Consider the following 69,949-nt stretch of genomic DNA (forward strand, 5'->3'; position numbering starts at 1 on the left):
GACATGCCAATAGTTTTTGCTTTTTTTCCACCAATAGATACCTCAACTATATTTAAAACAATACAAAATCTTTTAGGAAAGTGATACGGTTAGGATTGGAAATTTGCAAATAAGAATAATTGAAAATTTATGCATATGAGTATAATTTTTGTTTATCTACTTAGTTATATATGATGAAATTAGAGTAGATTAACGTGATTACATTTTTTTTCTTACAATTCTTCAGTTGAATTATTATCGCCTCAGAAACAATTTATTAGTTCACGAATAATTACATAGAAAAGCAAATCGGATGAATATGTAGGTACTAGGTAGTATTTAAAATGCATGAGTGAAAATGAAAATAATGAAGTAGAAATAGAACAAGTTTAAATATTAGTACTACTCCTATATAATGAAAAATAGACAGAGAAAATGAAATTCTTAAACAAGAATAGCTAAAATAGAATCCCTCATCACTTCAGCCCCTAACGGCAAAATCCGCCGCCTTCTCACCTTGAAAAGGTTGTAATAATGGTGATTTTTATCATCTTATCCACTATTTATTTAAACCTTTTGCGTTTATCCGGTTTGATTTTCCGAAATTCGGCTTCTGATACACACATTATTGTCTGATTTAACTGTTATCTGTTGAATTAGGGTGGATGTTTTGAAGCTGGAATATGAGTCTCAGTCTGAATTCAGGGGTTTCCGGTCTACTCGATCAATGCCATTTCAGAACATGTAATTTGAGAATTTCACACAGAAAAATTGTGTCTTTCAATTGTAGAGGCTCTCTTCCAGAAATTAAACCTTTAGGTATGTTCAATTTGATTAAAGTGAGTTTGAAGATTGCATAGTATTTTATTTTTTAAATGGTTTGTTGTTTTGTTGTCACTCTGTTTAAGATGCTTCACAATTCACATTTTACCTTATCTATGTACAGCTGATAGGAGTACTACTCTTTTTGTATGTGTAAACAGAAAGGGGGTGTTTACTTTTATAGATAACATAGGGCAATCCATTGTTTACTTGGATGGATTAAAACAATTCCTATAATTTTGAGCTAATCTGCTTGATTTATATCCTCTTGAAATGTGGAGGATTGAAGAAATCCTTGTGGTAAGGATAACATACTACATTAATCTTGAATAGTAAACGTCCCCAATGCAACAAAATTCTGCAATGGTAGCATAGACTTGACGTGTGATGTGGTTGGGAAAACGCGAGTTTCTCATGTTGGCAACGTGAAACTGTACTCTCACTGACTTAATGTATCAACAAATTACTGTTGGCCTATCTTCTGAAGTTTTCTATTCTTTTGTCAATGTGTCGTGTTTTTGTATAGTGTATTGTGGTAGTAGTATTTGGCTGCGAATGGTTGATTGGCTGCTACCAAGATTGTTATCTGTTAGGAACTTGGAATTTTACTATGTGGGTGTCATCTGATGTTAATACTTTATTTTTGAGTGGCTACTATGGTAGTAAGAACAGAATGTAGAGGCACTTCCTTACTACATTATATGATTGAATTTATTAGTGTTGCTGCTATCATATGATTTTGTGTCTGAGATCTTTTAATAGACTACAATGGTAGCAGGATGGCAATATAGCGACATGTGGAAACTCTAATATTGTTATCAGTTAGAATGTACCGGTCCAGGTTTTATCTGATTCACATACATGTCTACTGCCTGCAAAGCTTATTGGGTTAGAACAAGTAGTTGCAATTAATCTTGTTTTCTGATTTAATATGCCTATGTACATTCAGTGTCGATATATTGTTTATTTGTTTTAATTATCTAATGTATCTGGAAAGTACTTTACATGTGGGCTATTGTAACTGCTTAGCATATTTGATCAGTGTCTTGTGGCAATTGTAGCTCTCTTAGTCCACCAATTTGTATTTTTAGAAAAACTGTTCAGGGAGACTTCAAAATGGTAAGTAAAGTGTGTCAGTCATCTTAAGGTGAGTGCCTTTGTTTTCTTTGTGAAATTAATATCCATAGTATCTTGGCAGGCATCCAGCACTTGCATCTTTCTGCTACATCATCACCACTCTTACATGGAGAAAAAGGGAGTTTGTTTCATACCATTCCCAGTTTTCCTAAAAGGCATCGGCAATCGTTGGCTCCAAAAGCATCCAAAGATGTGCCTTCCAGTTACCGATATCCTGCTATGACAGAGAAGCCGAAATGGTGGTGGAGAACTTTGGCCTGCCTCCCTTATCTGATGCCCCTTCACGAGACATGGATGTATGCTGAAACAGCGTATCATTTACATCCTTTTCTAGAGGACTTTGAGTTTCTAACATATCCTTTCTTGGGAGCATTGGGGAGATTACCGAGCTGGTTTCTGATGGCATACTTCTTTGTTGCTTACCTTGGAGTTGTGAGACGAAAGGAGTGGCCCCATTTCTTTAGATTCCATGTGGTTATGGGCATGTTGCTGGAGATTGCCTTGCAGGTCATTGGAACTGTGAGTCGATGGATGCCGCTTGCTGTCTACTGGGGCAAAGTTGGAATGCATTTCTGGACTGCTATGGCATTTGCGTATTTGTTCACAGTGTTGGAGTGCATAAGGTGTGCCCTTGCCGGGATGTACTCCGACGTTCCATTCGTGTGTGATGCTGCATACATTCAGATTCCGTACGATTAATGACAGTATGTTACTTTACGTTTCGAATTATCATTATAAAATAAGATCAGATACTAGAATGAGACCGGATTTGTAATTTTATGTGTTTACCTTGTTGTGCTACTTCTGTTTTGAAATTTTGTATATGCAGACAGAATTTAGCCTATGCGGACTCCTAGTTATAAATATGTCAAAAAATTCAATTCCGTCTCCTTATTTCTCCTGTTCTGGATCAGCAAATGTTTAGATGTAAATAAGTTTTTTTTGGCAATTGTACTACTAGCATTTACTAGTTTGGTAGTATAAAAATAACTAACAAACACTAACACGAAACCAGATTGTACTTGTAGGAGCCAAATTATGTTAGATAAGTATGCCTCAGCCCATAACAACAATTTAGATAAACCATTCTCATTAATCAAGAATGAATAGAATTGTATAGTTTGTTAACATTGAAATTCAACTTTCTTTGTTTTTCATATCCAATTTTGTCTAAACTACACGGTAATTATTTGAGTTTTAATAGGATCGGGAGATTTGCGCGCGGATCCCATTGAACATGCTCTTCACTTTAGTTATACATATTCAGTAACCATATACAGCATTAACAGCAATTAAAAAATGTGCATATTTTTTTTCTTTTCAGAAATGAGATGTTTCATTGCTATACTATCTCTTTATAGATGAAAAAATGTTTCATTACATATACAATGACACTTAATAAGTACTATACGATAATAGTACTTGTGTAATGATACTTATTTGTAGTAATGCTTCTTTTTGTCTATGTACGTACATGATAATATTATCTGAGTAACTTATTTCAAGATGAAAAATGCAACTCGGACTCGGAGTAAAGTATAAACACAACATTTCATAGGTTGAGCAACAAAGTGAGATGAAAAACAGAATTACAAAATCAACAACCTACTTAGTCTTTTGTAACCTCTTTCCGTCTCCATGAAATTTTGCTTTTCACAATCCTCAAACATCACATTCAAGTTCAACCTTTGCCACCTCACCCTTCGAATTCTCGTTCTTCACATAAATCACCGGCACCGTCATCGCCCCCAAATCCCTACAGTACTCCCTCCGTCCCACCAAAAATTTCACACTTATGGGATAACAGTAACTCCACCTTTGATCATCACCACTTCTTAGTGCTTGTTAGAACATTCACAGTGGGACGCCCTAAGCAACGCCCTATGCACCGCCACGTCAACATTTTATCTTCCTCTCATTCCACCTGCAGTGGGGCGGACTATAGCCCGCCCTAAGCATATTACTTCTATTTTGTATTTATATAATTTATGCAAATTTATCAAGCAAAATAAAAATATAAAAACAACACAATTAAGGCAAATCCTACATTTACTTAATTAAAAAAAAAGTTACAAAATAAGAAATTAAAAAAAAAGTTACAAACTAAGAAATTAAAAAAAACGCCCCATCGGCTCGTCCAGAGTAGTCCCAACCTCCGGCTAAGGCCATCTATCATCCGCTGGATGCCTTCTCTTTGAGCCGGGTTGGTCGCCTGCATCAGAGCGTTGTGCGCGTCCAACAACGTCCTGTAGTCGGAGGAGGCCACCAAATCCGTATAGGCATGTGACGCAGCCGAAGTCTCGCTCGGGGTCGCGCTCGGGGGCTGGTCAGACGGCGCCGCGGCGGATGTGGTTGCCTTGCCCTTGCCCTTGCCCTTGGCAGCCTTGATGCCAGGGGGACGTCGGGAGGACATCGGTGTGTCGGAATTCTCATCGTCGAACATCGGATTGTTGAGGTCCATTGGAGACGCGCCGCTCTCGCTGCTTGTATAATCAGCGAAGGTGCGCTTCGACGCCCTCTTCCTCGCCGCCGTCGATGGAGGAATCACACCACCAACGAACTTCTGCTTATCCCTCAAGAGCGGCCAGGACTGGTAGTGCTTGAAATCGCCGTACAATGACATGTACGACTGCACCGCTTTGTCCCGCACATCCGAGAGACTCTCGCCACTGCTCTGCTCTCTCTCGCACTTCTCGTACTCCCCCGCGAACAAATTTACCTCCTTCTTTATTTGATCCCAGTGCTTGCGGAGCTGCTCCCTGTGGCGCTTGTAGGCGTACGCCGGCTTGGCCGCGTTGTATTTCTCGGCGATGCGCTCCCAATACGCAGTCACCTTCTGGTTGTTGGCGAACACCGGATCCTCCAAAACATCAATCCAACATCTCGTCAAGACGATGGATTCGGGGTCGGAGTAGTTCGTCCTTCCCGGGGCGAACTCTTCACACACCTCCGTTGAAGGCAACTTCTGGGTTCGTGCCTTGGTCCGCTTCTTCTTGGTGGCGGAGCCCGACGCGGCGGCGGCGGCGGTGAAGGCTCCATGTCGGACAGCCCGTACGAGTCGGTGCTGAAGTCGTGATCGTACTCGGTGTTGGTTTCGAATGGCCGGTATTCGTCGGGTTCTGTACCCGGCCATCGTGCACCACCGAACATCGGACTATTCGGATTTGGGTAATCTCCGGAATCCATTTTGCTTGAAATGTAGAAAATGTAGTGTGAATTTGAGAATGAAGAGAATGAAAAATGAAGTGAAAATGAGAGGTATATATAGGTTTTGAAAATTGAATAAAATTAAAAAAAAAACGGAAACGCGTCGCATCGTCCGACCCATCATCCCCGTCGTCCACAGTGGCGGACGATGCGACAGACGATGGGGTATCCTCCGCGCATCGTAGAGCATCTCCAATAGCAGCTAGCCCACTGGCTAGCCGATTTGCAGCGCTAGCCGGTCGGCTAGCCGAACTACTGCGATCGGCGAGCGCCGAATCGGCTAGCCATTAGGCGAGTGCACGCCGATTTGAAGACGCTGGCCGATGCGCTGGCCGCCATTGCAGGCTAGCGATCGGCGAGCGATCGGCCAACTGTTTTTTTTTTTTTTGAAACACTATATATTTGCGATTTTCACGTCATTTTCATTTGCACCACTTGTTTTAAGGAGTTTTTTCTATATCTAAATTTTTGTACAAGAGCAACATCGAGAGATGGACAACAACAACCAGTTTACTCCGGCGACGAGCGGGTCTCAGACTCCCACGGTACCCGTGGGGTCTGGATGGGGGCAGATAGGCGGGCAGATGGGCATGTACCCTTGGCAACAGTTGATGGGATTGATGGCGGGCGGGCAGGCGATGCCGGGCGGGGGGCAGGCCAGCGGCGGGCAGGGAATGCCGGGGTGGGGAGGTACGCCGTAGATGATGCAACAGATGATGGGTATGATGCCGGTATGGCAGGGGGGGTGCAGCCCGGTATGCAGGGGTCACCGGGAGGGGATACGGTCTATCGTCCCACTTTTGACTTTTTGACGGCTTCGTCTCACACATCGACCCCAGTGGAGACGCAGTTCACTGGGGATGACCGTTTCTCATTACAGGAGTTGGGGATTGATGTCGAGGAGGCGGACACTCCCGTTCCAACGGGGGGAGCAGAGCGGGGTCGGGCCGCGCCGAAGAAGAAGAAGAAGAACAAGGGGAAGAGCAAGGTGGTCGGGGAGTCGTCGCAGCCGGCTGTTGACGACACCACCGCACGGAGGAAGTGGACGGACGATGAGAACGTCGCCCTATCCAAGGCGTGGGTGTCGGTTTGCGACGATCCTCTGGTTGCGAACAACCAGAGGATCGTCAATATGTGGGCTAAGATTAGAGCAGCCTACAAGAGGAACTGCCCGCATGGAAAGGACTTCACCGGGGAGGAGTGCCGGAAGGCGTGGGAACGCATCAGGGCCGCGGTTGGCCGATTTTCGGGCTTGTACGCCAACGCCCTCCGCATGCAGACTAGTGGGCAGACTGAGGAGGACTGCCGGAGGATAGCGGAGAGTCTGTTCCCCAAGCCGGGGGTTTATAAGGAGTTCACCTACTGGAACTGCTATCTGGTGCTGAAGGACTCCGAGAAGTTCCGGGCGGGGGTCGACAGCTGGGTGGCCGAAGAAGCAGAAGCTGAACTATTCCGGCGATTACAGCGGCAGCAGCGGCGGTTCCCACGACCTCCCCCCGGATGCTGAGGAGTTTCCGTCCCCTCCATCGTTTGCTCGCCGCACTCGCCCGGTTGGCCAAAAGCGGGCGCAACGGGCAGCGAGGGGATCCTCCCCCCTATCGCCCCAGGAGGTCCAGTCGGCAACCCCCCCACCCGCGCTCACCTTCTTCTCGCGTCAAAAAATGCGGGAGCAGATGTACACGGTCTTCCAAGATTGGAAGGCCGCAACTGACCCCATGGAGAAGAGGTTTCTTCACTCGATGCTCGAGAGCATGCGGGTCGATTTGGATGCCGCGAGGGCACAGTTGGGGGGCTCAGACGCGGGCTCAGTGTGAGGTCCCGGGTGGCGGCGGCGACGACGAGGAGAGGAGTAGAGAGAGGCGGGGCTCGTGTGTGGAAGCCCGATTTTTTTTTGATTATGTAATTTTTTTTATTTAATGTAATTTTTTTAATCAATGTACCTTTTTTTTATTTAAATGAAATTAATGAATTTTCCCGTATATGTCTCGTAAATTTAATTCCGTAATTTGTCATAAATTTAATTCCGTAAATTGAATTATTTTTATTGCGGCTAGCCTATTTGCTTAAAATGATGATGTGGCAGGTGGAATTTTAGTGCTGATGACGTGGCAGCAATAAATAAAAAAAATTGCATTAAAAAAATTAAAAAATAGTGTTGGTCGATCGCTCGCCGATCGGCACGTCACAATGGCGGCCAGCGTATCGGCGAGCACTCGCAAATCGGCGTGCGCTCGCCTATTATCTCGCCGATTTTGCGCTATTGGAGATGCTCTAAGCACAAAAGATGGACTTACAACGTCAGTCAAATCAAAACTCCAACTCAAAAAAGTCAATTCCACGGCTCCATCCAATAGGATCTCGCCACTTGGTTCCTGCAATTTCACCTGTATTCCTTTTCCCCCAAAACAAGATTTTCGATTCTATTCGGACATCTTCTATTGAATCCGTCAGCGTGGGACTCTCTCCTCCTCGATTAAGGTTTCTATCTCTCTCTCCCTCACCCTCTCTGTGATTTGCTTGTGCTTGATCTGCTAAGTTTTACCATTACAAATTTCATCCATATTGGGGGTTTTAGATTTCAAGCCCCAGTAATCGTGTAAAATTATTGAAACTTAGAATCACGAATTTGTGAAATCTGATTTAGAATTTGCGTTTTGGTATGTTTTAGCTTTGATTTGCTCACTGAATTTACCTTTTAATCTTCTCTATTTATCCATGGGATTTACAGTAGTAAATGTAATTTTCAAGCTATGTGATTGTAGGGTTATAATATATGTTGGTATTTTGATTGGCAGTTTGGGTCAAAAAATGGAGGGTGGGTTTGGGGAATCGATGAATAGACAACCCCCAAGCCCTTCGTTTGCAAGCAGTAGCAATAACAACACTGATGCTGGAGATTTTGAGTGTAATATTTGCTTCGATTTGGCTCAAGACCCTATAGTTACTCTCTGTGGTCATCTCTTCTGCTGGCCTTGTCTCTACAAATGGATTCACATCCACTCGCATTCGCACGAGTGCCCTGTTTGTAAGGCTCTCATTGAAGAGGAGAAGCTGGTTCCCCTATACGGCCGTGGAAAGAATTCTACCGACCCTCGCTCTAAGTCAATTCCCGGAATGGAGATTCCACATCGCCCCACTGGTCAAAGGCCCGAAACAGCTCCTCAACCTGATCCACATGCCAATGCTAATGCCAATGCGTTTGCTCACCAAGGATATGGATTTATGGGAGGCTTTGGCCCCTTTGGTGGTTTTTCGCCTGTGAGTGCTAGGTTTGGAGGCTTCACATTATCTGCAGCACTTGGGGGAATATTCCCGTCAATGTTTAACATTCAAGTGAATGGATTCCCGAATCCCAACATGTATGGAGCAGGCCATGGTTTCCCGTACGGGTATCATAATCCATTCCATGGTGCACATGCTCATGGATTCCCTCATCATCAAAACCAGGAACAGCAAGTGGATTCCAACTTGAAGCTCCTATTCTTGGTGATCGGATTCTGTGTGCTTCTAAGTTTAATTTGGGGTTGAGGTAAATCATCAGTTGGTGCTTCAATTGACTAATATCGGTTCGTTCTTGTATTATATGTTAGTCTATATCTTCTATGCAAGTTCTATCTATTGTATTCTTCACTTCTTTTTTTGCGAGACAAATTTAGTTCTTATAACACCTAAAGTGTTATTAATAATTAGTAAGTTTGTTTAAGTGTACTGCCGTTTAGGGATGAGGTGAAGCATCATAGGAGAGTGACAGGTTTGAGGTTTCTTTAGTTAGCAGTTTGACGTAGTGTCGCGATAGGGCATTGCTGTTGTTGATAGGTACTCCAATTTCACTTCTGTTGCATTTGAGATCAGTCAGCATTTGTATAATTGTAATGCTCAATAAGTCAGTATTCTAAATCACTACAATCTGTACTCAATTCTTAGATTTTTTATGGGTTGTCCCTGTGATACAAAGTTACATGTTTCACCACTGTGACTCTTTTAATTCCTAGATTTTGTTGAAACATTGGACTCTTTTTTAATGTAACTTGCTCACAAATTGATTTCAGAATCTGATTCTTTATCCTGGGAAAAGGAAACAAGCAAACAAACAATTGGCATTTTCTGCAGTGACATAAAGTTCTTTGTTTGGCAAATTTTGGATTTTTAGTGGTTATAAACTATACACCTAATTTGTTTATTACAGGTTGCTCATCAACTCTTGAAGTGGAGGAAAAAGTAAATCAAAGAGCTGAATGCTTTGAAGTTTGTTGTATCTGGAAAACAATTTTAGTGAAATCATGTAAACTCTTTGATGTGGTGGAAAAGTAAAATCAAATGAAACAATTCATTATCTGGAGATCATGTTTGATGTACTAACTGGAAAAAGGATTGGATGGGCAAAGTGTCTAGCCATTTAAACAACATAGTTTGTATTTCTGCAAAACAATTTCATTTTATTAAAATAAATATTTTTTCTTTTCTTTTCTCTTCGTGGTGCATCATGGAACAGCTTACCACCGTGAAGGCGATGCCCGAATTAATCTCTTCATGCATCTCTCTAATCCTATCACAACCTCTCTTATCCAGTTATCTCAACTGAGCAGCTGCCAACAAGCCTAAATTAGAGGCAAATTGTTGCCGGTGTATTGCTTCTTTCCAACCGTTTCAGGCACTCGTCCACATATCGTCACGTCATGGCTTTCCCTATCAGCCGTTTAGCAGTTGTCTTGGCGCAGTCATCTTCGCCCATTCCCTTTTTCGAAAATTATTTCTTTTATCTTATTATTTATTTGCGTTGAAATTAAATATGGCTCACATTTAACAATAAAAACTGAAACTAGTTATCTCAGTGACTAATTCTCCTCAAATTTTGCATAATGTGGCTTAATTTAAAATAATTGTTTAATAATACTCCATAAACCAAGCAAAATAGGAAAGTAGCTACTCCAATAATTAAGATATACTTATGTTTAAGAGTAACTTAGATTTTTTTATTTTTTTTAATTGGTAAATGAATAAAAATTTAAAGACCAGAAACAGACCTATGTATGCCGATGGGGTTCATTGGGACCCCAACAATTTGATCACTAACTATGTATATTTGGTATTCTAAATTTATGTATTTTAGCATTAGCACAATTGGTCTAGAATTTAAGTCGCAAAATCATTTGGTTTTAGGTATTGCATTTGATCATTCAAGCTCTTATTTTGTAGTGTCTATTTTACTTCTACTATTATTTTCTTTGGAGTGTTACATGATTTGGACCCCCCAAGTAAAATGTATGGATCCCATGTGCACACGACTAACTCATACCCGAGATCTTTAATTTTGAAATAATTTTCAATCTTGATATTATCATAAACTCTCAATATTATTAATCATATCATAAATTGTCACTGGTATATCTTGAAGCTAGTTTTTGGCCGTATGAGATGTATTTTTGAACAATACATTATCTAACTTAATTATTTGATTAGAAATTGTTTTAGAAAATTTAAGTTAATTATTATTCTTCAATTAAACGAAAAACGGTTTGTACAACGTTTTTGTGAAAAGCGTGATGGCATTTCAGCAACTCTCAAAATATGGAGACGCCTATCGTCTTTAACGCATTTCGCTACTCTTATCACAGTATACATCAATGGCGTTGGCCACAAAACCCCTCTCCTCCCTCTCCTCATTCTCTACTCCCAGCCCCATTCCAAACCGTAACTCATTCCTCCTCCATCCCAAATTTCACTCTCGCGCACTACTCCCTTTAATCATTTGCAAATCAACCCAAACCGACGCCGTCGATTACCCTCTGTCAGTGCCCGAACTCGACGGCTCCGGAGCCGCCGCCCCAACCAGAGGCGACCTCTTCCTCCAAACACACCATTCCTCAACCGCTTCGTCCGCTGTTCTCGCTGAAATTAAGAAGAATAAGAAGAAGGAGAAGAAGAATTTAGATAAGGCAGCGAAATTACCTTCCTCCATTGGCCCTAGCTGTTATGGCTGCGGCGCACCTTTGCAGAAATCCGAACCTGATGCTCCGGGTTACATCGAGCCGGAGACGTATAATTTGGTGAGTTATAGCGTTGTGGGAAAATCTTGGCCTGAATTTATGGTTTGATTGAGCGTTTATGTGTTGTATTGTGCATTTACAGAAAAAGAAACATAGGCAGCTTCGAACAGTGATATGCGGGAGGTGCCGGCTTTTGTCGCACGGGCATATGATCACCGCAGTTGGTGGCAATGGAGGTTATCCCGGTGGGAAACAGTTTGTCACTGCGGAGGAGCTTCGGGAGAAGCTTTCGCATTTGCGACACGAGAAAACGCTCATTGTGAAATTGGTAATTGTTTTGTGTATGTGGTGTCTTGTATAGATTTAGGTTGCGTGTTTGTAAATATCTATCTAATTGGGGAATTTGGGGGTAATTGTACGTAGGTTGATATAGTGGACTTCAACGGCAGCTTCTTGGCTCGTGTGCGTGATCATGTTGGTGCTAATCCTATAATACTTGTCGTGACAAAGGTAGCTTCTGTAGCTAGTTTTTGCTTCCTTGAGTGTGTTTGTATTGCACTTGAATGTTTTAAGAGTAGTTATGAACTTTTGTCCGTGATGGTTAGGTCGATCTTCTTCCAAAGGGAACTGATTTGAATTGTGTTGGTGATTGGGTTGTGGAGGCAACAATGAAGAAGAAATTGAAGTGAGTTGTATTACATTAGCTAGATTGTTATTTAAAGATAAACGAGCTATGGCTTGCCATTTTGCTTATTTTCCTTTCTGCAGTGATAACATATGCTTCTCCTTTGATCTGTTTTAACTGGAAAATATTGTGATGGCCAGCAACAATGGCTTTGTAAAATGATATTGATAATACCTGAATGAGCTGCTTCTCTTGGGCACATCCTGATTGCTAAATTTGATTTAGGGGCTATGTTTAATTTATTCCGGAGGAGTAATTATTCTTGAATGCCCAACATGTCATGATTCCCTTCTTGTAGTTTCCTCATAGACCGGCTGCTAATCGTTATGAAAAAAATGCTATCCTGCAGCGTACTGAGTGTACACTTGACAAGTTCAAAGTCATTGGTGGGCGTTGCTGGAGTGATCTCAGAAATTCAGAAAGAGAAGAAGGTCAGTGGCCAACCAAGGCCTTAGTTATTTATTTATTTTGTTTTACTTGATTGGCTGCCCTGAAAATCATGCTTTGAAATGCTTAGATCACATAGATCCAATTAACTAGCATGCATTTCTGTTAAGCATTTGCATGTTATGAAAAGAACGCCCAATTTACATCTGATAAATGTTAATCTGGATTTGAATAGTTACACTGTTTTTTAATTATTTCAATAAATATTTGAACTGCTCTCAATAAGATTTCATACATCATCAATATGGGTATATTGGTTGGATGAATATGTTGAGCATATCCCCTATAGATATAATATTGAAATATGCATGTGCATTTGTAGGCATAATTCTTCCAGTTGGGATTGACCAGTCACTTAAATGTGCTTTTAGGATAAGGTAAACCCACCTTGTGTTTCGTGGACTGATTGTTCTGTTGTTTCTTAGTTCATAGATGTATGTCTCCTTTTGGATAATCATTAAGAATCTCATACACCTTAATGCTTCTTAATACGATAAACAATTTGACACTGGATTTATAATTACAGGGAAGGGATGTCTACATATTGGTAAGTCTATTCAGTTGTCCAGGTTAAGTGCAGCATGTATCCCTTATGTTCATTTTCTGCTTAGAGATCCACGTGAATGTGCTTATGTAATACTTCATTGATCTAACAGGGTTCAGCTAATGTTGGAAAGTCGGCTTTCATTAATGCATTATTAAGTAAGCTTATGTTGTTTTGATCTCCTTACATATTCTTTTATTACAGAATTCGTGTACGGCAGTATGGGTACTGAGAACCTTTGATTATGCAGTCATGCATGCTTTGTTTCATTATGGAGCTTGTTCAGTCTCTCCTCAGATTGATATGTTTACTAAACTTTGCACAAAAATATATTGTCCCAGAAGATCAATCATACCTCAAGTCTCATAGCAAAAACATTATCATTAGGCGGGCATATTTTCAATGTTAACGAACCTCAACTTTTCTTGGTTAGTCTTAGTGATGCAGTTTCACCTTGTGTGTGGCTAAATTCATCAGCGATTTTCCTTTTCCTACATCCTTCAGTATTTGAAAACTGTTGAGTTGTGTAGAGAAAATAGAAGAATGCTTAGACACATCCTTTCATGTTCTGGGTTGCCATGCAAGTTGCTAACTAATTCTCACTTTCTCAGTCTTTCCTCTTTCACATTATTTTGACCTTTTATAGAAATTATGTTCAGATACCCTCGCTTTGTCATTATAATAATATCAATTATTGATTTGGAGTTTCTCGTGTCATAGAACTGTTATCGTATAATGATCCAGTAGCTGCTTCTGCAAGAAGATATAAACCCATTCAATCTGCTGTTCCTGGAACTACTTTGGGTCCAATCCGAATTGAAGCCTTCCTAAATGGAGGGGTAAGTACTATCCAACCTAAGTCTCCAAACGGGCAGTGATCTTATTCTCACCTTCTATTTTCTATATGCTTGTATCAAAACAAAATCAAGAGAATCAAGAAAGTATGATCATACACCAAAATTTCCGAATGAATTGGATGCGCCAGCTAAAACAGTTTGTTATGATAATGACTATGGCAGATAATTAGTGCGTCTCAAGTTACTCAATCATATCAATCAAGCCAATTTTCTTCAAGACCTCACACAACCTTCCTCTTTATCAATATAATTAAATCCCCATGCTTTGATCGCTTGTAGACTTTCTCAATTCTTATTGTCATTTTGTTTTTGAACACTAGTCACATTTTATGAAATGTGGTACATATCTTACAGCAGAATTTCGGGAACATGAAATAGGGTTTTTTAAAATAAATAAATAATGGTAGCTACTCAAGTCAGTAGTGGTGATGTTGCATCACTGTTTTATTATTGAAGTGCTGCCCCTTTTTGCTGTAGAACTTATATGATACACCTGGAGTTCATCTTCACCATAGGCTAGCTGCTGTGATTCATTCAGAGGATCTTCCTGTTCTTGCACCCCAAAGTCGACTCCTGGGTCAAACGTTTCCTGTATGTTTCTTTCTCAATGTTGTTGACTAGATTACTACTTCTGTTGAACTTACTTCCCCCCTTGGCTTGTGGTGTAAAACAGAACAATTCTCTGATGTTAGATGGCCCGTTAATGGAGCAAATCAGATCAAGTGGATTGGTTGGCTTCTCAATCTTTTGGGGAGGTCTTGTCCGAATTGACATCATTAAGGTGTTTGATCATATAACACATTCTTATGCAAGTAGATCATATTCCTAAATGTGTATCTTTTTGTACTGACTAGTACTATGGCAGGCTCTCCCAGAAACCCTTTTGACGTTTTATGGACCTAAGGCGCTTCAACTTCATGTTGTACCTACTGAAAAAGCTGATGAATTTTACCAGGTCAGATTGCAATAACACTGCATAAGATCACCTTCCCCCTTTTCGTCATTCTATTGCAATTCTATGTCACAGGCATTAGTGCGCATCTCGATCTCTACTTCATTCAGTAGTGATTAGCTTCAGTGGAGGTATACTAAACCTTGTGTGTGAATTGCAGAAAGAAGTTGGGGTCCTCTTGACTCCTCCAACTGAAAAACAGAAGGCAGACAGCTGGATGGGCCTTGAAGTGAAACGTGAGTTACAGTTAAAATACCATGATGTCGAGAGGTAGGCGAATCCTTCTAAAGCCAAACATTAACCTTCTTGATATAACACCTTAGTCCTAAGTTTCTTTGTGATTGCTAAAGATTTTCTTCTCTCTGATCTTCTTTGTCGCCCTTCCTAGGCCTGCCTGTGATGTAGCTATATCCGGGCTCGGGTGGATAACTGTTGAACCATTTGGCCCATCACCCGTGTCAGATGGAGGTGAAAGTGGTGGTGAGATAGTGTTAGCAGCCCATGTTCCAAAGCCCGTGGAAGTTTTTGTGCGGCCTCCTTTACCAGTTGGTGCCGCTGGAGGGAAATGGTACGAGTATAGGGAATTGACGGAATTGGAACAGGAAGTAAGACCAAAATGGTACTTTTGAATCGCTGTAAATTGCATATAAGGTGTCAACTCTACGTATCAAGGCCGCACTTGATTGACAAGCTTGGAAGAGGCTTTGGAAACGATACATTTTATGTGCTCGATGAGTGCAGAAGAAGGAAGAAAGTGCATATCTGCAGATTTCTGGCAAAGCTCTGCCTTACGTTTGGTGGTCGGTCGAATGGTTAATTCACCTGTAGGCCTGTGAATTCGTTTGTTTTGTCAATCTAAGGCTGGGTGTAAAATTTGTCACATCTAAGGATATTTTTGTCCCTTTACTTAATCACATGTATTTCCTAAATGTTTTTATACAAGTGAATATATTTATAATATTTTTTTGATAAGTGGTTTCTTTGAATTGTATCCATTACAACTTATAAATAATTTATTAAAATTTCATATATTAACTCATCTCACGAGATGTAGTTTGATAGTTTTACACAGCGGTCATCTCTTTCAATAAAATGACACATCCTAAGCCAAGAAGGAATAAGCCTTTCTATAAAATTTTTTTTAATGATTGTGACACGATGGACTCAAACTGAGATCTTTGGTTCTTTCTTATTGCATCCGCTAGTGAGTAACCATTAGCATATGAAGCAAATTTCGTCTATATGCATTCCTTTACATTGGGATTTTAGAGACCAAAAATCCTTTTTATTAATATTCAATATTTTTCTAGAGTAATCTCGCAAATTATTTTATTTGTGACATTATTATTGGCCCTACATTGGGATTTTAGAGACCAAAATTCCTTTTTATTAATATACAATATTTTTTTTGAGTAATCTCGCAAATTATTATTGGCCCATTTATCATTAGGCCCAACCCAGAAGCTAAAGCCCATTAAGGAGCACGAAACATTTCCCGCCTCGCGGTAAACGATTTAAATTCATGTTCCCCATTTTCGGATTTCAAATTTTGAGAAGAAATCTAAAACTAAAACCCTTTAGCTCGTTTCTTCCACCTCCGAATTCCCCTAGTCTTCAGAAATTAATCTCAATTTCAATCCGTAATTCCTACAATTCAGAGAGGAAATGCACATTAAGGAAATCTGTCTTGAGGGTTTTAAATCCTACGCAACGAGAACCGTTGTTCCGGGCTTCGACCCGTATTTCAACGCTATAACAGGCCTCAATGGCTCCGGCAAATCGAACATCCTCGATTCAATATGCTTTGTGCTGGGAATCACCAATTTGCAGCAGGTTAGGGCTTCTAATTTGCAGGAGCTGGTGTACAAGCAGGGCCAAGCTGGAATCACCAAGGCCACTGTATCGATTGTTTTTGACAACTCTGACCGTAGTCGAAGTCCTCTTGGATACGAAGATTCTCCTGAAATTACTGTAACTCGTCAGGTATAATCGGGAAATGTGTCGAATCAGGAGTTCTAGCGTTTAATTGTAATAGTGCTTGCTTTTTGTTTATGTAGAGTTGTCTGTGACCTTAGGAGACCTATTAGGAATGGTTGACATCGATGAAGTGGTTTTTTTTTTGCAATTTTGTGAATTTATATTAGATAGTTACAGGTAAACTAGCAGTGCTTAGTAGTTATGAATGTTGAATTTTTAAGCTAGCAATCCGGGTTTCTATTTTAATTTTTTGCTAATTTTTCAATAACTGGTTTGATTTATTTATATTATTATTACGCTTTAAATAGAAGGCTCTTAAACCTTAATGCATAATGCAGATTGTCGTTGGTGGAAGGAACAAGTACTTGATCAATGGGCATCTGGCTCAGCCTAGTCGAGTTCAGAATCTTTTCCACTCAGTTCAGCTGAATGTAAATAATCCACACTTTCTTATAATGCAAGGCCGTATTACTAAAGTCTTGAATATGAAACCTCCTGAAACATTGTCAATGCTCGAAGAAGCTGCTGGGACCAGAATGTATGAAACGAAGAAAGAGGCTGCCCTTAAAACACTTGAAAAGAAGCAGAGCAAGGTTGATGAGATAGACAAGCTTTTGGACCAGGAAATACTCCCAGCTCTGCAGAAGTTGAGAAAAGAGAGGATGCAGTACATGCAATGGGCCAACGGAAATGCTGAGTTGGACAGACTTAAGAGATATTGTATTGCTTATGAATACGTTCAAGCGGAAAAAGATAGGGATAACACTTTTCAAGGCGTTCAAGCCATAAGAAATAAGATGCTGGAGATTGATTCAACTGTTGGAAAAATGCACGAGAAAACACAGGAAATGGAAATGCAGATAACAAAGCTGAGTGCTGAAAAAGAAGCGAGCATGGGCGGGGAGCTAAAGTTATTGTCAGAAAAAGCTGATGTGCTATCAAGTGATCTGGTGAAAGAAACTTCGGCATTCCAAAGCCAAGAAGACAATCTTAATACTGAGAAAGATAACGTAGCCAAGGTGCGAGGCATTAGTTAGTAGTATCTAATTTCTCTTGAGTCTTGACGGGCTCATAAAGTCTATTGATCTTTTTCTTGCTACTTTATATAGTTTGTATCTCATATGCACCTTATTTCTTCTACTATACACAGATTGAGAGGAACCTTCAAGAATCAAAACTAGCAGCTGAAGAGAAGGCTACTGCAATTAAAACTGCTGAAGATGGAGCTGCTGATCTCAGAAAAAAATTTCAGGAGCTTTCAAAGAGTTTGGATGAGCATCAGAAAGAATTCCAAGTAAACTATTGAATCTTTTCTAGATTATTATCTAATTTATGCCATTACACTGATCTCATATTTATGCTTTTGCATTGCTGCAGGGTGTGATGGCAGGTAAGAGTAATGGAAATGATGAGAAGTGCCTTGAAGACCAACTGGTAGATGCCAAGAGAGCTGTAGGACAGTCAGAGACAGAACTGAAGCAGCTGCAAAATCAGATAAACCATGTTGAGAAAGAGCTGAAGGAGAAAAAAACTCAGTTGGCATCGACATCTGCAAAAGCTGCTGCTATAGACAATGAGCTAAATGCCAAGAGAAAAGAAGTCGGAATAGTTGAAAAGGAACTGGAATCTCTTTCCTATGATGAGACCCTTATGGAGTCACTCCAAAAGGTACTTTAACTGAATAGCATCACAAAGTTATTTGATGAAAGGTATATGCATCTTTGTCTCATATGGTTGCTGAAAATGCTCTTAGGATCGCATGTTTGAGTCAGAGACAGTACAGAAACTTGAACGGAGAGCACGCGAGGTTTCTTCAAGATTGGGTAGAGTCGAATTCAATTATCGCGACCCGGAAAAGAATTTTGATAAGTCAAAGGTGAAAGGTGTGGTCGCCAAACTAATAAAAGTAAAGGATAGCTCTGCAGTGGTTGCCTTAGAGGTAGTTCAAATTGTCTTATTTTAAATGTTATTTTCTGATGTGATCTCAAGACTCTTAGTTGATTTGTTGAATGTTCAGGTGGCTGCTGGTGGCAAATTGTTTAATGTTGTTGTAGACACAGAGAATACTGGAAAACAACTTCTTCAAAAGGGTGGTCTGCAAAGGAGAGTCACAATTATTCCTTTAAACAAGATCCAAACTCACCCTGTCTCAAAGAGAATCCAAGATGCTGCTGTTAAATTGGTAAGCCTGCAAACTCTCTCATGTATTCTATCTATCACTTGTTACGTCAACAAACATGTAATTTTCAATTTTGCAGGTTGGCGAAGGCAATGCTGCAGTGGCACTTTCTTTGGTTGGATACGATCAAGAGCTTCAAGTAAGCTTCTAGACAGCAAATTTGATTTTTATTTATTTGTTTAAGCTGCTGGGTTATCTTCATATGCAAACTTAGGTATTTATTCTTGCTACTTGCTAGCATACTATTATGAATATTATCAGCTCTTTTGTTCTCTACGATTGTCAGAAATATGGGGCTCTGTATTCCTATCTCTGCAAACATTACAGAGAAAATACACTCCCATTCGATGAATCTGAATTAAATATTAGGAGTTCGTTTGACTAAGTGTATTAGAATAAATAAGGTATTTTTAGAAAATACTATAAGATGCTAGATTTTATTTTTCAAATTCAAGATTTAGTGTTTGGATGATTTAGCCTGTGAGATGTTAGTAATGGTAAAACTGTAACTTCTGTGTCTAAAAAGCAAGGAGTTTTCTGAAATAAGGTATGTTTTTTCCTTTTAAAATGTGGAGTAGCAATACTTACGAGCTATACCCTTCTGAGACATATCTATTCCATGCAGAGTGCCATGGAATATGTGTTTGGATCAACATTTGTTTGCAAAACAATTGATGCTGCAAGAGAGGTATGTTTATTTGTTATGATGTTTGTAGCTTCTTTGGCAGACCTGGTATCATAGTCCTTACAATTCCATAAATTGCTGCACTTTTTTGTTTGGATATTCCTTGCAGTAAAACCTTATGTCCGATTAGACATCTTCACTGTATCTTGCATAATGTATCATCTTTCAAATTGTTGGGATTGTCAAATTACTTTATAAAGATTAATTTAATTTGTAAAAAATTAATTTGCTGTCATTGTGATGAGGTAATGAGATGAAAGGTGACATAACTTCTTTTGATTATTGCACTGATTGAACTGCTGACATGTATATGCAACGCCACACCTCAAATGTGTTTGCTCCACTTTCCTTTGATATTCTCATCTGTCATCTAAATTGCTTGATTTATAGGTAGCCTTCACCAGAGAAATAGGAACACCAAGTGTTACACTGGAAGGTGATATTTTCCAACCTAGTGGACTTTTGACTGGTGGTAGTCGCAAGTAAGTGATTATACTACTATTTATGGAGTTGAAAACTCTAAAAACTAATCCATTCATGATACAATTAATTTTTATTTTTTTTTATGTTTGTATTTTTCATATATATAACCATCAGAGTAACGTAAATATACATTTTCAAACTCATCATAATTCCAGAGGTGGAGGTGATCTGTTGAGACAGCTTCATGATTTGGCAGAAGTTGAATTGGAACTCTCTAATCATCAGAAGAGATTATCAGAAATTGAAGCTAAGGTATTTTGAACCTTCATCTCCTGATTAACTTGAACTTCTTAAGACCTACGTGTCTGTTCAATAGATGTGGTGCAAATGTGATATCAATCTCAATTAAATGAGTTTCTCTTAATAAACATAAAAAGATAGTTAAAACTTGTAAGTAAGAAAACCACCTTGAGGTTTAGCTGAACTGCTGTGAAAGCCAATGCCTTTCTAAACCTCACATACTCACACTTATGTTTGCCATTCATCAACCTAATCGAAATTACTGATATCATCAGAACAATTTTATGTGAAAACCAAAATTTCTTTTCATCATTGTTCCAAAATGAGCTGGGACAAATATACCCAGGTATAGTTGCAATAGTGTCATTTTTTGCCGTAATTTACTGTATTTTATTAAAAAATCACAATATACTCATTTTATTCAAAAAAACATCCTTTAATATTAATTTTTATTTTGATTAGTGATTAAGGATTTTTATTTTCTCTAACACAATGTTTACCCAAATTTTATTCCCCCCAGTTTTAAAAAGCTGATTTATCTATGTTGTAGTTACCAAATAAAATTTGAGTCATAATACTTTCTCAAACAACCCCATTTGAGGAGTAATCTGTAATCATGCTATTAAATTTCTAAATTTTATAGTTGATCGAGCAAAGAACTGGAGAATCACATAATATCTACTCTTTAGATCCTACAGTCCCCTATTAGTAACTTCTTTGTGTCAAATCCAGTCGAAGGGTTGGGATTGAAATCCTGCAATTCTGACCTTCAAAAATAACCTGTTATTATGAAAATATGTACTACATTCATTAGCAATATTTTTGTATAAATTCTAATATATGTATGTATCGGCATCAGATCAACGCGCTTCTTCCCCTTCAAAGAGTGTTTCAAAACCTTAAGAAAAATTTGGTACTCCAGTCGCATGAGCTCAGACTCTTAGAGGACAGGGCTAAACAAACTGAGCACCATCAGGTTGGCCTTTAATCTTTACCATGTATTTACAGCAAACAACGGGATTCTTCTTGTTTTTTCCATTCCATATTTTCATGTCTGATCCCTACATGCTACATTATTATCATCCATAACATTTCATGAACCCTGTCTTGTTATATAGCTCAGCGAGTGGGTACAGAGTACTGAGGAGAAGCTAGCCGAATCAAAATCAGCAATTATGGACAAGAAAGTTCTGTATGATGAATGTGTGACCAGAGTGTCATCCCTTCAGAAGTCAATCCATGACCACACTGGAAATAGGGAGAGTAGGCTTAAGGATTTAGAGAAAAAGATCAAGGCTATTAAAACCCAGATGCAGGCAGCTTCAGAGAACCTCAGGGTATGTTCAACGCATAACTTGCATGAAAGCTACCCTTCTGCTTGAGATACTTTGTAGTTTGTACCATTAAACCCATGCATTGCATTACAAATCCTCAAAAATATAGGAAATAATTTGGTCCTTGAAGTTTATTAGCTCGACAGGCCTTGGATGTCAATCTAATTCTGGCAGTATGAATAATCTCTTATGTTCTACCAAAGTACCAATCATAAAATTCTTGTGGTTTAGTAACACAATTAAATGCAATGCACATTTGTAGAGCCTAAATAATTTCATTTTTAGTTTACATGCATGTAAATATTGAAAAATACAAATGCTACTCAACATTTTGTCTAATATATGAGAGAGAATAATATAGAAGAGAGTCGTATCTATATTATTCTCTTACTTACTTTATTTTCTCTCCACTCTAACTATTTATTATCATTTTCACAAAACAATGGCCGAATAGAATGCCTCACTTATAGTGGGATGGAGGGAGTATATTGTTATGGTATCTATCATAACATTTTTAACTTAGATAATTAAAATAAGTATTCTGTAGTCAACTATATGAGTTTGTTGCACAATCATGGTAGATATCACTGTTATATGTAATACTATATCCCTTTGCTCATTTATGGGCCCCATATGCTCATTTTGATTGTTTCTGGTTATTTATTTGACTTGATGCATTGAATGTTCTCGAGCATATCACAACTTAATTCTCTTTTCAGTCAACTAGATTACATCCTGATCCTTGTTTCATTGTTGGAAACCACTAGCAACACGAGACTGAAATTGAGCGGCTGGTAATGGAAATGGAAGCAAATAAAAAAGAATGCTTATCACTGGAGAGCCAGTTAGAAGCTTTGAATAAGCACATTGTGGATCTTACTTCTGAACTGGATTCTCAGAGAACCAAGGTAAATACTAAATCAGACATTAAGTGTTCTAGAGAAGTGCTTTTCCTAGAAGAATTAAGGAAACAGAAGTGGTCTTCTGTGTTTTCAGGTTTCTTCTATTAAGAAGTGTTGTGATGAAGTCCAAGCTGAGCACAAGCTTGCCAGCAGGAAGATCAAGGAGTGTGATTCACAAATAAGTGGTATTGCCAAGGAGCAGCAGGATATCCAGCAAAAGATTAGTGAGGCCAATCTAGAGAGGAAAAGAATGGAAAATGAGGTAATTCATATATTTTGGTAATTGGAACAGCTTCTCTAGACAAACTATCCTCAGTTTCTTTCTGGCTGTAGGTCAAGCGCATGGAAATGGATCAGAAAGATTGTGCATTGAAGGTTGATAAAATGATTGAAAAGCATGCATGGATTGCATCTGAGAAGCAACTTTTTGGACGAGCTGGATCAGATTACGATTTTGAGTCCCACGATCCCCTTAAGGCTAGGGAAGACTTTGAGAAACTGCAAGCTGAGCAATCTGGGTGAGAATGGAGCAAGATATTTGGTAAAAATGCTGTTCAAGTGGAAAAAGAAATCCTTTAATAGTTTCCATATCTTCATTTTCTACTTGCAGTTTAGAGAAGAGGGTGAATAAGAAGGTCATGTCCATGTTTGAAAAAGCTGAAGATGAGTACAATGATTTGATATCTAAAAAGAACATAATCGAGGTCAGCACTGTGAAATGTAAAGATTTACGCCCTTGCCCTGCCTTTATTTATGCTAAATTTTCTGTGTAGAATGACAAGTCAAAAATCAAAATGGTTATTGAAGAGCTTGATGAGAAGAAGAAGGAAACACTCAAAGTTACTTGGAATAAAGTTAACAAGTAAGTCCCCCTTACATTTTACAATATGTGTAAGTTTTTGAAAGAAAATATAGTTTCTTTGCGACAACAAAGTGCAACTTTTTTGGCAAGACACTTCTCCATGCAGTTGGTCAAGGGTTCGAGGCACTCAGTGTCCATTAGTGTCAGTGTGTGTGAGTTATAACTCAAATAAATATACTGGAGTAAAAATCTTCCATTGCCACTTTAATTTTCTCTTCCATTTACTAAACTATAATCATACTAGCTTAGTCAATATTGACTTGGTGTTTTTTTATCCAGAGATTTTGGTTCAATATTTTCTACCCTCTTGCCTGGCACAATGGCCAAACTGGAACCTCCTGAAGGAGGCAGCTTCCTTGATGGCTTGGAAGTTCGAGTTGCTTTTGGGAGTGTCTGGAAACAGTCCTTGTCTGAGCTCAGTGGGGGGCAACGATCTCTACTCGCACTTTCTCTAATCTTAGCTCTGCTTCTTTTTAAACCAGCTCCATTATATATACTGGATGAGGTATGAATAACCTGGTATCTTCAACTTGAATCATCTCATTTAATTTGATTTTCTTTCTCCAGTGACTATTCAATCTCCCTATCCACTATTGGGGCATTGTTTAAGACTGTCATAAACCTCTTAACTCTGCATGTTTCAACCCATGCCCAGCATGATAATTCTTGAAGTTTTAGGATTTCGCAGAATTTTTCTATGCAGGGGTAAATAAATAAAGTTCATGATCAAACCTTTCATTTCCAAAATGTCTCAGGTTGATGCAGCTCTTGATTTAAGCCACACACAGAACATTGGAAGAATGATCAAATCTCACTTTCCACACTCCCAAGTTAGAATTCCTGCTTCTATTGCGTATTTCATTTCTCCTTTTGTTTCATTCCAGCCAGAAACATATTTAACCTATCATTGAATACTGTTGATCAACCTATCGTTATGTTATATTCAAATCATGGCTCTTTTGTTTTTTACCTTTATATTGTAATCATGTTTTTCTTCACACTTGGAATCTGATGCCTTCTTTTTTCTTTTCTTTTCTTTTTCTGCGTGTGCAGTTTATTGTAGTCTCCTTGAAAGAAGGCATGTTTAACAATGCCAATGTTCTTTTCCGGACCAAATTTGTAGATGGTGTCTCTACTGTTCAGAGAACTGTGACAAAACAGCAAAACAAGTAACTGTGATTATCTGGTGAGCATTGTTATACCAGCACATGTGATTTTTCAAAGTGAATGTGCATTATCACTTCCATCATGTTCATTTTAATGTACAAGTTTCAGTTGGATCATTACTACTGGCTGACAAAGTTGAGCCATGTTCAACTTCTCTACATTTATAACTCAAGAAGTATAATCTGTCTTATTTCTTGCAGCTTGATAATCTATGGTTTTGTATGCGGGCAGACAAGCTGCTGGCTGGAGGTTTTTCGGGATCGTATTAGTATTTTGTGTTACCAGAATGTAACACTATACCTAATTAGAAGTCACGAATACAGGCCCTTGTAATTAAGCTGCTTCTTCTCATCTTTATATATATTGTTGTTGGGTATAATATGTGATTATTCTAGTAATGTGAACTCATCACTTCCATCCACTTTCCTCTATATTTCTAAAACTCGTGTAAACTCAACCAGGACTTCTAATTGCGGACGAATGGAGTACTATTTATCAACTTCTACACTAACTTTCATATTTCTAATTATTGTTGTTCTATAAAAAAAATCATGGATACAAAAAAGTTTCATATGAATAGTCATATCTTGGTTTATAAAAATTCTAAATCAAACATATAAAACCGAATTCTCGTAGACGTATGAAAATAATTTATAATAACGATGTTTATTCTTCTTTCATATAGATCCATATTTCATAAAGTTAATAAAACAAAAGCTGTCAGATGAAATAGTGTAATAGACCGAAAATTTGATACATATTATCATTTCAGTCCGTCCCTGAAAATTTGATATACTTCACTTTTACCATTTTTGGTAGTGGACCCCATATTCTACTAACTCATTCCTACTCACATTTTATTATAAAACTAATACTTTAAAAGTAGGACGCACATCCCACCAACTTTTTCAACTCACTTTCCATTACATTTTTTAAAACCCGTATCGGGTCAAAGTGTAGCAAATTTTGGGGGACGGAGGTAGTAACTAATAGTAGCAGTACTGCTTTTTAAATAGCAAAATAGTTATTCCTTTCTGTATTTGCAGTCGTAATTGTTTAATTTCAATTTTTTTAATTGGATTATTCAATTTTTAAATCTCACGCATTATGGTCCGTGGGTTGATTTCATAGACTATAATATTTGGACATAATTAATACTGTGATTGCACTAATACAAGGTATTGCATTTCAACCCATAAGTTAAAGTCCGTACTTTAAATCAAGTAAATGAGTAATGGAATTATAATGTAATTACATGGGTAGTCTTAATCTAACTTATAATATGTGATATTTCAAAATTTAAGTTGTAAGTCTAGGTTTTGAGATTGGATCTGCGGCATCTTCAGTGTCAAACACAAACAAACAATAAATTACACTTATATACACAATTTTTTTAAATCTTTTTATCAATATTTTTATGTTCTGTTAAAAAAAAGTTATGGGGCTTATTCTATTGACTGAACGTGTTTGGTGAACCTTTTTTTTCTTGTAAACCATTTTCTTATTAACTTACCTAATACCACAAACTAATTACTATTCCGGTAAAACATTATCTTTTTCATGAAGTTCTATAGTTTCTCGAAAGGGACACGGTAAAGGCTGTTTCAGAATGTTGATTGGATCCTACTAAATACTAATTATTGCAATCAGATCTTAATATCATCACACACTTCTTAAAATTCCGACAACTAATTATAAGAGCTACATATCCTATAAAATTCAAACGGCACTAAATATCTCTATACTATAATCAGTAATGATTGTATTATGTCCCAGCTAACGTTAAGTGTAACATATTATTGTGGATAAAATAATTTCACAGTAAAAAACTTCTTACTCTTTCAAGAATATAAAATTAGCTACGTAATTACATGCGTTGAAAATACCACTTATGACGCAAAAGAACGTGTCTATGAATTGACTACAAATTATCTTAATTTTTTTACTTTTTTAGGACACTTTCATCTCCATCTTCTAATTTTAGTTATGACACCATTGATAAAAACATTTCTTAAATGTAAATGTTATATTTATAAAGATAAATTAGTTTACTTAATTCCATAAAAACGTCTTTGGCAATATTTGTGGAATTGTGGTAGTGTTTATTTAAATATCAATTAATATATATTTAAAATGTTCGTTGAGCTCGATTAAGTTCGTAGCCTTTGATAAATAAAGCACCAATTTCGATTTGTTATTCGACTCAATTGTGTTCAGTTACACCAATGTCGTCTGAATGAACTCTAAAAATATAGTAGTATGTATCTGTAGTACAAGATTATGTAATGTAAGAATTTGCCTCTTAACTGCCTCTCTTTCACCATGAACTCTTCATGAATACTCAAAGCTAATCTAATATTCTCACACCTGAAACTGACATTTGATCACGTACAATAGTTGTTGCTCATCTTTCTATTTTTAAAATGCTTCAAAAATTTTAAATTACCAAATTTTCCATGTCTATAAATTGACACCATTAAGTTGAAAATTTTAGACTAAAATGGTGGGCATATCCCAACTTCTTCTCCAGCTCTTCTCCATAGGTAATCATATTCCATCAAATCAAAATAGTTTAATTTTGATTGTTTTAATTTAATTTCGTTATTGATTGATGATCAGGTCTGTTGAGAATGGCCTCAGCGACGATCTTCACTCTCCAAAACAGCTGCAGTTATACAATCTGGCCCGGCACACTTTCCGGCAACGGCGCCGCCGTCCTCGGCGGCGGCGGCTTCGCACTGGCCCCGGGCGACACCGTCCAGCTCCCGGCCCCGGAGGGCTGGTCGGGCCGCTTCTGGGCCCGGACGGGCTGCGACTTCGACGACGCCGGAAAAGGGCCGTGCGCCACCGGCGACTGCGGCGGCGCCATCCAGTGCTCCGGCGGCGGCGTGCCGCCGGTGTCCCTGGCGGAGTTCACGATCGGCAGCGGGGCGGCCGGGAAGGACTTCTACGACGTGAGCCTGGTGGACGGGTACAATGTGGGGATATCGGTGCAGGCCTCCGGTGGCTCCGGCGACTGCCAGTCGGCCGGGTGCGTGTCAGACGTGAACGCGAACTGCCCGAGGGAGCTGCAGGTGGTGGACGGGGGCGGCGCGGTGGTGGCGTGCCGGAGCGCGTGCGTGGCGTTCGAGACGCCCGAGTTCTGCTGCACGGGGGCCCACGCGACGTCGGCCACGTGCGGGCCGACGTCGTACTCGGACATGTTCAAGAGTGCGTGCCCGGCCGCGTATAGCTATGCGTACGATGATTTGTCGAGCACGTGCACTTGCACTGCCTCTGATTATTTGATCGTGTTTTGTCCTTCAACCTGAATTTTATTCGTATTGTTAATGGATTTTTATTTTAACAGTGCTACTTCTAATATGTCTACTTTATGCATTGGATTAACATACTAAAAGCTAATGGATTACTTAATAGTAGTTGAACTATGTGTTATTTAATCTATACTATAATACCTATATCCATGTTGCAGTTACTCTATATATTTGCACAATATACAGGTAGAAATCTCTAATTCTCTTATAAAGAACATATATAAAGATAATGCGTATGTTCTATGAAGATTTCTTGGTTTTTTCCATAGAACGATTGTGGTGAGGAATTATTCTTGCGTTGGATTGGAAATGCACGTGCATACCGATAGTAGTGGATTCACCTGTTGGATTCAATCAATCGTGGAAAAGAAACTATGTAACTCGTAAGTTCTCTAATCGTTGTGTTATATGCTCAGTATATAATTATGTTATGAATTTAGATCTTTATACTGCCAGTAATTTTCGCTGCATATCATTAGATGATGACATGAATTCCTAATGCAGATGCAAGCATGGATGGTATAAAGCATAACTTTTTCTCATTTGTACTAATAATGTTTCAACTTTTCATTGGTAGAAGGTATATGTTGGATTTGGTGAAGTGGGGATTGTTTACACTTTATACTTTCATAACTTATAAGTTTAAAATGTGATATAAGCTCTTGTAATAAGCTCAACTAAACGCTCATAAATTTGGTGGTAAGCCAAACAAGTAGGTTGGCTGTTATTATGTTACTGTCTTTATATTTAAGCTCGCTTTGTAGTTAGTTACATATATTTGGAGTCATTTGACAACTTCATTTTCCAACCCCTGTTGCATATGTATATGATCGGTTTCAGCATTTTTGGGACAAAGCTATTTTTAGCTACTTTATGTTGTAGCCTTATTTATTCTGGATAACTAAGATTACTTAGAAAAATAGACTTGTTAAAGTATCACATATTTTTAATGAGAATGCAATCAAATTGCAAATGTAGCAGAAGATCTTAGAGCATCCACGATGGATGCTCTAGTGGAAGCCCTAGTGAGAGCCCTAGTGGTTGCCACGTCAGCATGCCCTATCTTTTTGCAATGGTGGAGCCCTAGTGGATGATGCCCTATCTCTTATCCATTTTTCATTTCAATTTTAATGTTATTTTTTTATATTTTCACATATTATAAATAGAAAAATTAAATGCTAAATTAAATGAAAATCATGCATTACTTAATTTTTTTAAAAAAATTATAAATTATATATTTAATTTTAATTAAATAAAAAATAGCAAAATATAAATACAATATTATGCAACACAATAAATTTAAATAAAACACTTACATTAATCGAATAAAATGAGTAAAGTATAATAAAGGTCAAAATAAAAAAAGTACGTTGAGTTTGGGACTTGAACACACAATCTCTATAATTTTCCAAGATATATTTTCCATTTGGCTAAACATAGATTATACATTGAAATCAAACAAACTTTTAGCAACAAAAAACTCTCTTTTAAGTGTAAAACTAATTGTCCCACATCGAAATCACAAACAAATTTAGAGTTGAAAACCTATCTATAAAATTATCATTTGTCTCACATCAAAGTCATAATGAAAGTTGGAGTTGAAAACCTATCTATAAAAAGTTTACTCAAGTAATGCAATACTTGCTCATTTAGTATGAAGGATTATATTCTATAAAGTATATTCTTTCACTAATTCACGGATCCTTCTTTTTATAATGGATCGTTGTGAAATTATAGTTTTTATTTCAAGTTAAAAAATGAATTTTTAATTTAAAAATCGATTTTTTAGAATTAAAAATCAGTTTTTATAATTAAAAATCAATTTTTTTATAAATTTTTTTTTAAGATCGGGCTCGGGCGTTTTATCGCAATGGGCGCCCGATCTCTCGCCCGATGGATCGGGCGAGAGATCGGTCGCGACCGAACTCTCGGTCGCGCTCGGGCGTGACCGACGCCTACAATGGATGCCCGACCACGCCCGAGCCCGATCTCGGCCGATCGGGCGCGCATTGTGGATGCTCTTAGGTTGGATATTATTTTTCTAATTTCACGGGTAAAAATTATTCGGTTGCATTCTTTTGTTCTTTATGGAGTATTAAGTTGATTTTATTAGCATATTTATTAATACAGACAAGTTTTATGTATCATTATAGAATAAATGAGTATCACGTCATCACTAAAGTAAAGATTCGTTTATCTATTACAAAAAAATAAATACTTACATAAGTATTTTATGATATGTTTACATGATTTCAAAAACCAAAATAAATATTCTTGTTTACTGATTGGCATTGATTTGAGTTAGGAAAAAGGACCAATAATTGAAACTTAGATTTCACAAAAGCCTTCAGCCAAGCAACATTTGCTATCTCATTCTCCAATTTTCTACTCACTTTTTACATCTGGACTTCCTTCTTCGAAAGCCAAAACTTGATATCAATCCCTCCCAATCATTTTTTAAACAATTTTTTGGGGTGGGAAAAATGAAACTCTAAACTAAAGCACCTTAATATGTGCCTGCTCTTTTTTCTTCCTACACAGCCTATCCATATATGGCGATATTGTAGAAAAAAAAAGGATAGCTCTAAAGCTTCCTACAATTTACATACTCCCTTACGGGAAATCCTACCTCGCGGGATTAATATAATCATAACCACGAACTCAGTTCACCCCACCCCGTGCATAAACCTTCCCCCTCTTCTTCGTTGCTAAATAGGGTCTGGTCCGAGCAATCCAGTGATGCCCCGCACGCTAAGTTGTACGATTGGCATGCAGAGTGGCATACTCGTAGCCGGTTGTCCTCATTCCGTTCGCACTTTTGAATAGATATCTAGTTCAACCGATCAAACAAATAATGAGTTTTTTCATTTTAGGAACACACATTAAGAGGATTGTGGAGAAACTCACCCAGCAAGCTAATCGTTTGGCAGCTCCATCGCAATCTCTGCCTCTGATATAATTTAGAAACTTACGTGGGCCACCAGGGAAAAGACGATGGTAGTTGGGCATCACGACAACTTCTTCTAGCTGTTGTAGGATGCTTAGCTCACTAGGTGCACAATGCTGCCCCGACATATCGTTCTCAAGGACAGATTTGCACACTGAAAGACTTGGGAGGAGCGTGGAACTGTTCTGGCATGTGTAACCAGCGTAGTCAGAGCAACGAAACTCACAGACACTGTTGTCACAGACCCCACCATGAAGACTGCATTGTTCGTCACAAGTGGCTGCAGATGGCAAAGCAAATGTAGAATGTTTCTTGAGTCATGTAATTCGAAGGCACCAACACAGTCGAGATCCTATCGCACAATTGATGAAAATAACAAGCCGGCGAAATAGGAAATAAATCGATTTGATTGCAATACCTGTAGAGCAGTCAATTCCAGTGTACCCGGGTTGACAATTGCAAACACCTTCCCTAAGGCACTTGCCTCGACCCCCACAATTGTTAGGGCAAGATCCTACAAACGGACAAGGAGATGAGTTGGGAAACAGATAGGGATTGCGGTGCGAAATAAAAGTTTTGACCACTTACGCTGGCTACAATCATGACCCTCAAACCCCAAAAAGCACTGACATCTTCCGTCAATGCAATCACCATTAAAACGACAGGAATTAGGACATTGACCAGATACAGGGGCTGGATTTACATTGCAGAGTTCGTGATATGCAGGGCAGATCAGCTCACCTAGAGCATGAGCATGAAAATAATCAATAAGTAAACATGCATCAAGATGCAGCTTATAAATGAAACGAATGCATTGAGTTGTCAGTGCATGTGTGAAAATGTTTGTGTGCGCACAGGACAAATAACCTATAGAAAACAATGATGTTACCATTAAAGCCAGAAAATTTTATGGGTCCACCAGCTTGAGGACATACTTTCCAAAGTCCATCCACCGCAACCTAACAAGACAGCAAAAATGTACTCTTAGAGTCAGAGTTGAAAACACACATGTATTATCTAAAGTCTGAAGCTCAACAGAAGATTAAACGGGAAGGTATTACAGCCTGCTGTTTTGCTCGTTTCTCGTGCCTAAATATTAAACCTTTGAATAATTCAAAAGTTTTAAGCTTTTCAAATATTTATCAAATCAGTAAGTCCCAAATTATGGAAAAGGGTGATTATGATCTCCAATATCAACTTACAAGCACTAGCTACAGAACTACAGATACACACACTGACACAATACATAAGTATATATATAGAGCAAACTGTACCTCCAATGAGTTGTTTAAACATCTGTGCTGATAACAACCATTTCCCTGGCTAGTCGACGCTCTAACGAACCCAGTACGTACTAAATTTGAGGCCATGCATCTGTTATCCGAAGATACAACAACTGTAAATATGACATGTACGGATTTCATAATTGACCACAAATAGTAGAATTAAAAAACTCACCTTGAATTACTTCCCCGCACTTCACCCAACATACTGTCAGGTGCCCTAGCACTGTTAATATCCGTACATGAACCGTCAGAATATGCTACAAAATACGTGCAATAATCAGCCAATGATGACTGACCGCCTGCAAAAAATAGAAAGCACAATAAGGTCACCAAGCCAGTTAAAATGAGAAATTATGAAAAATGTTCAATTCAATGGAGGCAACAGCAGACCCCACCTTTATTAGCTTGTGAAAAGTAGCGAGCCCACTGCGGAAGATCACGGCTGTAGTTTACAATAGGACAATAGCCTTCTGCCTCCCTATTGTATGTACATCCAGAAAACTGTGTCGAGTTGCAGAGATAGGCACCCTTCCACTGATTGCAGGGCAAAGTAACAAACTCAGTTCCCTGGTTGTGGCCCCAGTCAAGATGTTCTTCCATGCTGTAATTAGCCTGGTACCATCCACTGTCCTCAAGTAAAGCGAGTGTCATCTTAGAAACAACCGATCTTGTATCAACTGAGCCCGTCATAATCTCATTCATTAGAAGTCTTTTCTCCCAATGAGATCCTGTGTTTAAAATATTAATTACTATAAACTATAAGCATCAGCCAAACTCTACCTTACATAAATGTGTGCAATCTAGGGTGAAGACTCAACACGAGCATTTGGATTTAAGTTTTAGGAATGGTCATACCAAATCCTAGAATGTCTGAATTAATATGCAAAATAAAATAAAAACAATTTGATGATGATATGAAATAACACCGTACACCCTGTCAGGTGTTACTGCACAATAAAATTACAGCCAACCTGATGTACCGCGCCCACCACCATCTTCAAGCTCCAAACCGGTAAAATTCTCAGAGAAAGCCTGCCAACAGATATTTTTTAAAGGTTACAAACTACACACGGAAATAAAATCAAAATAGTTCTTCTCGACATTTTCCAGTACAAGAAACATTTACAATAGATATTTGATAAAATGGGACTTATATCTCTACCCCGTAGTGATAGCGAGAGTGCATTATAACTCGAGGAAGCACCACTCTTGTTACCATCCGTCCTAATTTTTCATCCATGACTTGTTCTGTTACCTGCAAAGAGATTTTACATGAAATAATCATAAGGATACATCTTAAAGCCATGATAGTTGTGTAAAAAAACCACACACAGATAAAGTGGGGGTCAAGCAGCTGTATTTCCCTTGATAACTCAAAGAAGGGCCCCATGTTGGGAACTGCTCCATTATAAGTAGGGGGAAGCCCAAAGAACGATTGGGAAAACAGTCTAGTTTAAATAAATTAATAGTCCATCACTGAGGTCCTAAACACCAAGATCCAATTAAGATTATGAAAGACTCTTAAACAAGATAAGATTCCTGCACCATCACATTCAATGTGGAAAAATGGCATTTCAATATTTATAATGTCAGACTGACAATCTCATACACGTAAATTCATAGTGCTGGTCCAATGATAAAGTTCCTGATAACCACTAAGTTGAAAATTAATTTAAGATTTACCTGGATACGCCTTCTTTTCCTCTCATCTCGAAAGTGAGCAAAGGCATGGGGATCGAATCCAAGAACATGCATAACCTACAAAAAGTAAAACATGATCAGTATATATCCAATCAATATAAGCAACCTGACTTTCTAAGAGTTTGCTTGAGTTAAGTTACCTCATGGATTAGTGTAGCTGAAAGTAATGACTCCGCTTCCGCAGTCAAGTGCCGAGGTGCAACATTCACATGCCCTACTTGCCAAAAAAAATATTGGTCACTAAACTTCCACTTTCAATGCTAGCTATATATAACAAGAATTCGCTACTTCAAGTGAAACAACCATACCAGCAATAGCACGACCCCACTGATCTCGTTCACATGCAACAGCCCAAGCAAGTGTGTTTCCAGTTGTTGGTCTTGTAGTAACCAAGAGAACTAAATCTGCATTGGCTACACCTTCTGAAAAGATGAAAAATATGTATTTAATAATGCCGGAATTTTGAGAAAACCAACAGATGGAAACGTTTAATGAACTGAAGTGTTATAGACTTTTGCAAGAGATAAACCTTCGACATATTCTCTAGGAAGTTGCACACCTCCGTCTTGACCGCAAGCAGAGTATCCACTCAACCGCAAGTTCCCCCTCACAGGCTCAACAGAGAGCGCTCTTTTGAACCAATCTGCTGTTTGCCCAAGAGCCTGTAGAAGATGAGGATATTATAACATGATCATATGGAATAATTAAAGGACTAAAGGGTCCTTCAAAAACATATTTTTCAAGCTACACCCATCAATAATCTATGTATCATGCAGCAACTCCTGAAAGGATTAGACTAGAAATTTCTTAAACAAACTCTACTTTTGCATTCTACAAACTCCATCAAGGTTACAGTTAACACCATATAGAAACAAAAGAAATAAAACAAAACCTTGCGAAGACGAAGTTTCTTGTCCTCCTCAGCTATGTCATCTAGTGTACAATTATACCAACAGTCCCCATAAATAGGAGGATCCGCTTGAGGGTTACAAGATGGTCCACCAGAGTAAGAGGCTCCAGCTGGTTCCCCCAACTGGAAAAAGAAACACAGGCATGAAGGGATGCAAATCCAGCATCAGTATCAAATCAAAAGCACAAACACAAATTTTCATGTTTCTGAAAATACTTGCCTTTACAATGTCCCCCACATTCCGGCAGTCCCTATCTGAAGAATGCCCTACAGCATCATAATTTAAGTAAATTCTAATGGGTTGCTTAGCTTCGGTATGCCACACTGGCAATTCAGAAACACCAAGCAGTCCACGTCCCTTTCTCTTTAGGGACTTGGAATGATCAGGCTCAACATAGAGCTGAGCAGACACGGAATAAACCTTGCGTCCAGGTCTCTTCCTTTGCTCGATAATTTGATCGTGAATGCACGAATGTGATAGTATGTTATCTTTGTCTTTATCAAGTACTCTCCTTTGAGATTGGAATCCTTCGGTTGTTACAAAAGCAGCTTCCAACAGAAGCAACACCAATAATATCTGAGATCGATAGAGATAACTTAGAAGACATAAACTAATTGTGTAAAAGAACTCCTAATTCCTTTAGAGAAATACAAACTCCATAAGCTTAGCAGACCTGACGAAACAGCCCCTCAAGTAAACCCAACAGCCAAATCCCCCCAGAAAATGATAGATACCAATGTAGCATACATAAATTTAAATTTTAGTAAAAATATAGCCTCACCAAGGAATGAAAAGACAACAGAGTCACAAAAATTAGTCAATTAAGCAAAACACTTAATCCTAATAAAAAAAAATTGTCAAAGAACCCAGAAAGGAATTTTTCCAGAAGATAAGAAATAGTAATTTTTTTAAAAAAAGCAAATACAGACACCCTCCTCCTTCCATGAACAATCATCCATAGTTTAAGTATCAATGCTCGTCAAAAGAGTAAATAACTTATAAAATTGTGGAACCAAAAATCATCTCTTTTTTCTAGTGTCCAACATTAACTTAACAAAAATGAAATCCAATCCTAACCTTGAGGCAAATGCCAGCAAGATTCAGTTCAAATCTCGGGAGTGAAGAAACCTCTCCAGCGCATCGGCTACATCGAACCCTCAACTCCATTAAACGACGAATTCTCACATGAACAACCTCAATTGAATCAATTCTCCGCCGCTCTCCTGATCGGCTCCGACCCCTGCAAAAGCCTCGAAACTCGCCGCATTATAGGCGGTGCACAAAACCCAGAAGCTGTAAACCCTCAAACCCCATAAATATGGCAAAGGGGGCTCAGCTTTTGAAGAACTCTGCCGAAAAAAACGATCTTTTTCTCTCTTTTGCTATGCGTGAGCTCTGTGTATTGATTTGTCCAATTCCCAGTAGCAAAATCTCGCAGATTCTTCAGTTTAGGGGAGAGAAAGGAGAAAAGAGTAGAGTGCGCATTCACAGTAGAGAGAAATAGACGAAGATATAGTGAAAGATGAAGAAATTTTGGTCTGTTTTGAATGGGTAAAGTAAGAATTGGTGATGGTGGTGTGTGAATTGAATTCATGTTCACGCGTATACATATACTGTATTTAATAAAATTTGATTAGTATTATCTCTTACGAAACAGGCTACAACAAGAATCCAATTATGTTACTTTCCTTCGATTGAATTTTTTAGTGGTTGGTTGCCCTATTCTTCATCCTTCGTTTCTTTTGAGAATTTGAGAACATAAATTTGACTTGGTATAATTTTTATTTTTTGATTCATTATTTCATAAATTGAAACTAAGAGATAATTTCATTTAGTTCGCTTGGTTAGTTATGATAATTTCGGAAGTAATTTGGTGTCTTATTTTCAAATTTGTGTATGTTTTCATCCGATTTTGATGTATTAGTAGAAAGTGAAAAAGAATCATTAAGGTATGGAAAGGTAATGTATGATTTCCTATGCTCTAAACCAAGTATTCTTAATATGGAATTTATGACTTTGGATATTAGTTTATAAATACAAATTTTTTATGATCCGTTTGCTAGCATGTTATCTTTAAGGGTGTCTCCACCGGCACTCCTCCCGTTCGCCCGTCGGCGACGTCCGATCGAATGTCCGCCGTAGGGAGCGGGAAGGGCGTCCTGGACGTCCGGAATTTTTAATTTTTTTTTAAAAAAAAAAAAAAAAAAAAAACTCTATGAATAGGGCTCATCCAACATCATTTCATTCACACCACTTGTGTTGACAAGTTTCTCTCTCTAACCTCTTTTTTCAATTATCTATAATGGCGAGTAGTCGTGCGGGTGGTAGTGGCGGAGGCGCTAGTGATAGTGATGGCTTTAGTGATGATGAATTGGATTTCGTTGTGCAAGCGGCGATTGATCGACGGATCCGGCAGAGGCAGAGGCAGCGGCGGCCGTGCCTCGGCCGATCCATCGCCGACGGCATGTACCCCGGGACCACATTGCTGCACATATTCGGTTGTATGAGGACTACTTTGCTCTAGAGTCGCGTTTTGGGGATGCCTTATTCCGCCAACGTTTTAGGATGCATCGTCCTCTGTTTATGCATATTGTTGGTGCATTAGAGAGGAGGTACGAGTTTTTTAGAATCGTGAGGATGCGGGTCTGGCAAACCCGGACACACGCTAATACTGAAGTGTACGGCCGCAATCAGGCAACTGGCGTACGGAGGCCCGGCCAACATGTTCGACGAGTACCTCCACATTGGGGAGTCTTCAGCCGTCGAGTGTCCGTTGGAGTTTTGCGCGGGCGTTAGAGCGATATTCGGGGATCGAAGTATCTTCGGCGTCCGAGCCCCAAAGACTGCCAGCGGCTGATTAATATGCACGGGTCGGTGCACGGGTTCCCTGGGATGTTGGGCAGCATCGATTGTATGCATTGGGAGTGGAGGAACTGCCCCGCCGCCTGGAAGGGGATACACACTTCCGGCTTCAAAGCCAAGCATCCCACGTTGATCCTTGAAGCTGTAGCTAACTACCGGCTATGGATATGGCATGCTTATTTTGGAGTGGCCGGGTCGAACAACGACATCAACGTCCTCCAGTCGTCGCCCCTGTTCAACGATCAGTGCAATGGCGTTGGTCCCGCCATCAGTTTCGTCGCCAATGGCAACCAGCACAACATGGGATACTATTTGGCGGATGGGATATACCCAAACTGGCCCGTCTTTGTGAAGACGATCAAGCATGCGATCGGGCCAAAGAAGTCCTACTTTGCGACCCAGCAGGAGGCAGCGCGCAAGGATGTTGAGCGTGCATTTGGTGCGCTCCAGAGTCGATGGGCGATGGTGAAGGGTCCGGCACGGCAGTGGTATATTCCCAACATCGGCGACATCATGTACGCGTGTATCATTTTGCACAACATGATTGTCGAAAGTGAAGGGGACGAACTGACTCAGTGGACCAAGAAGATGACACGGGTGCCGGTCCAAGCCACGGCGTGGCCACCGCGAATGTGAACATGGGGGTACCTCATGGAGAGGTTGAGTGGTGCGGCAAAGAAATGCCCATATTTGACTTCAGGAGGATATCATCGAAGAGGTTTGGACGCGGAGGGGTGGACACTGATGTGGTTGTTTTTTTTTTCTATCTACTATGTAATTTTTTTTTCGAATGATGTATGTGTTTTTTTTAATGAAATATTCGTATTTGTGTCGAATTTTAATTCCGTGAATTTTAATTTAATTGTGAATTAATTTAATTGTGGGAAGGGCTAGTGGGAAGGGCTAGTGATGTGGCAGTGGAATGGGAAGGGCTAGTGTTGACGTGGCATGGGAAGGGCTAGTGGGAGGGGCGCCACCGGAGACACCCTAACTTCTGTAACGCCCTCATGTTGCTGGAAATATCTTTATAGCCCAAATAAACTCTACCGCAACATGACATGAAATATCTTTATAGCCCAAATAAACTCTACCGCAACATGATTCACCAGTCGACTGTCAAAGATTTTGCTATTAAATGTGTATTGCCAGTGTTGAACTTCATAAAGATGGACCGATATTGTTTTTTAATCCTAAAACGATACATCTTTGTTTGAACAACGTGGTATACCATGTCAGTTGATGAGATTATGTACAAGAGTGGGAGGTATGGTATAAGATAAAATCATCAGCTTCGAGCCAATCATGATGCACACCAATGCCTCTACCAAATGTGGCTCAAACTAATTCTAAAATTGTAATATGTCATTTACCTAAGCTAAAGGTGGTTTCACTAGCAATGTTGAGCTTGGTATTATAAATATATCATCTGTAATGAGTGAAATGATTGGATAGCTAGTTTCATTTCTCGTTTTATATGTACCATCCTTGTGAAGAGGGTCATGCTAATATCCTTTACATGACATGACTCCAAAAGATCAAAACTAGATTATATCGAATTCTCCATCTCATCGGCTAGATAGTTATCCACTTTATTAGATATTTATTTATGTTAGGTCTTCATAAACATCATAAAGAAGTGCACTAAAACTAAAATGACATCATAAAAATTCTTAAGAAAATGTACAAATGTTTTGCAATTGGTTGTCCGATCTGTTCTTTACCCTTTACATTATCCTAAATTCCTAATCCTCTGCAATTCGCATATTAAATTTGTAGATGTTCTACATTACTAACTGAAGTCACATTTATATTAATAAATGTATTTAACTAAGATTTAATGTTTATTAAATAGACAATTTAACAACTGATATTTGATGCTTAGAAAATACTAGTAATGAACTGTGACTATTTTGATTCCAGCGTTAAATACAAATTAATTAAGCTAATATTATCATGATCATTTTGCTTTAAAAGTTCATTAAGTATATTAAATCATCATCATTCTCTTATAACTTTAACATACGAATTCAACAATGTGATTATTTAGTAACTCGTATATCAAAATATAATGTTAACTTTAAAAATGAATTACGATGAGGCCTTTTTTTGGAATTCAAGTTTCATTTAGAATTATATCTAGGTTAAGATTAAAAAAAATATTTGATATATATCACTACCCTATTTTTTGGTATGTATTGATTTTCGGTAATACCGCGGAGTATGAAAATTCATACAATTACTGTACCGAAAAATTAAATACTTGGTTCCTTAAAGAGTCGATAAATTTTATTGTTAAATAGTAGCAGTATAAGTTTTTGTATTATATGTGTAAATTCGATATATGAGTCAGTTTATTATATTAAAACATCTAACGTATTAAGACATGTTATATTCGAACCAATCCCTGGTTGGTTTGTGTAGTTTTTTTTTTTTTTTTCACTTTTATAACGACGTCAACTTTTTGACAATTCAATATTATTACTATCCAAAACTAATTTATGTAGTGTATTTGTAACTTTACTCAATTTGAGTAGTACCTTTAATATTTCACAGCATTTCCCTTTTTTTTGTGATATTTTCTGGTAATCTAACCGGACCTACTTGCTTCTATGACAACTAGACTTTGAATTTGTTAAACGTATAAAGTTTCAAGTTTGGGTAAAGCTTGATCTAGCTATTATTAAGTAATTAGTTTTATATTATTGATGTTGAAAAGGGGTGCACGCAATTATGCAATGAATAAGAATGATTATTGACATAGCATGTTGTTACGGTAAATATGGCGTGAGATATTGCGAGTGGTGTAAAAATATTTAGAGATCAATGGTAATTATGTTAGAATATTCGTATGAATTATTCTTACAATATGCAAATAATATTAACGGGCTTGTTTTTTTATTGGCTTAGCTTCTACTGTATTTATTTTTGTTAACTTCTTTAAGTAATCTGTTATGTTCTTAGCAATTTTTCAAACAAATTAGTTTTGGTATGTCAAATCAATTTTGATGTTTTTATCGACCCAATTCGTCCCAACTGAAATTACCTTCGTAAATTCAATTATATAAAGACAAACTAATTTTGTAGTAAATCCCAAGCAAACATCATTGACTGCAATTCGACCGAATCCAATCTGAGCTATCCACTAATTAATTCGAGGCATAGATTTGGAATTTGGAAGCTAGCTAGAGTAAATAAGTAATTAGTGAAGAAGAAAATTTTGAATGAAATTAAAATAATTGTTTAGGTAAGGGCAGTTGGGTTTGGTGTTTTGCTTGCTGAAGTCCAACTAGCTATATTCCAAATTTTTCAAAGGGATGAGTCCAATTAATTGTTTAATTAAATAATTGCCGTTGCGAATTTTACCTAATCACGCTTTTTTAGACGCTCTTTCCCACCAACTTGGCAACTTATAATTATATTACTATTATTATCAACGTTTTAAAATGTGCTTGTTTAACGACTTTGTTAAGGTACAACTCACCAATCTATTGGTATTTGTGTATTCTAATGCAATAATCCATTAGACCATTAAGACTAAAAATTACCCCAATAAAAATACAACAATAGATAGACGAATCATACGTTCACTTGTTTTAATTGTGCATGTACACGTGGAAAGTAGAAACCATTTCAATTATAAAAATCAGATAGTATCTTAGAGTTGGATATACAAGTGGAATTGCTTACAAAAAACATACAGTACTTTAATGTTGTGATGTTTAGGCCCATAAGTTCGGTCCAAAATCCACCCGAGCCCAGTCCATTTAAAAAGAAAAGTTCTCTATGGGCGAAATAGAGTTTTGATTTTATCATTAAATTTTTATTTGTTTTTTTGTTTGTTTGTTATGATTTGATGTGATAGATTAAGTTTAGTCACCAACAAACACAAAAAAGAGGACATTTTGGTAAATATACTTGAAAAAAAGTACTACACCTCCACTACTGAAAATATCCAAGTTTGGTAGGGATGATGCCAACTGTTGGGCCTTTGCATAGGGAAAAAAAGGGCCACTGGTTGGTTTGACACTTTAACAACCTTCTTTCATTGTTTCTTCAAAATTTTATGAAGAAAATATATCTATGTTAATCGAAATTCGAAATCAGTCAACTTGTAAACTACTTTAAAGAGGAGAAAAAAACTATTAAACGGCGTGTATAATTTTAAAAAGAGAAGTATAAGAACCAATTTAACTAAATACAGTTCAATTGCCAATTAGAAATATTGGGGTAACAATAAAATAGTTGGTGGTTGATGATGCAACTGTCCCCATCATACGACTAAGTAGATACGGAATTAGAATCAGTTGTTCCCAAAGACCAACCACAAAATTTTTAACTAACTAGACTAGTGAGAGAGGATCACTTATTCTAATTAGATTTTGCATCAATAGTGTAGCGACAAAATTCTTTTAAAGAATTAGCAAGTTTTTTTTTTAAAGAATTCTAGATTTGTGAGAGATGCATACGTCTCGTTAATCGGAATACTTCCTAATTTGGGAACCTTGTTTCCATAATAATCCAAAAGAGGAATTCCGCTTAGTACTCTAGTAGTACCCTACATCTTAGTATTAATCAAAAAAGAAGAATAAGTATTCAAACAAACTTGATATCATCACAATCCCAACAATATATTCAGTTAACTTAAGTTATAACAACTCATTGAGTCATTTTACCCAACAGTTGGAAGTTGGAACCCTACATCGAAGCAGATAATCACTACTGTATAATGCAGTTTGGGCATTGGAAATTTAGTATGAGATTTAATATTTGTATTTGTGTTCAATTGAATTGACAAGATGTTGATATGGGAAAACACCAACTAAAACTCATTCCTGTTTTGTAGCCTTGACAGGATTATGTGGGATAGGACTTTAGTGTGGATTATATAAGTGGATTTGTCATGATTATTTAAAATTTAGTCTAGTGTTTTTCAAGTGGGATTCGTATCATGTTAATCCAGTCATTTGTTTTGTGTATTTGAATGAAAGTGGACTAAAATTTGACTAGACAAGGTTGCCCCCCATTTTTTTTTCTCACATTTTCACCGTATTCTTTTTTCCCCAAATTTTATTTGGCATTCCCACCATAAATTTCTTTTCTTCCCCCCAAATTTAAACTCCTGGAGAAGCCAGGAACAAATAAATTCAACCTCAGACAAGTATATAAATAAGTAAATATGCATTGGATTATCAAATATTTGATCCGATTAAGACATGTTATATATACATGGATGCCCTCATTCATATTTCATATCCCAAATGAATATCCATTCATTCAAAACAAGTGTTTCTATATGAGCTTCTAAATTAAAAGCTACTACCTACTTGCTAAGTTAAAGGCTCTCAATTCAGAAAGAGGCATCGTGCATAATTTATTTTCAAATCCCAAACAATAAATTACCATGCTCATAGGACATATTTTAACCTCTTGTATAAGCTAGGAAGCAGTAAATTCAACCTCAAACAAGTAATTATGACAAGATTTGCATTCTCAAACAATCAAACGCCTATAACCAATTGCAACATATGCATCGCATATAATGGCCGATTGCTATATCTGAGAGAGACAGAGATGACGGCTGGCTTTGAGAGAGACAGAAAGAGTGTTTGGCTTGCAGCGAGGGTTTGTCGGAGCTTGTTGTCAATTACACCAGATAAAGCCTCATGATACAGCTTCGTCAATTACGATTTGACCTTCCGTTTCTTCGGCAGATTTTGGCGGCGGAAGAGGTACCCAAATTATTTTTCAATTTGCAATTGAAAATTTGAGCGGATGAAAGGTAAATTCTTCGACAGATTTTGGCGGAGGAAGAGGTACCCAAATTATTTTTCTATTTGCAATTGAAAATTTGAACTGATTTTGTAAGGGCAAAATAGAAGGGTAAATAAGGAATATTTTGCATTAGTTGTGCTACAAATTCCAAGATGGGTTTTTAATCCATTTAATTTTGGTGGATTTTAAACCTGCATGTATCCATTAGGAACAGTTAAAAAAAGCGGGTCAATGCCTTTTCTCCCGGGTCATGCGGATTATTAATCAAGAGTACAAAACAGTGTGATTTCTGTGGATAAATCATATAATCCAGCCCAATCAAGGCTACAAAACAGGCCCTTAGGATTTAGTTGATGGGAGAGTTGTAGATCAAATTTGTGGGCTTGGGTTGATAATGGGCCCAAACTAGCAATTGGAGTTTTGTTTTGGATGCATTTTATCTTATCTATATTAGTTAGTTAGATAATAGATTTAATTAGTAGATAATACTAATATTCTAACTTATCAAATATCAGTGATATTTTGATTTATTTCATCAAAAGTCACATATCCTATCCAACACTGATTTATAGTCAAAATTTAGGCAAAAGTATTGGTGTTAAGATCATGCAAAAATTAAATAAGTTGAATAATATATCACATAATTATTGCTATAAGTTATGGATTTCATCCATGATGAACATTAGAACAAGAAATTCTGGAATGTAGTAGTTACCCAAATTAAGGCAAATGAAACTTTTATTTCACATCATTTATCCTAATACAGTATTTATTATTATTATTATTATTATTATTATTATTATTATTTTTATTATTATTATATAAAAGCATTTCCAAGAAAGAGGCAAATGGAAAGGTAAAAATAAAAACTTTATATTTACTTCTTTTTTTATAAAACTCTTCCAATAAAAAGGATATTTGAGAAAGTATTATTCATTTTTCAATATCCAAAATATATACAGAGAATTTATCTCTTCTCTACACAAAAGGTATTTTTATGATCTCATTTCAATTTAGTTCTTTCTTTGAATGCACTATTTTTCAAGAATATATACATTTACTTAAAATAAATAAATAAAATTATACCTCTTCAGTTTCCCTCTTTACCTTTTGAGATGCTTTACTTATATAAACGTAAAAATAGATTACTTTTACATTTTTCGAAAATCAAAAGGTTGAAAAAGCACGAAAAATGAGAATAGAATGTGACATTATTATCCCATATTAATATTTGAGCCAATCACCCCTGGATTTTGATTTTTGAGGCTGTAACTTAGGATTCCAGAAGATATTAATTAATGAGTGTAACGAACGCTCCAGTCTCCACATACAGACAAAACTATAGTTAATATTTTGAATTTTGTGATATGCTTTCATACAACCAAAAGTAAGAGCCTAGTCAAGACCATCTTGTAAAGTGACAGGTGGATTACAAACACACCACTGCCAAGAAAATCCAACATTGGATGCTCCATCTCCAACCAACTAAATCCCCCCCTCTCTCTCTCTCTCACTGTAATAAGCTTTGATAGAATATACACACATTAGAGAGAGTTTTGAGAGATAACAATAGATCCATTGAAAGGGTTAAGGTGTTATCTGTGGGTGGGGGCCTATACAGGCTGAAGAAAAAGTCCCCACTTTTGGTTTGGGATATGATGGCCTCTTAGGACTCTTGAGTCAGTCAGTTCCAACGCATATATCTACACAGATCTTTATCTACACCTACACAACTAGACACCATTACTAAACATATACATTCCCACAAGTTTTTTTAAGGTATTGCAACTTTGTTAGGGTCAGCCCACATCCAATCCGAACCATCATCATTTGCACACTGTCTTCAGTCTCTTTGCTGCCTTCACAAACCCCGCAATCACTTGAAGCTCGTCCAGTTGCTGCACCCGACACACAGATTCAATCAGCAAACATAATGTACATGTACATCAGGACCTTGTGCGTGTATATATACACACAAGTATTGACAAACCTGTGAAACAAAATGCCTCTGGACAACGTCGATCAGTTGCTCCTTAGAAGGGTTAGGATTCGTATCCACCTAGAGTCGAACCAATTAGGTTAATGAACTGTGCAAAAGTTTACTGTAAATCAAGAATCAAGAAGTATAATAAAGCCACTCACAAGGTTAAAATGCAATGCATATCTCCACAGCGCAGCCATCTCTAGTTTGCTGAGGTCAACCTGAGGTATTTAGCAATGGTTGATTGTGAATGAGATAAAAAAGCAAACAGCAAAGCTGCTTCAGCTTTATATTATTATCAAGAGAAAGATGAAAGAAAAAGGGAAAGGTTTTCTCACCGAGGACACTTTGGCAGTAGAGACAGAATCCTTCAGCTGAGAGTCAGAGGAGAGAGACCGGCGGAGAGTCTTGTTAGACGAACGGTGCATACGATGCCTCGACCTATGGGACTTATGAGCATCGTCGAACGCTAAAAAATTGCAATACAACATACAATTAGATCACATTAATGGATAAATCCAAGGTCTTACAGAAATGGAGGGAAAGTACTATATGAAAAGTGATAAAGAAATGTGAAGAATCCAATGTAACTTTCACAAGAAAAATAAAAGCTATTTAATCATCAGGCAGCAGGCGTGACATTCACAATACTTTTTCCTTATCCTGAAACATAAAGCATTATTACTGCTTCAGATTTGTAGCATCTCCAACACAAACAATCAATTTGGACATATACAACAAGAATAGGAATCATTTGCATTTTAGGACCTCATATAGTCAGTGTACCATGAGCCAAAATTAACTAAATAGATAGAACTATTAACAAGCCTTACCAATATCCGAGCTATTCCACTGCTCGTGTTCAATTTCAAGGTAGTCGTCTTCCTCATTCCCCGTAGGAGGTTCAAGAACACTTAAAGCATTCCTTTGCAGCTTCACCTCAATACCATTAGTGAGGACCTGCACATCCATCAGTAAGCAACCCATCAAAAAACAAATCATTCAATCGCATAGCAACCTTCTCAAGCATCTTCAATCTTTTCTTTAGAAGATTATGAATTTCTAAAATATTGAGTAGGAATAACTCCTAATACAGAAGCCAACTATTTCCTCCAAGAATATCTACAAAGATAAGATAGAATCTGTTGAATTGGGAACTACCAAAATTCTACAGTTCTGCTACGGAAATATTCATAAATAAATGCAAAACTAACAATGCAGTGTTGTATATAGTCACGGGAAGCATCCAGTTATTTCACAATATTCGCTAAATTCATAATAAACAAAAGACAATCAAACGAAAAGGACATCCATATGTGATAAAGTTGATTTCAATAACAAAAACTTATAGAAAGTGATCTTATATACTGACGAAGAATCAAAAGGGGAAACCAGAGCAATTCAAATAGCAATCACATTATGAAATCAAGAGTAATCAAATCAGATCTACCACCAAAAAAAGGGATCCACTATCACCATTTCTCAAAGTCAATTCAGCATTTAAGGAATTTCAATTACTCAAGTAAGCTTACAAAACATTAAATTCTTGCCAAAATTACAACTTTCCGAGTCACAGAATCATTCCAAGTAAGACCCAAAACACATTGCTCCACTAAGCAACTGAAGAATTTCCAAAATTGACTGAGAAAAAGCGACAAAAATATTTCAATTTGAAATGTTCTTTTTCAATTGGTGCTGAATTTTACCAGCCAATGCCATCCACCGAGGCCAACAGCTTTCTTGACGACGCCCTGAAGCCCCACCAGCACCGACTTTGTGCGATTGTTACCTGTGACAACAACCTTGGTGTGGCGCGGCAAAACAGAAAGCTCCTCCTCTGAGCTGTCTCCGCAGCTATGCAGATGCGATGAGTGAGGAGAGAATCCGCCATTGCTCACCACTGCAGCAGCTTCCAGCATTTTCCAACTTCAATTGCTAATAAACAAGCACAATGAACTCAATTCCTGAGGCTCAGGTGTTGAAATGAGGCTCTGCGGGAAGGCAATTCATTGGGTGGTGAAGCTTCTTTGCGCCTCTGGATGAATGGCGCTGGCAATTCAGGAAGAATTTGGGTTTTTTTAGGAGAGAGAAAACACAGTGTGACTGGAGATGAGAGAGAGAGAGCGTACGTTTGTGTTTTCTTGCTGCGCTTTTGTTTAACTTTAATTATTATGTGTGAGAGCTGTGAATCCCGATGGACTGAAATGGACCAATGAGCGATCGGCACGTGCTATTAATGGCTCACCAATCATGCAGATGAGTTTTTCCTACTTGTGTTTTGGGTTGACTCTTTGACTTGGTGGAATTACTAGATTACTATATTACCCTTTACTTGATATAAGTGTTATTATGAAATTAATCATTTAATCCAAAATGTTTGTTCATATAGATTCTACTATATAAAAAATTTAATATTTAATGTTACTATTACGAACATGAAATAGTAATATGAATTGTTAAAGTTGACTTAACTGTGCGGAAATATTTGTTTAGTGCCGTTAAGCATTGTCCTATTTTTCCATTTTATTTAATATCGCACTGATCAGATTATATCAGGTTCAGATGTTGGAATATAATTATTTAAGTAACAGGTTCTGAAATATTAGTATTATTTTTATCAGTTTGGTTGAATATTTAATTATCATCTAATCAGTACAAATTTCCAAATATATACATCAGCGACTTTATTTGTCCTCGATTTCATGTATTTTTGCATATGAATATAAATGCAATCTCAAATTTTCGCATATTTTTCATAAATTTTAATGTATCCTATACTAAAATCAATCAATGTAAACACAAAGTTAAATTAAATAGTAGTAAGTCTTTAATAATGTAAAAAATTTCATGATTGGTTGCATATTATTGGATCATATTATTAAGTACTAGTAGAGTTTTAGAAGCAATCCCTTGATTAATTTTGAGCTACCACATTGAAGACTTATTTAAATGCACCTTCAAATTTCTGCATACGAAATATAAGCGTCAAATAAATAACAAAGTAGATAATGCATATAAGTATTTATTATACCACATTGAAGATTGAATCAATTTGTAGTAAGGTTCAATATATATTTGGATTTATATTTCAATTATCTCGCATACTTTGCATGATACGCATATGATAAAGTTGTATTATTACTATTATTATTACTATTACATACCTACTCAACTGATAAGGGAGAAAACATTAACATTCAACATTGTACTTATGGTTTTTTTTCTTTTGAGGGAATTATTGTAGTAGTGTTTATGCGACATTACTATCACAATTATGTTGTAATTGGAGTAGTACGTAACTCTTGGAGATGTGACTGCAAATTAACAATTTATCTTTAAAAAAAATAAAAATCATTGAAATAGCTATCTTACTCTTTTAGGTGGTTACAGGATCCCAAGATTCCCAACAACAATAATTCAAATATATTACTTAATTAATTGAGTGAAAAAAGGAAAACAAATGCAAAATACGCATCTAAAACTTTTGGTTCAATTTTGTTTTTAAAACTGTCACATGGTTGCAATAGCCCAATTTGATAATATAAAGTCAAGTAGGGAAAGGTGGCTGTATATGGTGTATATCATACTGAAATTGTTATTATCATATTAAAAAATCGATATAAGTAAAATCTTACTCTAAATTTACTTTATCGAATTTTTTTTGTCCCAAAAGTAGGTATACCACATTTACGACCGATTTTGGATACCGATATCGAATCCATTTTCGATTGTACTGTCGAAATTCAGTATATCAGTATATCGAATAAAAATATACTAATAATACATCTGTTATATATTCTTATCTTGTATCTTTTCAAAATAAAATAACAATTGAATTGCACTTAAAATGATTACAAGAGTAAAAACATTTTTCCTTTCAAATTTATTCATTCAGTTTAGTATAGTATATTTTGAGAAAAATTGTTCATTTTTCTTTTATGGATTGTTTTGTAACAAAGAGATGCTAAAATCTCTTAAATCTTAATTTACAAGTAAAATTCTATAAAGCTTTAAAATTCTAAAACAAGATCATGCATATTGCTTTCAAGGATCATACCTAAAAGTTAGTATTGTCACGTACTAACATTTATCCATTGTTAATTAAATACTACCTTCGTCCCTGAAAGTTTGACACAGTTTATCATTTCGGCTCGTTCCTGAAAGTTTGACACACTTCACTTTTACGATTTTTGGTAGTGGACCTCATACTCCACTTATTCAATCTTATTCACATTTTATTATAAAACTAATGGAGTATTAAGTAGGACTTACATCCCACCAACTTTTTCAACCCACTTTCTATTACATTTTTTTAAAACCCGTGTCAGATCAAAATATGTCAATATTTGGGAGACGAATGTAGCAGCAAATATCCACATTAACTCAATTCATACTATTATGTTTGGCATACATTTGCAAACCGGTGCTTCTGTTTGCAAAATTGACGTGGAAAGATGAATAATATTTGAAGACAAAAAATTAAAGAGGAATAAAGAAAAAGAGGAAGTAAAGTTAACATATGTTTATTTGACTCAGAAAATTCCCAAACTAATAAAGTTTTATTTAAAATTAAAAATTTAAACTTTAGGACTTCTAGACACAGTCACCTATACAGTTTAGTGTACTAGTAGTAATTAGATGGAGTATTAGATTAGATTAGGATCAAATCATTCAAATTATGCAATAGATAGTACTACGTAGTAAAGAATAAATATTGATGGAAAATTTGCTTCCCTGTATGTAATTTGAGCCAGCTATTTAGCACCTATATTTGATTTGATTGAAATACTGTTAGTTGGAAAAAGAAATTGATGTTGATGACAAAAATTAAGACATTTAACAAAATTGTCAGGTCCCCCTTTCTCTGACATAACCCCAAAATTAGTGAAAAGAGGAAATTGTAAAGTAGAAAAGGGTACATAGGTAATTTGAATGCAACAGTAAGGCGGGAAATAAGGAAGCAGAGCGTTGCTGCATATAATCGATGGGACCCACCTGTACCAACCGATGGTGTCTTTATCTACCATCACTCTTGTCCTTTTCAATATCAGACTACGTGCCCCCGCCAACTATTAACTCATGTATGTATATCTATTTTCTATTATTTCAATTAGTAAAATGAATGAAGTCATTATTATTTTTATTTAGCTTAAATTGTGTACATCAAATCCCATCTTTCGACCTTTATTAGATTTGAAGTCAATTCATTTCTATTATAGTTCTGAATGAATCTAACGATAAAATGTGGATGATTATAGAATAATGAAAATAAAAGCTGATTTTAGAAATTTTGAATCCAATTGTTTAGATGTATTCTTTAAATATTGTGGTCGTTGAGTAGTTGACCTGAGATGACGCGGTAGAGTGTGACTTATTACTAGTACTGAGTTGTGATTATCGAAATCCAACAATAAAATTGATTGCAACCGTTAATCAAATTTGAATTTTGATGTCCGATATATATATTATAAATATACTTATTATGTCTTCTAAAATTAAAATTTTTAGGAGTATCATATATAGATTGTGAAATTGGTAAAATATAAATGAGAATAGAAAAATAATTAAAGTAATATTAGTGGAAAGTAAGTCTCGTATTATTAGCAGTGTAAGTATGTGACATATTAAAGTTGAAACTAGTGTATATTAATTCTAAGGACTTACAAAAATTTAAAAGTTTAAATTAGTATAAAAATTTAGAGATGATAAATTTGGTGTACAGACTAAAAGATTAATATTGTTACAACACCAAACTAAAATTCATTTAAAATAGTGCTTAATTGCTACTCCTATGATTTAATTTGAAAACTACTTTGTTTAGTAGTAGTATTAATCATCAATTCCTAACAATTTGTTCCTGTCCCATTTGTTCCGAGGTAGAATTTACGATCACGAGAGATTTTAGGAGATGGATTATTATTTTAGTGTGCTAAGTGAAAAGAAAAAAAATATTTTTATATATTAGTGTAAGATAATTTTTTCTAACAAAATGTGATATTTTTTGTGAAATAAACTAAAAATGGAAGTGTAACTTCCATGTAGCAACTAATGGAATAATAAGATACTGTACTGTATTTCAAATTAAATTTAGAAATACAATATGTATGTTGAGATTGCCCATCTTGAATCAACTTAATTTTTTTATGTGCTTGTATCTTTAACTAGTAGCACTACTTTTTACTTTGACTCTTGCACCTAAATTTCTTTAAGATTTCTTTTAAATACAGTGAGTCAAAAGATTCAAACTACAAAGAATTCTACATATAGTAGTATTTTTCATAAAAATATTATGGTTGCTCAATTGTTTGTTGTTTCTTAAACTAAAGGTTACGTGCTCAAACCAATCACACAAAAGGCTTTTTCGCAGCATAGATTTATTCAATGTGACTCCAAAATTGTATAAATTCAGAAGAAAAAGACATAAATCAATAATCAAATAGACAGAATTTTCCCGCCACCGGCAGCAACGTGGGGCGTTGATGAAGTTGTTTTCATTGTGAGGCGTAGGATTATTTCGGCGCAGTTGAATGGATAAGTGGGAAAAGTCACACCATGCCTGGAAAAGAAACCAGTCATGTTCACATAGCAATTAGCATGTGCCATGAGCAATTGTGTTTTAGACTTAAATGCATCCAAATTTCTTCATTCATAAAAGTTAAAACAAACACAACAACAAACTACCCATCCTTCACCACTTCAATGAAATCACTTGCATGTTCAGATTGAAATTCTCTTAGTTAGACGGCATAAAATTTGAGGAAAAAAATCTAATAATTTACGGCACCACACTCACAAAAGAATGCCATGGACTGTATTTACTGCACAATAACATATCATATTTCTTTTTTATAAGAAAAAACTCTATTCACAGCACGATGAATAGAGTTTGGATACTGATTAAAACAGACAAATTCAACTAACATTAACAAGTAAGGTAAAACCACAAAGCAAGAGAGATACACTATTTATTACCTTCGCCAACAAAGAATCGAATGAAAATGACAACACGCCATTTTAATGATCATGCTAATCGGACCATTATGTACATAATTTTGACGGATAAAAATGTATGAATAGTAAAATGTCTTATTTCTATATTTAGAATAACCTTTTTTTTTAATTTAATGAGACTTAAGCGTCTAAGAATTGACAATAAATACTCAGTTTGTCTGTAGATTAGAAATTCACAAAGTGTGAATATGTTTCCCTGTTATTTCACTTTTTTCATTTTGATTAAACTATTCATTAATATAGGCCCAATTTCAATTTTAGGCCCAATTTCTAATTTCCCACCTCCATATTGAATTTTTAAAATTTTCTCAATCCGAATAGCTCGCCCTATAAAAATAGATCTAGGGCTAGAAATTTTTAGTCCGATAAAATTACAACCCGATTAACCTGCAATCTGCTAGGGTCAGATCCGAAAACCTGATAAAATTTCTATTGTTCTATTTATTTGACTCCTAATTCGACACCTCATTAATTATTTTTATAATAAAAATAACTAAAAAAATAACTTTCAATATATAAACAAATTATATATTAAAATTTTATTAATATAATAATAGATAAATAAATTCGAAACTTCAAATTCACTAAAAAATATTTTAATTTCTAAAACATGCTTTTAAATTTCTCGAAATATGTTTATGTTTTATTTTGCACAAATCTCAAATATTAGTATTTGATCATGTTTATATTTGAATTTAAGCATATATCTAAAATTTTTCATAATTAAATGTTTTACATTTTATTAATATAACTAATTTTTATCATTATTTATTTAACTGATCGCATGTTAATTTTATCGGTAGCAACTCGATTAACCCGCTAGACTAGCCCGAACACGAGCTTTTAGGGTTAGGTTGAACTTTCATAACCCGAAAAAAACCACAGCCTGATTAGCTCGCAACCGATTGACCCGCAATCCGAGTAGGATTGGCCCGAAACCTGATGGGCCAACCCGATTGACATCCCTAAGTACTCCCTCCGTCCCCAATAATTGTCCATTTTTCATTTTCGTCACAGGTTTTAAGAAATGTAAAAAAAAGTGAGTTGAAAAAGTTAGTGGAATACGAGTCTCACTTTTGAATACTCCATCCGTCTCATAACAATATGTGCACATTCCATTTTCGTCCATCCCAGAAAAATATGTGCACTTTATTTTTGGAAAATTATATCAATTTAATAATATAGATCTCACTATCCAGTAACACTACTTTAACTATCATTCTTCCCGTCTCTCTTACTTTACCAATTTTATCTTAATTCTCGTGTCATATCCATTGCCCATATTTTTATGGGACTTAGGGAGTATTAGTTTTATAATAAAATGTAAGTGAAATGAGTTAGTGGTATGTGGAGCCAATCACCATTTATGGTAAAAAGTGAAAGTGAATGATGAAAGTCGTACGAAAATAGTAAAAACGGACAATTAATAGGGGACTGATGGAGTGATAAACATGGCTAAAATAAGGTTGAATATTACACACTATCATAATTCACAAAGCCTATAAAAAACAGACATTACTAATAAGGTGTTCAGTTATGTAATCGTGTCATAAAAACTTTCTTTGTCCCTCCTTATCAACAATAGGGTTAGCTTTCTTTCTTTCTTCCTCAACCTCATCATATACTCTCCTCATTTTCTTACAGTTTTCTACTTGGTTTTAGAATGTTGCAAAACAAAATTAGTTTCTGTACTTAGTTGATTCTGCTTGAACTCTTCCCTTGAAGTCGAAATCGAAGTTTCTTCACTTTTCGATTGTACTCTCTTATCTTTTGAAGTGCTTTCGTCTGCCCTTGAACTAGTGCTTGGGGTGTCAAATGCTTCTTTCACACGAACAACAAGACAAATTGATGCAAAAATCTATAGAGAATGACAGAAAGTCTGAAATAAATGATATATAATTGCATAAATATAGTTTCTTGAAAACAAAAATATTCTTTATTAATCAAACTATGCATTCAAAAGCTAGAAAGACACCTGCTATTTATAAGCTAGAAAGACACCTGCTATTTTACCTACATCTCAAAAAGTCATAACGTTATGGCTGAAAATAATTTATAACGTATCGATGTTCCTGCCTTATTACATTCGAACATATCCAATGGTCTGCCCAATGCTAGAGCTATTCCCCTTAAAATCATTCTGGACAAATCTGCAAGGATGCAACTCATCACAAAACAGAATCAAGATGTATAATATCAAGTATCAATTTAGCAACTATGCAACGGTTGACATAAATTCGCATCGTTCATGCAATTGAACCTTAGGGAATTATGTGCTAGAGTTTATAAATTCTATAGCCTAATTAATTTATGAAGAAAGTGCTAAGGGATTTTTGATTGAATATGTACATTTTGGATATGTATTGTTTACACATGTGAATAGAGGTACACTCATACATACATGTGTGTAAAATGGAGGATACACACCTACACTACTGTTACAACTCTTGTTTGTTTTTAAAGAGTCCAAGAACTAAGACTTGAAAACTAGCTACCTTTAGCAATAAGACTAAAAAGATGGCTTGAACAAGATCATATCATATCCTCTCCTCTCTTGTGTTTCTCGGTCTCGTCAGCCACATGTGTTCAAAACCTAGAGTGGCTGCAAAATAAGACGAAAATGGTTAGGAGAGAAGTGATGACAAGTAAATAAACCAGAAAAAGGATGTGAATGGCAGCCAGTTTGTTCATTATAAGCTTTCACCACCTCCCAAATTAAATCTCCCACAAAATGCCAGCCCACCACCACCTCCTTCCTCTCGACATTCACATTCAAAAGGAGTCATCGAAAAAGAGGTAATACACAACTTACACCCTCCCTATCATGGTAATAGTATGGGATACATTCTTCTTCTTCTATTAATTTATAAGAGTATATATTTAAGATGTAATTATTGATATAAATTATATTGTAATATGTCAAATTAACCTATATCAATTTCTTTTACAGCAACTCAAATTTTGATTCGGATAGTATATATAGTACGTACTAGTATATTATTCAAGAATCGATCATATCATATCACTTCAACTTCAACACTAAAGGCTAAAAATCATGCATGCTTTATTGATAATTGATATGATTGTAATATGTTTCTGTGTGTTTGATTCATCACTAGGTTTGCCTTAATATAGGCCATATTACATCCGTGTATATGGTAGGAAATAATCTATTCCTAGACAATGTAATTGTGTATCAATCACCTATTATTTGTGTATCAATCACCCACTAATTACACAATTTTCTTCCTTTCATCTTGTGCTTCTTTTGGTAAGTCTTTGTGACACTCCCCCTCAAGTTGAGCAACGGCATATCCGATGCTTAACTTGCTTAAGACCTCCTTGAACATTTTTGGGTTTACTGCCTTGGTGAGAATGTCTGCGAGTTGATCTTCTGATCTGACAAATGGAAATCCTATAATCCCTCCTTCGATCTTTTCTTTGATAAAGTGACGATCTACTTCCACGTGTTTCGTTCTGTCATGCTGAAACGGATTTTCGAAGATGCTGATAGCTGCCTTGTTGTCACAGAATAACTGACTTTTATGTTTAGGAGGAAGACCAATCTCAGTGAGTAAACGCCTTAACCACATAATCTCTGTTAGGTCACTCTTGATTCCTCGGAATTCAGCCTCAGCACTCGATAATGCTACCACCTTCTGTTTTTTACTTTTCCAGGTGACCAAATTTCCTCCAACGAAGGTAAAGTATCCTCCAGTAGACTTTCGGTCTATTGGGTTGCTTGCCCAGTCAGCATCAGTGTATCCATCCACTTCAAGATCATCATTCTTTCTTAGCAATACTCCATAACCTGCAGTCCCCTTCAAATAGCGGATTACCCTTAGTGCCGCATCCATATGATTTTCCTGAGATTTGTGCATGAACTGGCTTATGACTCCCACTGCATAGGCAATGTCTGGCCTTGTATGAGCGAGATATATTAGCTTGCCAACAAGACGCTGATACTCTTCTTTATTGGCTAATTTTGCTCCATCTTCAAATTTCAGTCCATGATTCACCATAAGAGGTATGTCTGCTGGTTTACAGTCTAGGAACCCGGTTTCTGCGAGGAGATCCAACACATACTTCTTTTGTCGCAGGAATATTCCTTCTTTGGATCGAAGCACTTCAATCCCTAAGAAATATTTGAGAGCTCCCAGATCTTTCATTTCAAACTCATGGAACAAGTTTCTCTTTAAGTTCTCTATTTCTTCTTCATCATCCCCAGTTATGATCATATCATCCACATAGATGATTAAACATGCCATCCGATCACCTCTTCTTTTTATGAACAAAGTGTGGTCTGAGTGGCTTTGAGAGTATCCATACTTGGTCATGGCTTGTGAGAACCTCCCAAACCATACTCTAGGGGACTGCTTCAGTCCGTAGAGGGTCTTCCTTAATCTGCACACTTGTTATTTTCCGAATTCTTCTGAGTATCCTGGAGGGACTTCCATATAAACTTCTTCATTTTTCTTCAATTCTCCATGTAGGAAGGCATTTGTTACATCAAACTGGTGCAGCTTCCAATCCTTGCAAGCAGCCACTGAAAGCAAGGTTCTGACTGTATCCATTTTTGCCACCGGGGAGAAGGTTTCTTCATAGTCGATCCCATAGGTTTGAGTGTACCCTTTTGCCACCAACCGTGCTTTGTACCTCTCGATAGACCCGTCTGCCCGTCGTTTGATGGTGAACACCCATCGGCACCCTACTGGTTTCTTCCCGTCTGGTAGGCTGCATTTTTCTCAAGTATTGTTCCTGAGAAGTGCATCCATCTCCTTTTTCATCGCCTAGCTACGGTTTTTGGCCAAAAGGTTTTAGGTACGTGTGAGTTGATTAGAAGGGCTCGAGTCATTTCTAGGATTTTCCTATTTTTCCGCTCTGCGACCCCATTTTGCTCAGGAGTATGAGGACACGTAGTTTGATGTACTAACCACCTTTCAAAAATGGCTTTTTTGAGTTAACAAACTTCCCCGATTCGACCCAAGGATTTTGATTTTTTGTTATACTGAGTTTGCACAAGATTGTTGGGAAAAAGTAAACTTTTTCAAAAACGCTTTGGGTTTTAAAAATATACCCATGTTAAAGCTTTCAATCATCGATAAATAAAAAAAATACTTAAATCCAAGGCTACCCAACATTTTGCCGGGCCCCCAAACGCCGAGGAATCAAAAGAAAAGAGGGGTCCATACGAGAGTTGGGCTTTATGAGTGTCTAGGCTCTTTGCAAAAAAAAAAGTATCACAATTGGGAAAAAAAAACCGAAAACCGGGAAAATTTGGGAAAAAACATACCCAAATATCCTATGGGGGCCCCCCCGGGTATGCCAAAGCCAACCCCGGGGTTTTTTTTTGGGCCTGAGTCGCATCGCAAAAATCGGGGTTTGGGGCCCTTTGTCCACATAATACCTTTTCCCCTTGTTCCCCCCATGCCCAACCGCCGTCCCTGCCTTATTCCCGAGAACACAAAATTTTGGGTCCATTAGAAGTCTACACTTTAATTTTCAGTTACATACTAATTAGAGTAATTTGTGTGCCAATAAAGGACATATGAATTCAGATCTGGGTGGGGGATCTTGTTTTCCCGCCCCCGCCCAATTATATTTCCATTTTTTCAACATACTTTTATGGGAGCAAATATTAGAAAAACTGGGTTTAAGACTTTAACGTAACCAACAAATATCCATTCATAGTCTTTAGGTTGATTTTCGGATTTTTTGGGTTGAAAGGCAATTTATGTAAGGGATTTTGGGGAATTTCAATGAGTTTTTGATTGCAAACTCCCGGGGCTCATTTAAATATTTTCGGAAATGTGTGGTAGGTTTTTTTAAGAAGGAGTTTTTTCCGGGGTCAAACTGGAATACGAAGGGGGGCATTTTTGGGCTTTTGATTTTGGGGGTTTTTTAAAATTCCCCCAAAATGGGTATAAAAGGGATAAATTGATACCTCCTTCACAAACCTTAGCCGCCGATGCTCCAATTGTCGCCGGTTGGGTGTTTCCCCCGGCGCCCCCCATTTTGGGGCTCCCCCCAATCCCGCAAATTTTTTGGGTTACCAATCCCCCCCCCGTTTCCAAAACCGGCCGCTCTTTCCTTCTTCATATCATCCCAAATAAATAATGAGGGGGCACCCCTCCGGGGTGTTTCTTTTTCCGCCAGTGGGGAAAGACCACTTTTTTTTTCGGAAACGCGATTCCAGGTCGATTGGTTGGGGGGGGAGGGGATTGAGCGTCCGTTGGAACAAGAAGGCCGAGCTTCCATCCTTCATGGTTCCTCCGGGTTCCCAAAAAGGGGGGGATCGTTTTCGATTAGACAACAACCATAATCCCCCCGTTGGGGGGTTTTTACCTCTTCTCCTTTTTTGACATATTTTTTATCCAATGTGGTGAGAAAGCTGATACAGTAAAAGTAGTGTCTGTTTGGTCATTAGCTTCATTTCTCGTCGATCAATTATTGTCCACCCTTGGAGACTTATTCCATGGGGCTTTGGTAACATCCCTTCGCATGCGACTATGTTAGTTTGTCGATGTAGATCGTGAACTTTGACCAGTCAGCCCCCACTGCCATATGTAGCGTGAGAGCCACCCATAGGTCGTATATTGTTTTTCATATTAACGAGACTACATTGTTCCAGATCAAGTCACCGATGTTGTTGATGATCCGAGTTAAATACGCAGGTGGTAGCATTGTTGCCATTTTGAGGCGATGGATCGGATCGCGAGAGCGAGGCCCAGGGAAACTCCATCATGAGACGTCGGGCACGCCTACCTGATTCCTCGATCCATCATGTTGGACGGAGAGGATAGTTCTCCGTTGAGTTTCGGGTTGGCAGAGGCAGTTTCGCCCAATGATTGGGTGATGAGGGTGATGATTTGTTGGTGGTGTTTGGTTTTGGTGTGGCGGAAGCCCAGTACCACTCTGTCTTAAATTGGCAATTGTGCGGCTGGTCGGGTGGAAACACCATCAGATTTGGGTGTGATGTTCAGTGGTTTGGATTTTGGTGTAAATGGAGTTGAATTAAATGCGCCGGATTTTGCCTTTGTTTTACAGGCCATTATTTGGTCATTTTTGTTATCAAAATCACTCTACATGTCCATTATTTGCATATTCTATACATTTTGGTATTTTGACGGTGTTTTGTGAGAAATGTGCATATTTGAGCCGAAAAGGGAGTAAGCATAAATGCAAATGTGAGTCGGTGCGACCAGCGACCGCCGCGAAGTTGTCTGGCCGGCCATGGCGCCGGCGATCGGAGGCTATGTGGCGGCCCGCCTGCGGAGGCCCATGAGAGAAGGTCGCCGTGACGCGAGGACATGTGGCGGTCATGTGCCGGAAAGGTCGAAGTCTGGAGCTCAATGCAGCGGCCGCCCGGCCAAGGTGCGGCCGCCGAAAGCGGCCAAGTCCAGAGCCAGCCACTGAATTTTGCTTTACCAAGATTTACCAAACTTTGAAGATCTTTTTCTTCTATGATGAGGAATAATCTTCCCCTATAAACAGGACCTCAGCTTCATCAAAGGAGTTTTTGACACAGACACATTAAGCTAGAGAAAGAGAGTGACTATTGCAACATTCATAGAGATCAAAAGCTAGAAGTAGCCTTCTAATTAATACCAGAGAGTTGGAGAAGGATTTCAGAACATCAAGAGCAGCAAGGGATTCAGCCTCTAGGGTTTTTATTTGCTTTAGTTTTGTAATTTCAAATTGTTTTCCCTTGATGTATGTTTTGGATTTTGATAGGTCATGTGTAACTAAACTCATGATTCTAAGGATATGTTAGTAGCAACTTTAGGATTAGCACAATTCCCATTTCTATTTAATATCGTTTTATTTCTTTGTTTCTTCTAAAGTTAATCATGATGCTTCATAATTGGGTAACTTACAATTATGTATGATTAATCTGTTTCTTCATAAGCGTAGCCGGAAGTTAGCGAGTTAGATCCCATAGTGAACACTTTCTGATTAGCTTTTCTTCAATATGCTTGTTAATTAAAAGTGAGGACTTTTCAAAGGGTCTTGGGAGCTTTTGGAGTTACGTGTTAGGATTGAAAACCCCTAATGTTAGTAATCAAACGTTGTATCGCATGAGCATAAGCTAGTGACTCGTCCTTTCAAAGTATTAAACATCTTAGGAGTATTGTAGTTTGGAATTTGTATAACCAGTAAAGTGAAAGCACATCCTGGAATTCCCCTTATCTCTATACTTTTCTCTGAAGATTGGCATTTGGTTGTTCCCACTATTTTAATATTTCTTGTTTCAAAGTTTTAAAGTTCTTGTTTTTATCAGGATAGTAATTGAGTTCAGTAGAAGATAGATGCTTTGTGTACATCTTAGTGTTCGATGCAGTCTGTAACCTTTTGCTATACTATACCTGCAGTATTTATAGTGAAATAAAAAGTGCATCAAGTTTTGGGCGCCGTTGCCGGGAGAAGACAATTCACTTTGGAGTGATATCTTGAAACTGATAATTTTACTACTTTAGTTTTTATTGCTTTGTTTTAATTTTTTTGTTTGAGTCTTACGGGTTTGTATACGAAACCCAGCGTTACGGGAGAAGTACATCTTAGAGCCGTTTGATTTGAGACTTGAAAGAACTCGTAGCAGATATCAGTGAAAAAGGATCAGGAACAATGGGTGGCCAAGGCGGATATTGAGAAGGCTGGGGAGATGGTGAAGTTCTTTGATGGATGAGAGAGATGTAGGAAGAGACCTTGAAAATAGCCATGGAAAAAAACAGGGAGAAACATTTTTGATGAACATGTTCAATCAGCCAGAATATGATCCTTTCCTAACGGCGCAGTATTGATCTTAACAATTTTAGATTACGCATGCCCACTTATCCAAAGGTCGAGCAAACTCCTTTTGCGGGTAAATGGTAAAGTGCTAACCGCCGTCTCGGAATTCGTAAAATCGCAAACACTCACGGGAATTAAATGGTGTCGACGCGATGCCATACGGGTAAGACTTTTTCCATTCTGTTTGATTGATTACGCGCTAAGGAGTGGTTTGCGATGTATGCCACCGAGAAAAGTCTCCACATGGAAGGACATCGTAGCTACGGCTTCCTCGAGCCAAATCTTACCCGCCGAGGCACTTTATTTTGAAGCTCGAAAAGAGTGAGATCTTTAAGTTCACCGCAGAAGGCCATGAGCCCTCATGAAGCGTTGCTCCGTTTGAAAGCTCTTGTTAAAGTGCCAATTCACTTGGTTTTTCCATAGACCATCGGTAAGATCCTCTATAATCGTTTAATGAGAAAATATGTGCTATCTTTTGATTCATGGGCAAATGGAGGATTTTACAAGAAGACGGGGAGAGGATGCCATGTAGCCCGGTGATGGGGAAGTTCGCCACCTTGATCGGGGTGAGTCGAAGAAAGCGTACGCGAGAAGAGTAGCAGCCGTAGAAGAGGCCGAAGAAAGTTCTTTTGCTAAGGAGTTAAACGGAGACTTGCATTCAGGAGGTCAATCAAATGGACATCTCGAGGAAGGAGAAGATCCAATTAAGCAACTTCCATAGTGGCGGTCAAGGCACCCCAGCCCCCGCCATCAGGCTGTGGAAAAATCAGCTCTACGTACGGGGCGGTCCCGAAGCTGTGTAATTATCGCCTGTCCAGTGGTAATTTCAATAATTAAATGGGAGCAATCACTTTCCAAATCTTTCCTTATTCTAACAATAATTACTTATGACCCCACACGAGGATTTAATGTTAGCAAAGGAGGAGGAGTGGTTGAGCCGATGAAGAAGGAAGGCAAAGTGAACAAGGAATCACGAAGATTTTGGAGGTAATTCGCAAGATAGGAAGATTAATGACACCAAGATGTCGGAGTGGTCGACACTGGAGATAAACAACCTCAGAGCAAGAATGACACAATCTCAGTGCTTAACCAATATTACCACTCGAATGGAAATGAATTCGAGAAGAAGTTAGATGAGAGAGACAAACCCGAAATAGCGAGTGGATGATATTAACAAGAAGTGGTGAAAGCGAAATGCGGGGCCCACCCGATCGCCGGCGGACACTTGAACACCGCAATGACCCATGCGAGACAGCGAAGTCAACCACGCAGAGGTACTTGATCGCCGTGGACCGCGGCACTTCCTGTGGCCCGCCAACGCAAGGAAGCCGAATGTTTCAATCCACTAGCGGAGCTTATGCGGCCTGTGGGATTATACTCCCTTTTCAGCCAAGAGGAAGTTCAAGCTTGAAAAGCAGTTCAGCAAATTCATAACATGTTTGCAAAGTCCATACTAACATTCCAGCTTGTTGAATGGTGCGGGAGATACCAAAGTATGCGAAGCTACTAAGGGCGGTAATGAGGAAAAAAAAAAAGCCGACAGAAAGCCGACCTTAAGCTGCATCATTGCAGCAAGATCACTCAAAGAAAGAGCAGGTGGCAAAGTCTGTTGATTCATCATGCATTACCCGAATTGAAAGTAGGAGTTGACAAAGCAGCATGCGACCCAGGATCGTCCATCGATCTCGTACGGCTGATACTACGAAAGCTACCAGCATCGGGCCACTCAAATCTTCTGGTTCTTTTCAGGGATTGGCCGATAATATTCATCAAGACTGTGGGTATGATTGAGGATGTCTTAGTTAAAGTTGATGATTTTATTTTCTGCTGCATTTATTGTGCTTGACATATGAAAGTAGACAAGAACGTCATCTAATCTTAGGGAGAGATTTTAGCACCACTTGCAAAACTTTGATTAGTGTAGGTCGTGGCGAGATCACAATCGGTGATAATCATGGTCAATCCACCTATAAGATCGGAAGCGGTACTCATAAAGTTTGAGGAAGTAATGAGCAAAAATGGAACAACGGTCACCAGACGATCATAAATGCAGGCTTGGCAAGTCCAAAGATCCCTTTAGAGCGGATGATCCTTCTACCTCCACTATACATTGTCAAGGAGTAAGACACTCTCTTCCTAAAGGTGATTCAATTCTTCTACATACGCTCCTGCGAAGAAGAAACGAGAAAGAAAGAAAACACACGAAGAGGACCCCGAGATATACGTCATCAAAGCGAAAGAGGGAAGTCTACGAGTGGTGGAAGGAAGCTAGGGACCAAATTTAACCCTGTGCCAATTTTCAGCACTCGAGTTATTGATCCGTGACTAGTGACCACTTCAGAAATCAGTAGCAGCTTTAACAAAAGCGCTTATTGGGGAGGCGACTGATTTTCTTTTACTTTTTTATTTTCTCGTTTTTTTTTTTAACACATTAAAAAAAAAAAAAAAAAATGGTGGCGGTCATGCACTTCATGCAATGATCGCCACTGTGATGTGTTAACATGGGGATCATGGAGGATTTTTGGAAGTTGTGCGACGTGGGTGATGGGAATGGCCTCGTCTACATGTTCCAAAGGAAGTGGCCATCGTTTCGAAAGTATACCTCTCCGTGGCGACCGCCGCAGCTTCTGCGGCGGTCCGCCACCTGAACGCCGGAAAGCATCTTTGACGTGCGGCGACCGCCGAACAGCTGCGGCGGACCGCCACCTGGGCACAATTTTCCAGCGCGATTTTTCGAAATTCTTCGAATTTTCGCCCCGCTCAACCTCTACGCGAAATTTTTCAGGGTACGTTTTTGTTTTCAGTAGTATACTCATGTCCCTACCGACTCTACAAACTTATTTTACACTTTGTTGTAAATAAGTTTGGGGGGATGAAGTGGTGGACCGTGAGTTTAGGGTTTTCTTTTTGTTGTTAGTTTGTTTTTGCTTTAATTTTCCAAAAACCCGTAGGAGATTTTTGTGTTCTAAAAATGTTTTCTTGAATCCATGTCATGAACATAACATGAAGAACTTAGAAACACGCATGCTTAGGGACACATTAGACCGAGTTGCCAATGATATTATATTCCATCTATGTTTAAGTGTGGCTTAACGTTTTGATATGATGGTTGGGTGAAAAGGTGCATAATTAGTGAATTGCTTGTTCGCCTTGAATCGTGCTTTTACCTTGTGAGATTTGAGCCTTAAATTCTTTCTTGTGTGATTTATCTGTATGCATGTATATGTTTCTAGAACTTGCTCCTAGTCTGCCTAAGTTTACATAGTGTTTAAGTTGATTTAGGAGGATGTTAGGCCGTCTTTTCTTAGCTACTTTTATATCCAAAATTTTCGACCCTCTCAAATTTTTCCTTTGGAGCCAATTTTGAGCCTTTAAGCCTTTTCTTTGGAAGCCAAAATAAATGGGGGGACAATTCCTTGGGTTAGTATAGTTTTTGTTATCTTCTTTTGTAAAGGAATTGGAGAGATAAGGAGGAAAGTATAAAAAGTAGTATGCTTAATATTAAGAAAGTACAAGTTGTGAAATTGAGAAAAATTCCAAATATGTGCTTGATCTTAGGAAAAAAAAGAAAGGATGTGTAAAAAAAAAAAAAAAAAAGAAAGGATGTGTAAAAAAAGAAGAAAAAAAATGTGTGAAAGGTTGTGAAAAGAAAATAAAATCAAAGGATTGAAAGTAAATTGAAGGAGAAAAATAAAGTGTTAGAAGTGCCTTAAGTTTTAGAAAAGTGGAGTCATCTTAACTCTACTTGGGATATTTTTATATTTGAGTCACTTTTTAGCCAAATATTCCTCACCTACCAAAGAGCCTACGTTACAATCGAAAAGAAAGACCTTTCGGACTTTTGATGCTTAATCACATTGAGTAGAGGAGGGATTAGACTTTGAGCAAGCCTATGGTAAACTTTGCATGATGCATGATTTGAGTGATTTACACTTTACCTTTATACACTTTGAGAGTGAGAGAAAGAACACTTCCCATCTTTGGAAGTTTGCCACATGTGAGTGCTTGAATTCAAGGTGTTCCACGAGTTAGTAATGAAAGTTCACTATTAAGCCTTGCTTGATTTGATTGTGTTAATCCATGCTTAATCTATTCTTTCATCTTTTGAGGCAATTATGACGTCTAGTCCTTGTGCATTCCGTGCGTCTATTCTTGTGTCTTTAATGTTTTGTTCGAGGACAAACAAAAATGTAAGTTTGGGGGAGTTGATACGCCCGGATTTTGCACTGTTATAAGGCCATTATTTGGTCCGTTTTTGTTATCAAAATCACTCTACATGTCCATTATTTGCATATTCTATACATTTTGGTATTTTGACGTGTTTTGTGAGAAATGTGCATATTTGAGCCGAAAAGGGGAGTAAAAACGCATAGTGCTGGAAATCTGAGTCGAGACGGCGACCAAGCAACCGCCGCTTGCGAAGTTGTATGGCGACCGCGGCGCCCGGCGGTCGAGAGCTATGTGGCGGCCCGCCTCGGAAATTTACGCTAGGAGAAAGAGTCTCGCCGGCGACCGCCGGAGGACATGTGGCGGTCCGCCACCGAAGGGTCAGAGTCTCTGGACTCCAACGCGGCGACCGCCGGCCAAGGTGCGGTGGCCCGCCGGAGAAAGGCGGCGAATCCGACCAGCCCTAGATTTGCTGCAAGATTTACCAAACTTTGAAGATCTTTTTCTTCTATGATGAGGAATAATCTTCCCCTATAAATAGGACCTCAAGCTTCATCAAAAGGAGTTTTTGACACAACAAGAACACATTCATAGAGAAAGAGAGTGACTACTTGCAACATTCATAGAGATCAAAAGCTAGAGTACTTCAATTGTGCAAGGAGTTGGAGAAGGATTTCAAGAACATCAAGAACGACAAGGATTCAACCTACGGGTTTTATTTGCTTTAGTTTTATGTTCAAATTGTTTTCCCTTCAATCTATGTTTTTAGTTTATTCAGTCATGTGTAACTAAACTCATAGGATTCTAGGGATGTGTTAGTAGCAACTTTGGTTATACAATTCCGTTTTCTATTTAATATCCGTTTTGTTTTTACTTTGTTTCTTCCCTAAGTTAATCATGATGCTTCATAATTGAGTGACACAATTATGTATGATTCAATACAACTTGCTTCATAACTGTGACAGAGTTCTAGCGAGTTAGATCCACTTAGTAGACACTACAGTTAGCTTCCTTTAAAACGGCACTGTTAATTGAGAGTGTGGACTTTTCAAGGGTCTTAGGAGCTTTTTGGAGTTACGTGTTAGGATTGACAACCCTAATGTTAGTAATCAACGTTTGTATCGCATGAGCATAAGCTAGGCGACTCGTCCTTTCAAAGTATTAACTGTGCTAGGGTATTGTAGTTTGGAATTTGTATAACCATAAAAGTGAAAGCACATCCCTGGAATTCCCCTTATCTCTATACTTTTCTCTCCGTGATTTGCTTGCATTTAGTTGTTTACTGTTTTTAATATTTACTGTTTTCAAAAGTTTCCAAAAATTCTTGTTTCTCCAGATAGTAATTGAGTTCTAGTAGAAGATAGATACTTTGTGTACATCTTCCCCGTGTTCGATACCCGGTACTAACCTTTTGCTATACTATACCTACTCTGTATACTTGCAGGTATTTATAGTGCAAATAAAAAGTGCATCAAATTCCTCCGTGTATGACATGATTTCTGGCTGGTTTTGCAGGTACAGGGGGTAGGGAAAGATTATGGACGATGATGATAATTCTCTGAGTCCTCACCCGCTCGTGATACCATATTGATAATTGATATGATTGTAATAGGTTTCTGTGTGTTTGATTCATCACTAGGTTTGCCTTAATATAGGCCATATTACATCCGTGTATATAGTAGGAAATAATCTATTCCTAGACAATGTAATTATGTATCAATCACCTATTATTTGTGTATTAATCACCCACTAATTACACAATTTTCTTCCTTTCATCTTGTGTTTCTTTTGGTAAGTCTTTGTGACATGCTTACCAGCTTATGCCTAAAACGTGACTATTCCCATACATGCATAGGGTCGGGATCTTCATAGTATAATGAGTTTTAACAAATTATATCATCAAATTCTATAATGGATAGAGGGAGTGCTATAAAGTATGATTCGCTCCTTTCGTATTTAATTTCGTAAGCTTTTTTTTCCTTAAATAACAGAAGCACAAATTAATATATAACCATTCAATAGCCAGGATCGTGAATGATTGGTTGTATATTTACTTAGTACTATATGTCTATATTTATTGGGCTGACCCCACGAAAATTAAACTACCTGGTTCATGGGTGGTGGGAAGAATGGACTATAATTATTTTGTCTATGAGTGAACTACAAAAATAGTTCTTGGACTATACGTTTATCTTGCTAATGAACCCTGGACTTTAAAAATATCCTCAGACAACCCTGGACTAAGCGTTTATCTCGAAAATGGTCCTTTTTCACTGTTTCGTGATGAAAATACCCTTTTGGGGGGTTTTGGGGGGTTTGGGCAATTTGGTCTTTTTACATTTTAAATCTGATATTATTTCAGTGATATACTAAATCTGATATTATTTCAAAATTATCATTCTTCTTTCCTTTTGCAATCATTCACTTTGTTTCTTTATTTCAGTATTAGATTTAATTTTATAAAATTTAATTTTAAATTTCAATTTTTAAATATCAATAAATTTTTTTAATTATTAAAATTACTAATAAATAACAAATTAATAGTTTTAATCAATATTTGATAGTGTCTAACATTTAATCAATAAGGTATGACGACGTCTTAGTTTTAATTAATATTTTATTGTTTTAATCATAAATAGATCATATAACATGATTTATTCTGAAATAAATATGCATCTAATGTAAGACTAATATAGTATTCGTTTATTAATTTAAACACAATCAAAATTAACTAGAAAATTTCAACAAAAATTCTCTTATATCAAATTTTTAGTCAACTTCATAATTTTTTAGTCAAATTCTCCTATACATTAGATGCATATTTATTTCAGAATAAATTGTGTTATATGATCTATTTATGATTAAAACTATTTAATATTGATTAAAACTAAGGCGTCTGTCGTACCTTATAGATTAAATAATAGACACTATCAAATATTGATTAAAACTATTATTTTTTTATTTAATAGTAATTTTAATAATTAAAAAAATTTATTGATATTTAAAAATTGAAATTTAAAATTTAATTTTATAAAATTAAATCTAATATTGAAATAAAGAAACAAAGTGAAGGATGACAAAAGGGAAGAAGAATGATAATTTTGAAATAAGATCAGATTTAGTACATCACTGAAATAATATCAGATTTAAAATAAAAAAAATACCAAATTGCCCAAACCCCCCAAAACCCTCCAAAAGGGTATTTTCGTCATAAACAGTGAAAAAGGACCATTTTCGAGATAAACACTTAGTCCAGAGTTGTCTGGGGATATTTTTAAAGTCCAGAGTTCACTGGCGAGATAAACACATAGTTCAGAGACTATTTTTGTAGTTCACTCTATGTCTATTATCTAAATGCATATGTCTCACATTGTCACGAAGGTTTAGGGCATATATAGTGCTGGACTAGAAATTCAGCCACAAATTCATCTTTTAGTCATGTCAGTTTTTACCAAAGTTACAAAACAGCTTGTCCTAAATTCATCTTTAAGCATTTTAAATAATTGTTGAACTCCATATAGAACAAGCATTGAGCTGAGCCTCCTCACACACACAACACTTACAATTTGCTCTTATTTTAGAGCGGTGAAGATGAAGGTGAAGGTGGTGGCACGGAAGCTAGTGAAACCATGTAAGCCTACTCCACCACATCTCAGCCGCTACAAAATCTGTCTCTTAGACCAAATCAACCCGGCCGTCAATCACACTCGAATCCTTTATTACTCATGTGATGACAAAGAATCCAAATGTATTTTGTTGGAAGAATCAATGGCTCAAATTATGTCCAACTTCTACCCGCTAGCAGGGAGGTTCAATAAGGAGAAACATCAAGTGGATTGCAACGACCAAGGCGTTCTGTTTGTGACTGTGACTGCTCAAGTCGACGTGGATCTCTCTATCATCCTGAGGAGCCACGTGGATCCCCCGCAGCTGAACCAGCTCCTCCCAGTAGATGGGCCTACCGATCCAGTTGTCACCGTCCAAATCAGCATTTTTCAATGCGAGGGTTTGGCCGTTGCTTTATGCGCATCCCACAGGTGATAGAAATCCATAGGGTTCCATTTTTCCTAAAATCAAAAGACTTGTTTTGATTTCAGTTCTCTTTTTACATCAATATCGATGTGGAATATTGTTATATATCTCTTATATTTCAACAATAGGATCATGGATGGCGCCTCCTTCTTCTTATTCCTGGCGGCCTGGGCCAAGGCCGCACAGACCACCGGAAAACTACTAATTGAACCCTATTTCGACAACCGCCGCTCCAACTTCCCCGTCGAGAATCTTGCGCCCGGGACCCACCAACCTCACGAAAACATCGTCGTGGACCGCTACGTCTTCGACAGCAAAGCCATACAGAAACTCCGCCAGCAGGTGACATCCGAGCGAGCGGTGTTGAGGGTGGTGGCAGTCTCCACATTCCTCGCGCAGGCGCTCCTCGTGCCGTGGGGAGCCCCGAGCCGCCATCATCTGGCAGCTCATCAATATTCGGGAAAGAACTGTCCCGTGGCTTCCAAAGCACGCTTTTGGCACGTGGATTAAGGGTTCTTCCCTTGAGCTCGCCGCGGCAGACGCTCAAGGGGACAACTTTCCCGCCTTGGCGTCCAAGATTCGCCACACCACGGGTGCTCGGGGACAAAGAGTTAGGTCGGAAACTGCTGGTTGGCAATTTCTTCAATGGCAACGGTTGTAAGGTGATATTGCCGACAGATCTCTCCAATCCGGGGATTACGAGCTCGATTTTGGGTTCGGAAAGCCCGA

General features: G+C 37.6%; 8 protein-coding genes across 9 annotated transcripts; 6 read left to right on the plus strand and 2 right to left on the minus strand.

Annotated features, from left to right (window-relative positions):
* Nucleotides 1-421: 421 nt before the first annotated feature.
* On the plus strand, nt 422-2,832 carry LOC125185497 (protein TIC 20-I, chloroplastic-like). Of its 2 annotated transcripts, XM_048082027.1 has the most exons (3): nt 422-504; nt 640-798; nt 2,000-2,832. In XM_048082027.1, the coding sequence occupies exons 2-3, from the start codon at nt 663-665 to the stop codon at nt 2,635-2,637; spliced, it is 774 nt and encodes a 257-aa protein (XP_047937984.1). In that variant the 5' UTR covers nt 422-504; nt 640-662; the 3' UTR covers nt 2,638-2,832. The 2 variants fall into 2 exon arrangements, with proteins under 2 accessions (XP_047937984.1, XP_047937985.1); XM_048082028.1 differs by lacking the exon at nt 422-504 and having other exon boundaries at nt 561-798.
* Nucleotides 2,833-7,468: 4,636 nt separating this feature from the next.
* Nucleotides 7,469-9,613, plus strand: LOC125185331 (E3 ubiquitin-protein ligase RNF185-like). The gene is made up of 3 exons (XM_048081854.1): nt 7,469-7,623; nt 7,941-8,674; nt 9,332-9,613. Exon 2 carries the CDS (start codon nt 7,954-7,956, stop codon nt 8,671-8,673), a length of 720 nt encoding a protein of 239 aa, XP_047937811.1. The 5' UTR covers nt 7,469-7,623; nt 7,941-7,953; the 3' UTR covers nt 8,674; nt 9,332-9,613.
* A 1,128-nt stretch (nt 9,614-10,741) lies between these two features.
* LOC125185195 (putative nitric oxide synthase) lies at nt 10,742-15,589 on the plus strand. Its single transcript, XM_048081691.1, has 13 exons — nt 10,742-11,192; nt 11,275-11,460; nt 11,556-11,642; nt 11,738-11,817; nt 12,167-12,248; nt 12,791-12,811; nt 12,921-12,966; nt 13,529-13,647; nt 14,143-14,256; nt 14,339-14,446; nt 14,531-14,620; nt 14,778-14,887; nt 15,006-15,589. Exons 1-13 carry the CDS (start codon nt 10,770-10,772, stop codon nt 15,244-15,246), a joined length of 1,707 nt encoding a protein of 568 aa, XP_047937648.1. The 5' UTR covers nt 10,742-10,769; the 3' UTR covers nt 15,247-15,589.
* Nucleotides 15,590-16,184: 595 nt separating this feature from the next.
* LOC125224242 (structural maintenance of chromosomes protein 2-1-like) lies at nt 16,185-24,945 on the plus strand. The gene is made up of 21 exons (XM_048127609.1): nt 16,185-16,600; nt 16,933-17,613; nt 17,745-17,888; nt 17,972-18,262; nt 18,348-18,533; nt 18,612-18,776; nt 18,853-18,912; nt 19,399-19,461; nt 19,849-19,940; nt 20,097-20,193; nt 21,041-21,157; nt 21,300-21,518; nt 22,283-22,423; nt 22,512-22,679; nt 22,751-22,935; nt 23,028-23,121; nt 23,191-23,279; nt 23,559-23,784; nt 24,035-24,109; nt 24,333-24,465; nt 24,647-24,945. Exons 1-20 carry the CDS (start codon nt 16,283-16,285, stop codon nt 24,450-24,452), a joined length of 3,531 nt encoding a protein of 1,176 aa, XP_047983566.1. The 5' UTR covers nt 16,185-16,282; the 3' UTR covers nt 24,453-24,465; nt 24,647-24,945.
* A 1,976-nt stretch (nt 24,946-26,921) lies between these two features.
* LOC125224243 (pathogenesis-related thaumatin-like protein 3.5) lies at nt 26,922-27,800 on the plus strand. The gene is made up of 2 exons (XM_048127610.1): nt 26,922-26,989; nt 27,066-27,800. Exons 1-2 carry the CDS (start codon nt 26,947-26,949, stop codon nt 27,755-27,757), a joined length of 735 nt encoding a protein of 244 aa, XP_047983567.1. The 5' UTR covers nt 26,922-26,946; the 3' UTR covers nt 27,758-27,800.
* A 2,271-nt stretch (nt 27,801-30,071) lies between these two features.
* LOC125223504 (leishmanolysin-like peptidase) lies at nt 30,072-36,177 on the minus strand. The gene is made up of 17 exons (XM_048126682.1): nt 35,683-36,177; nt 34,825-35,181; nt 34,587-34,727; nt 34,224-34,356; nt 34,003-34,116; nt 33,835-33,908; nt 33,677-33,751; nt 33,156-33,248; nt 32,965-33,025; nt 32,389-32,721; nt 32,166-32,292; nt 31,982-32,081; nt 31,597-31,666; nt 31,296-31,448; nt 31,126-31,221; nt 30,668-30,987; nt 30,072-30,590 (listed from the first exon to the last, which is right to left on the minus strand). The coding sequence occupies exons 1-17, from the start codon at nt 35,770-35,772 to the stop codon at nt 30,408-30,410; spliced, it is 2,520 nt and encodes an 839-aa protein (XP_047982639.1). The 5' UTR covers nt 35,773-36,177; the 3' UTR covers nt 30,072-30,407.
* Nucleotides 36,178-44,567: 8,390 nt separating this feature from the next.
* Nucleotides 44,568-47,364, minus strand: LOC125219489. Its single transcript, XM_048121473.1, has 6 exons — nt 46,927-47,364; nt 46,054-46,180; nt 45,559-45,689; nt 45,382-45,441; nt 45,230-45,298; nt 44,568-45,137 (listed from the first exon to the last, which is right to left on the minus strand). The coding sequence occupies exons 1-6, from the start codon at nt 47,137-47,139 to the stop codon at nt 45,066-45,068; spliced, it is 672 nt and encodes a 223-aa protein (XP_047977430.1). The 5' UTR covers nt 47,140-47,364; the 3' UTR covers nt 44,568-45,065.
* A 21,592-nt stretch (nt 47,365-68,956) lies between these two features.
* LOC125220498 (vinorine synthase-like) lies at nt 68,957-69,730 on the plus strand. Its single transcript, XM_048122664.1, has 2 exons — nt 68,957-69,225; nt 69,349-69,730. The coding sequence occupies exons 1-2, from the start codon at nt 68,957-68,959 to the stop codon at nt 69,728-69,730; spliced, it is 651 nt and encodes a 216-aa protein (XP_047978621.1).
* The last annotated feature ends 219 nt before the right edge of the window (nt 69,731-69,949 follow it).

Source organism: Salvia hispanica, chromosome 4, assembly GCF_023119035.1.
Source record: "Salvia hispanica cultivar TCC Black 2014 chromosome 4, UniMelb_Shisp_WGS_1.0, whole genome shotgun sequence".
NCBI classification, from domain to species: domain Eukaryota; kingdom Viridiplantae; phylum Streptophyta; class Magnoliopsida; order Lamiales; family Lamiaceae; genus Salvia; species Salvia hispanica.

Bases quoted from the DNA above. Each gene is read 5' to 3' on its own strand.
- LOC125185497 (XM_048082027.1), top strand. From the start codon at position 663: ATGAGTCTCAGTCTGAATTCAGGGGTTTCCGGTCTACTCGATCAATGC. The intron at 799-1,999 runs GTATGTTCAATT...GTATCTTGGCAG, and splicing joins TCCAGAAATTAAACCTTTAG to GCATCCAGCACTTGCATCTT.
- LOC125185331 (XM_048081854.1), top strand. From the start codon at position 7,954: ATGGAGGGTGGGTTTGGGGAATCGATGAATAGACAACCCCCAAGCCCT.
- LOC125185195 (XM_048081691.1), top strand. From the start codon at position 10,770: ATGGCGTTGGCCACAAAACCCCTCTCCTCCCTCTCCTCATTCTCTACT. The intron at 11,193-11,274 runs GTGAGTTATAGC...GTGCATTTACAG, and splicing joins AGCCGGAGACGTATAATTTG to AAAAAGAAACATAGGCAGCT. The intron at 12,249-12,790 runs GTCAGTGGCCAA...TTATAATTACAG, and splicing joins AAATTCAGAAAGAGAAGAAG to GGAAGGGATGTCTACATATT.
- LOC125224242 (XM_048127609.1), top strand. From the start codon at position 16,283: ATGCACATTAAGGAAATCTGTCTTGAGGGTTTTAAATCCTACGCAACG. The intron at 18,913-19,398 runs GTAAGCTTCTAG...TATTCCATGCAG, and splicing joins GATACGATCAAGAGCTTCAA to AGTGCCATGGAATATGTGTT. The intron at 23,785-24,034 runs GTATGAATAACC...AAAATGTCTCAG, and splicing joins CATTATATATACTGGATGAG to GTTGATGCAGCTCTTGATTT.
- LOC125224243 (XM_048127610.1), top strand. From the start codon at position 26,947: ATGGTGGGCATATCCCAACTTCTTCTCCAGCTCTTCTCCATAG. The intron at 26,990-27,065 runs GTAATCATATTC...ATTGATGATCAG, and splicing joins TCTCCAGCTCTTCTCCATAG to GTCTGTTGAGAATGGCCTCA.
- LOC125223504 (XM_048126682.1), bottom strand. From the start codon at position 35,772: ATGGAGTTGAGGGTTCGATGTAGCCGATGCGCTGGAGAGGTTTCTTCA. The intron at 34,357-34,586 runs GTTTTGTTTTAT...CATCTTCTACAG, and splicing joins AGAAACTTCGTCTTCGCAAG to GCTCTTGGGCAAACAGCAGA. The intron at 34,117-34,223 runs GTTTATCTCTTG...TCATCTTTTCAG, and splicing joins TCCTAGAGAATATGTCGAAG to AAGGTGTAGCCAATGCAGAT.
- LOC125219489 (XM_048121473.1), bottom strand. From the start codon at position 47,139: ATGCTGGAAGCTGCTGCAGTGGTGAGCAATGGCGGATTCTCTCCTCAC. The intron at 45,690-46,053 runs GTAAGGCTTGTT...GCAATTTTTTAG, and splicing joins GTGGAATAGCTCGGATATTG to CGTTCGACGATGCTCATAAG. The intron at 45,442-45,558 runs GTGAGAAAACCT...TAAATACCTCAG, and splicing joins CTACTGCCAAAGTGTCCTCG to GTTGACCTCAGCAAACTAGA.
- LOC125220498 (XM_048122664.1), top strand. From the start codon at position 68,957: ATGGCTCAAATTATGTCCAACTTCTACCCGCTAGCAGGGAGGTTCAAT. The intron at 69,226-69,348 runs GTGATAGAAATC...TTTCAACAATAG, and splicing joins GCTTTATGCGCATCCCACAG to GATCATGGATGGCGCCTCCT.